The sequence below is a fragment of the Phoenix dactylifera genome, chromosome 5 (assembly GCF_051530095.1).
Source record: "Phoenix dactylifera cultivar Ajwa chromosome 5, Ajwa_hap1_PhDact_Kaust_v1.1, whole genome shotgun sequence".
Taxonomy (NCBI): domain Eukaryota; kingdom Viridiplantae; phylum Streptophyta; class Magnoliopsida; order Arecales; family Arecaceae; genus Phoenix; species Phoenix dactylifera.
In genome coordinates this window covers 20,721,275-20,783,825 of record NC_143194.1, presented here as the reverse complement: position 1 = coordinate 20,783,825, position 62,551 = coordinate 20,721,275, and the positions used below count along the sequence as shown (strand labels likewise).

General features: G+C 42.5%; 1 protein-coding gene, 1 non-coding gene and 1 pseudogene across 3 annotated transcripts; 2 read left to right on the top strand and 1 right to left on the bottom strand.

The window, feature by feature from the left end:
* Nucleotides 1-2,040: 2,040 nt before the first annotated feature.
* LOC103713313 (Chaperone DnaJ-domain superfamily protein) lies at nt 2,041-18,847 on the top strand. Of its 2 annotated transcripts, none has more exons than XM_008800191.5 (5): nt 2,041-2,458; nt 2,634-2,708; nt 4,549-4,688; nt 5,521-5,658; nt 7,197-7,614. In XM_008800191.5, the coding sequence occupies exons 1-5, from the start codon at nt 2,200-2,202 to the stop codon at nt 7,404-7,406; spliced, it is 822 nt and encodes a 273-aa protein (XP_008798413.4). In that variant the 5' UTR covers nt 2,041-2,199; the 3' UTR covers nt 7,407-7,614. The 2 variants fall into 2 exon arrangements, with proteins under 2 accessions (XP_008798413.4, XP_038984794.3); XM_039128866.3 differs by lacking the exon at nt 7,197-7,614 and adding an exon at nt 18,758-18,847 and having other exon boundaries at nt 2,066-2,458.
* A 4,449-nt stretch (nt 18,848-23,296) lies between these two features.
* TRNAW-CCA (transfer RNA tryptophan (anticodon CCA)) lies at nt 23,297-23,368 on the bottom strand. Its single transcript has one exon. It is a non-coding gene; the product is annotated as a tRNA-Trp (tRNA).
* A 13,100-nt stretch (nt 23,369-36,468) lies between these two features.
* Nucleotides 36,469-37,185, top strand: LOC148703453 (secreted RxLR effector protein 161 pseudogene; annotated as a pseudogene).
* The last annotated feature ends 25,366 nt before the right edge of the window (nt 37,186-62,551 follow it).

The window sequence follows — 62,551 nt, the reverse complement described above, 5'->3', positions numbered from 1 at the left end:
CCTCTTTGGTGAAGCACATTGGTGGTTTTATTCTGAAGACATTTCCATGTAAGCCCTCTTTACCAACTAGCACTCCCAGATATACAGATAAGAAAAGCAACTATTATTTATAAAGTTGAGGGGAAAAAAGACTTGCATGAAAGAATAAGAAAAAGAAAAGAAAGCTACAACCTACCCTTGAGCTTCTCAAATAGCATTGTTGTTTCTACCTTGGCAGGTGTTTTCTCTTTCCTATCAGTTACAAATTCTACTCCCAACATTAATCCCCTGCCTCTGACATCTCCTACGACTGAAAGGAGGGCAGCAATAATCAATGAGAACATAAGCAAACATATGTATTAAGTGCACTAATTACCAAAGAATCCCTGCTCTCTTCTGAAGATATTTTTTACAAATATTCACCAAATGCAATAAATATAATATAATAAACAACCACTCTTGTATCTGCAAGTTCAGCTCAAGATGACATGACAAAAAATTTTCAGTTGCTTATAGATATGACTAGTGCAAGTTAATGATCATGACTGCAGTATCAAGTGATCTTAAGGTGCCCAATATTTAGCAATACAGACCATAATGACAATACAATGGCTCTTTGAGATACAATTGCTCAATGAGAAGAGTTGTGTGGAGATGGTATCCAGCAATGGAATATAAAATGCTCGATTGATGCACTATTTGGCTGTTAGCATATATCAGCATATATCCATTATGAAGTTGGTTTCATATCAGTCCAATTCCTAGCAGACATCATATCGTCCAACAATGCTAGCCTTTTTTGTATCAACAATTGCATAGGGTTCTTTGTTCTTCCTACTCTCCACAAATTCTTTGTGGCAATTCAGAAGCTGAGGGAGTTGGTTTAGTCCTCTGCCGGTTATTCGCCGAGGAAATCTTGGATACTTATATAGGACTAAGGAACCTCAAAAAAATCCTTCTAGCTAGTCTTTTTGGATGAGGTCCTGAGTCGTGACAGTAACAATCAACCATAATTTTGATCTACTCCTAGCAACTCAGATCTGAAAAGTCTCTGCAATGAAACCTGCAACTTTTCCAAGGGTGCCATAGTGAATGTGATCTTGAACTTCTTTGGCATGAGATACAGCATCAGAGCCAAATGCCCCACGATAAGGATTAGGGTTCATGACATGATGAATCTCACCCTACAGAAGTTTAGGACAGAAAAACACAAGAAAAAAAATTGACGGCAAACTACAACTGTTCGTTTCATAGCATATTCATGAAGCAGCCACCTTTTGCAAAGCAAATACCCAAAATATATTAGGGAAAACAGAGATTTGGTGTTGAAAATTTGTGAATAGAATAACAAGCAACTTAATGTCATTGAATCTGATAATAAAGATATCCCTTTTCCAGTTAGTTGTTTAAAAATAATCAGATAATCCAAAGGAAAAAGGAGGACTTTTGCAGTATTTACATCTGTGCAAGGAACAAAAAATACACCGGAAGAACTCAAAGAGAAGAAAAAAAAAGAAACCTAGTTTAATGGCATTTCCCATACCATGCAGTTATAATTAACTATAATCATGACCCTTCATCACTCATTCTACAACTCCATCTTGTATCACTGCATATTCCTTCTTGCAATATCTATATCTGGGCAAAGAACTAAAAGTATACTGGAAAAACTCAAAGAACACAAAAGTATCCTCGGTTTGATGGCTTTTGCCATACAATGCAGGGGAGTGGAGTATCGATAATAACGTTTATTTTAAATTTTAATTTTATTTTTAATTAATATAAATATAATTTTTTTAATATTGTTAGAATAATTATTATATTAGGGGTATTTGCATAATAACATAGTTTGACAAGGGTGTACATGCAAAATATCAACTTTAGATAAATATTCTAATATTAGAAAAACTTCCGTGCAAACAAATTCTATAAAATAATATAAATAATTTGTTTCTGAAAAAGAAAAGCAGTTTTAACTGTTTATTGACATCGTGCTAGCCACAGCGTACAGCCTTTCAGCAAAGTAAAGGACTGCCACGTACACATGGCCCTAAGTGATGGCCTCCTCTCGTTCCCCTGGGTTGGGGACTCTCTGTCACGGAATCTCCCGACCAGGAAGACCACCCTTCTTCTTCCTATCCTTCACAATCCCTCGAAACCCTAAACCTAACCCTAATTCTCCCTCCTCCTCACCTCCCTTACCTTCTCCCTTCTCTCAGGATGAGCAATCTGAGAGTAATTTGCCGCCCCCACCCGGCCATCTCCTCCTTTATCTACTGCTATAGAGGCCACGCCCGCCTTGGGTTCACCTCCTCCTCCCGAAAGTCCAGTTTCCGGATCCCTTCCCCCTCGGCCGCCTCCTCTCCTTTCGTCCTCGATGACTTCCCGAGGATGGCGCCGGCGTCCCGCGCCAATCCCAGGAGGACTCTCACCAGGGTTTCCAATTGGAATTCCGAGAAATCCCCCTACGAGACCCTCGGTAATTTCTCCCAAAGAACGGATTTTTCTCAGCTTCCTTTTTTGGGCAATAAGGGAGAATTTTCGTCAAATTTTGATTTTTTTGATGTTTTGATTTGAATTTGATCATTTGACAAAGTTTGCTGCTGCAACGTGTTAATCGTTACGATTTCATTAATTTTTGAAATGATTTGCAGAGCTGGAAAGAGATGCTGATGAGGAAAAGATAAAGGTTGCTTACAGGAGATTGGCCAAATTTTATCACCCAGATGGTTTGCCTCTTCATCTTGACTCGTAGTTTTTGATAGATTTTTTGCGCTTAATTGTTCAGTCCAGTTCATTGCCTTTTGTCTGCTTTCATCTGGGGTGAACATCTTTTGACCGTGAAGGCGCCTGCTATCTTTGAATTGGATGTTCTTATGTCAAGATCTCCATTCTGAAATTGTTGAATGATCATGCTGATAGAATATTTAAAAACTAAAAGTTTTCCACCACTTTTCATTTTGCCTCTGATTTAGAAAACGCTCTTTTTCCTGATCATTAATTTCTTGGAACAGACTCTGCCAATTGAGCATTTGCCAATCTTCTTCATAGTATTTTTTGATGTGCAGATCATTTTTACTTGAATATGCCAAACAAAGATTTGAACTGAAACACTAAATAAGAATTCATGTAGAAATGAGCTACTTGGTTTATTCATGAGTTTACTGACTTTTCTCCTCATTTTCTTCGAAGCTCGTTTGCCTTTTTAAAAAAATCTATTATGTATTTATGTAAGACAACTATCAATGTGCAAAGTATAGAGGAACTCATGAACTTATTCTTCTTCTTTTTTCTGTAGCTAGAATCAAGGATTAGGGAGCACAAATCCTAGTAGCTGTTAGGTGTTTTCAGTGTAAGAATAAGTACCTATGAATGTCCAAAACACTTGACATTATTCTATTATAAACTACTGAGAACTATTCATGTTACATCTAAAATTCCAGAACATCCCTCTCTTATGCTTTCCAGGGTAGGTATCGAGAAGTCCTCACATGAATAAATTTTTGTTTGATAGTTAAAAATACAAGGGAAACCATTGAAAGCATTACCCCATCAATTTCAGCTGCCATTATAGATCTGTCTGTCACAATAGTTCATATACAAGAATATGTGTTTTAGCAAGTATAGAATTTTCAATCAATTCATAGCACCTTCATCAATGCCTTCTTTCAATATCTCTTTTTCCTTCCTTGGCCCTTCAACATGAATCTAGGATCCCTACCTTATCCCAGATGTTCTTGTTTTCCTACACACTTCCAAAACAATCTTAAACAGTTGTCCTGAGTATATCCTTTGGAGATGCTGCATATAACCTTCTTCCATTGTTTTAGATCTAGCTCTACTCTTTCTACGACTAACATTCAACTTAGCGCCCTTATTTTTGGCTTCTCTTATTTCATTCTCTTACTTCTTTTCTTCATTCTTTACACTGCCCATGACAACAGTAGCTGGTGCTTGATTAGTTAGTTGCATTACAATTTAAAAACACATTCTCCACTTAATTTAATTTGCTGTAGTCTTATTCAAGATTCCTCATTAAACTCCCTGTCCATCTGTCTAACAGCATCATCTTAATAAAAATGATGCTCCGTAGAATCTTCTACCTTCAATTTTAATTGCTCTCTTCAGCAATAGTCTTGATGCGTCATACTTAATCAACTATGTTTGGACCAAATAAACTTTAAAGTTTTTTAATTCTAAATCTTATTATAAACAAGTATGTTCTTAACAAAGCCATCCATTGTTATCTTTTTTTGGTGGAAACATCCATTGATATCTTAATGGTTCATTTTTCTTCTTCAACAGAAGACCTTTTTTTCGTAATTTATGTCCTATTGATTCTCCTTTAGTTTATTTTGAACTTACCATTTCCTTATTCTCATCTGACATGCCCACAATGTATTTTTAATCAATAGATTTCCTAATAATAGCCTTCTGTTCCTTCTGGTACTGCAGTGTAATTTTATTGAGCATTTTAAGTAGACAAAGACCCACACATACACATCATCTCAACATGCTTATCTGTTTGTTGGTTCTTGGGTGTTTTGGCTCATTGTCTTCTTGCTACAGTGTATGATGGTAGAGGGACTCTTGAGGAAGGAGAAACAGCTGAATCTCGATTTATTAAAATTCAAGCTGCCTATGAACTGCTAATAGATGAGGAGAAGCGGCGGCAATATGATAGAGATCACTATGTCAATCCAATGAAGGTACGTAATAAGATTCTTGCATGGTTGTGGATGTTTTATACTTTCTTGCAGTGGCAACACAAGTATTGTCTACAGAAAAATTAAAGTTTTAATTTTATACATATATGTCACTTCTATGAGATGTTTTACATGAATAATCTCTACAATTTATGGAGCAACTTTCTACTTTAGTTTTACATGAAGCAGATCAGATAAAATCATACAAGCTATTGTAACTTTAATTTATTACCTCATGTCAAAGCAGATACGAGTAACATGGATTCTTTTTTGTCATTGAGAACAATAATTTTGCTTTATACTCTATCCTATTACTTGGTTGTAGTTCTTGGTTTATTGTTCTTGATGTTTGTGTTATTGTTTGCTCTTTTCCTGCATTAGGCTAGAATAAGTAGATTTTGTTAGTTTGTTTTTAATTTTCAAGGTGTGGTCCTAAATAGTTTTTACTGTATGGTGGTAGCTTCATCTGACCAATTCAATCTTGTTCTTTTATGTGTTTTATCGATTTGAATTGTTACAAAAATATGAGCATATGTTATTGATTTACACCCAGTATCTATATATATCTGAATTTTCTTGATGCTTAAGCTTGATTATTTTTTTCTAGACTTTTTTAGTTGTTCTCTGAGAAAAGTGCACAGAACCACTTATGAACGTTTATTCTGGAACTTCTAACCCTTGATTATAATTGATACTTTGAGAATATTGACACGTCATCCTAATAGTATGCGAGTTTTGGGACATGGCTGTATGATGCAACATATTTTGCTACCTATCTGTATCTGTAAGCATTTTTTTCTTTGATCCTGACATCCTTTTGTTGCAATTCTCTCAGGCTTCTCAGGCATGGATGGAATGGTTGATGAAAAAGCGGAAAGCTTTTGATCAGAGGGGTGATATGGCTGTTGCAGCTTGGGCTGAGCAACAACAACGTGAGCTGAATATTCGTGTTCGCCGTCTCTCTCGGTCAAAGGTTTAGAACTACACTATTTGCATGATGCTTCTCTTTCATCATATCTTTGTTTGAGAACTAATGATTATTAAATTCTGATTATGGAAGAAAGACTAGTCCTCTGAATGTTAGGTGGGTCAAAAGACCTGCAATAACTTATCCATAAATATGAACAAATCTTAGTCTCCCATCTATCTACGGTTTTTCCTCTGCATCTTGGTATGCCACTTTCATATCAGGATCATGTTTATTTACCTAAACCTTAATCTTCTGCTGCTATTACTCGCAGTTTTTAGGGCATTTGGTATCTGGAATTTTGTTATCTTAACATGCATGGGAGTTGGGTGAGCAGAGAAAGCAAAGGAAGACAGAAGTAGGATCTGGGGAGGTCATCAATCCTGCAATTCTGATATATTTGAGGCACCGAATTCAACTGGCTAGATGAATTACACTATCCTGGAAATCTTTGATTTTGGGGACAATGGTCTCCTATGATTGCTCCCACCTCTCTCTTCATTTGCCTTCTCTACTGATCCAAGTCTCCATCTTGTTGGAGGTTTCCACTGGGCAGGGTGGCTGGACATCCAAAATTTGGTCATTGTTTTGGCCTTTATCCCCTATTGATGAAACTTTGAAGCTTATGCCTGATGTCATGTTTATTGCTCTCATCATACATTTCAGCACTTTCATTTCGTATATGCATAGCCATATAATGGTCGCAGGTACTCTTTATTAACCAACTTGTTAATCCAAAGCATAATAGCTAAATTCTGGCTTTTTTCCCTCCTTTCGAAAAGGGGAATTCCTCATTTGCATGCCCCAGTCACACATTGCAGTTTAAGCATTCTAAAGGAAACATTTTATGTTGGTCATGTTCCCCATAGATATACGGTGAGGTTCCGATGTGTGTTTCTTCTAAATTGTCATCTTGGATACTCTGACATGTTCTCATTTCCTTATATTAGCAATCACTCCCTTAATGATTTTAAGTGCTTTGGTTTACTATGAATTATCACCTGCAAACAACGTCCATCATCTTTCTCGTGGACACAGAGTGAAGTTTCATCTGTATATGTGTTTCTTCTAAATTGTTGTTCGCTTTGGTTTAATCTACTACGAATTATCACCTGCAAACAACATGCATCATTTCTGTCCCTCCACAGACACCCACACACAAAAAAAAAAAATAATGGGGCAAAAATGGAAAAGATAACTGCAGGTATTGTTGCTTCTAAACATCTAATCGTGAGACAAGATGCAAGGTGATGGTGCTTCAGAAGCCTTTTGCTTGGTGAAGAGTTTATTACAAACAGCATTTGGAATTTTTCCTTAACCTAAGTTGCTCATATTCCAATAGGTTTTTGCTTCATTCCAGTGCTTTTTATTCAGTAAAGTAGAACACATCATCAAAGTCCAGACTTGTGGATTAGCTGTCTAGATCGATGTAGGGACTAGGAACTCTCATTTTGGACCAGCTGTAGTTGTGAACACATCATTTTTGCTGCTTAGCAGTTGAATGAATTGTTTTAATGTGATACATAACGGTGCTCATAATTCAGATTGATCCTGATGAAGAGAGGAGGATACTGGCGAAGGAGAAGAAAGCATCGATGGAATACTTCACCAATACATTGAAGAGACATACGCTTGTCCTAAGGAAGAGGGATTTGATGCGGAAAAAGGCGGAAGAAGAAAAGAAAAAGGTCATAGGTCAGCTTCTAGCTGCCGAAGGCCTCGAGCTTGACACAGATGATGATGAGGCTATCTGAAAATGTTCATAAAGATCCTGTTCATCACTTGGCAATTGGAAACAGCTGCTTGAAGGATCCAGCCGATACTCTTCTACGATCATGCAATACAATATGTGCAAGTGTTGTATATTCAATTAACAGGAAAGGAAAAGAAAGGTAGGAAGATCATTTCAATGATTCTTATTTATTTGGTTGGAAATTGATGGAAATCAGTTTGTGGCTTCCACTTTTATAAGCACAATTATAGATTTTTTGTTGGGGTTCCAGTAGTGGGGAGAAGTGTAGGAAACGATTAGAGGAAGGAAAAGAGAATAAAGGAGACTTGACTCGCGTGATTCTTCGGGGCAATCCACTGTCTCATAAAGCAATTCCAGTACTCTATATTTCCTGCGAACGTTATGAATTGCCGGGGCGCTGTTTTTTAGGTTTTTTTTTATGCTTTTGCATGGACTGCCCCTTGTTTTCGACAACCTTGCAAACGAGAATGCATTTCCCAACTACTATACATCAAACAAATTAAGGAGCTAAACTTGTTCTTTTTTTAGACTGTAAATACTTGCATGATGTGTGCTCGATGGTTGTTTTGCGTGGCGAGGGAAAGAGAGAGATTGAAGAGTGTCGATCTTCTGGTCTTTTGAAATCTTTATCTATTTAAGCCTGCAAACTCGGCAAATTCGGTATGATCATCACAAAAGCAGTTCAAAGTACAACTATTACAAGATCACAATCTCTCGTTCTCTCTCTGTCTCGCGTGCCGTGAGGTGAGGAAGATCATAGTCTTTTGCATTCATACTGAGAGAGGGCTGCGTCCACGTCCGTTGCTAGGGTCTACCGTAGGGTGGTAATGGAATGCATCGATGTGGAATAGCTTCCATGGACGCGTGTGAGCTTTAACGTACCGGGATGGAATGTGTCCCCCGAATGAACGCGGGTCATGCTTAGACGTAGGAATTCGTCCCCGGTACGGATCAGAACAATGCCAACCTCTGCCATTAGCGCTCCGCCTACAGGCTTTATAGGTCGTAGGCCCGATAGCGGGGACTGGCTGGAAAATTAGAAGCCAGAGAACAGAGAGTTCCAGGATTACACGGACGAAGGGATTCTGATGAAAAGCCATGCTCTTGAACAAGAAACGTGCGAAGAAGGGGCAGGGGATGAGAGGAGAGAGAGGGAGTGACTTGGGATGTGCGCCTAGGTGCGCCAACCTTCGTGCGGCAGGTGGGGACTTCTCCCAAACGCCTGGTGTGAATGAGGGGGGGGGGGGGGGGGGGGGGGGGGGTCCACGTCGTGTGGGCAGCTGCATCAGTATTCGTGCTACCAGTGGAGCATTTCATCGAACAATTGGTCGCAGTGGAGGATGGCTATGCAGGGTACACCTGAACCAGAGAAGATGGAGGCGCGCTTGGGCGATAAGGGGGTGCGGTCTCAGCTGAAGGCAGCCGAGAAGGGCCGGACGTGGGCGGTTGTGGCAAAGGGCCCTTCGAGGCTGCTGATCTGGACCAATCATTAGATCTCGTCAGCGGAGTTGAAAGCCCTGAAACAGCGGTTTACGGAGGTGGTGGAGATCTCGCCGGAGAAGATGGAGATGGCCAGGGCGGCGTGGCGAGACACCGCAGTGATCATGCGCAGCTTAGGTCGTCGAGTTCGGGTGGAATGGATCAACCGGGAGCTGCGGGTGGCCGGAAAACTCGACTACAATGTCGAGGAGTTCATGATGGCGGATGTGACGTTTGCCTTTCGATTTCGGAGTGAGAGGGATCAAGAGCTGCTATGGACGCTGGATCCTGGCTGGTGGCAGGTCAGCTCATGGTTATGGAGCGCTGGCGGCCAAACTTTGTTCCGGGGACCAATCGGCAGTGTCGGACTGTCGTTTGGCTTAGGCTGCCAAGTCTGCCGATGGAGTACTAAACGAAGGAGTTGATTTGGGATATAGCGGCGAAGGCAGGCCGTCCCTTGGCGCTGGATAAAGTCACCGACCAAAAGCAAAAATTGGGATTTACCCGTGTCAAGGTTGAGTTGGATGCGTGCGAGCCGATCCGGCCTGGGACCTTCATCTAGGTTGGTTCTGACCTACATTGGCAGGCGTTCTGCTACGAAAACTTGCTTGGCTTCTGCTATAAGTGCGCCCGGCTGGGGCACGGAGAGAGGGCTTGCCCATTTCCTCCCACGACTCCGGTGATGTCCGGAGAACCGGAAGATCTTCGCACCCAGCAGACTGGGACGGAGTTGAAGGAGGGGGACGGTTTGGGGAGCCGACTTCCCTTCGGTCCGTGGCTGACAACTACCAAGCTACAGCAGCGAAGGTGAACAAGCCGGGGAAGCAGGCTATCGCGTCGAAGGTCGACCATATGCCGGTGCAGGAGCCCTCTGGGTTGGGGCCGAGGCCCCCTAAAGCCGTGCCGAGCCTTTCCGAGTCACCCACGGACATGAGGAGGTCGCAGGAGAAGGAAGTGACGAGTGAAGTGGTGATGGACACCAAGATGACCCAACTCGAAGCGGGGTTCGGGTCGAACTTGGAGTCCACCGGAAGGATGGGCCAGCTGGGCCGAGCCGAACTTGGGCAGGCCGAGTCGATCGGGTCGAATCCGGGCCCATGTTCGAGCCTACTACTCCATGACGGATCGGGCCAGGTGGGAATAGGCCAGGCTGCTGATACCGGGCTATCCCGTGGACAGGGCCCAAGCCCGATGAAGTGGGCTAGGACCCCGGCCAAGGCGACCAAGGACTCGGGGGTGGGACGGACTGAGCCGACTCAACTCCCTTGTTCAGTGTTATCGTCCTCCTTCGACGATTCGTGCCTACACCGAAGGGAGGAAGGAAGGAGGCACTTCCGGAGTGCCTCCCTACCGCCGGCGAGGGCCCCCAGCCGACCGGTGACCGACGGTGCCCCAAATGTTGACGGAGCCACTGGGACCTCGCGAGTGGAGGGCGGAACACCTGCGTCGAGCGGATCGGCGGTGGCAAGCGTGGCCCCATAGTACGGGTAGTCATGGCGGGAGGTGGCGGGAAGTCTCCGGCTAAGGGGAAGAATCCGAAAGATACGCCGATGGACCCGCACCAATGGAAGGAGGTGACCTCGGCAAAGGCAGTGCAGAGAGGGGTGGCTTCCTCATTATGTCTATGAAGGGTGGGGAGGCTTGAGACGGGGGACATGGAGGATGCTCCCAGCTCACTGGCAGCACCGGCAAAGCACTCCCCTGGCGCATCAGCGATGGTGGTGATGAGAGATATTCCGGGGGGTTCGGGATAGGGATCTAATTCACCTATTCAGGACCATGGGAAGGTGGTTGATCTGTTGCGAGCTGCGATTCAGGAAGGTGTGGTGGAGTCAGGGGAAGACGAAAGGCCTAATACACAGGGAGTGATCAGCCCACAGAGTCAGGGGCAAGCTTCATCCCACAGTGTTAAACGAAGATTCTAGCATGAAATTGTAGGGGGTGGCCAAGCCTTCATTCTTGTCGTCGTTCAAGAGATTACTTCAGCTTCATTGCCCCGAGGTTTATTTTCTTTGTGAAACACGGGTGTCCGAAGAAGGGTTGCGTCGGGGGCAGCGACGTTTGGCAGTTAATTGGGAATCTTTTGTACTAGAGTCTCAGGGCCTATCTGGAGGTATTTTGATGTTGTGGAAGTGAGGAGTGGCCTCTATAGATGTTTTTTGCAACTGTTCTCAGCAGGTTGTGATGGTCATCTCGGAACCAAATGAACCTTCGTGGGTCCTGTGTAGGGTTTATGCTCGCACTGATTACCAGACAAGGAGAGTCCTTTGGGGTGAGCTGACATGTCTATTGACTCAAGGAGTGCCGACTATGGTGGTGGGAGACTTTGCCCCGATGAGAAGCAAGGTGGTAGGGCCTATTCTGATTTAGTGGACAGGAGGAAGTTTTGGAAGTTTTTGGATGCGATCGGTTTAGTGGACCTTGGCTTCTCCGGACCGTGATTTACTTGGTGAAACAATTAGTCTGGACGAGCAAGAGTGTGGGAGCGGCTTGACAGGGTCATTGCCTCTCCAGATTGGATTCAGCAATTCTCCTCCTACTAGGTTAGTCATCTTGCTCGGATTGCCTTAGATCACTGTCCTCTTTTGGTTTCTACAGCTTCAAGCTCCAGCCATTTTAGCCTATTCTGATTTGAGAAGCTGTGGTTGTTATACCCCTAATCTTGGAAAGTAGTAAGAGAGGCTTGGGGAATGCCAGTGCAAGGAGATGCCATGCAGAGAGTGTGGTGCAGATTGGAGCTTACTAAGCGCCGCCTTCGCAGATGGAATCGGAAGGCTGTGGGCAACATCTTTCGGAGACTAGAGGAGGTGGAGGTTTTGATTGCGGATCTGCAGGGGAGGGAGGACCGAGAGGGGGAGCTGGAGGGGGATGTGATGGCAGACTTGCGACGTTACTTGACCTCTCATGCTGCATCAACAGGAGACTTTTTGGAGGCAGAAGTTGAGGGCACTGTGGGTCAAGGAGGGGGACCAGAACACTAGCTTCTTCCATCGACCTATGGTCATCAGGAGGCAAAGAAATATGATACGATCACTGAGAGTTGGGGCGAGCCAGCAGGTGGAGGAGGTTTCTGCGGTGAGACAGGTATTGTTTGACTTTTTTTGATCCAGATAGATGGAGGTAGGGGGGCCTTATGTGCTTGGTCACCTCCCCAGGCCGGCAGTCAGAATTGAGGAGGCAGACAATGCAGCATTGATCCAGCTAGTGTCAAATAAAGAAGTGTAGGAGGCGGTATGGGCTCAAGCAAAGGACAAGGCACCAGGACCGAACGGATTTTCGCCTTTCTTCTTTCAGAGGTATTGGAGTATTATTCGGAGGTCAGTGGTGGAGGTAGTCCAGCTATATTTCAGTCGGGCGGTGATGACAGATGACTGGTAAGTTATTTATATCACTTTAATCGTGAAGCATCAGAATGCGTTGAAGCTGGGCCACTAAAGGCCCATTAGTTTGTGCACCACTTTGTATAAGGTAGTGGCGAGCCTCATGGTTGGGAGAATGAAGGCTTTGCTGCCTAGCATGATTAGTCAGGAGCAGAGGGCGTTTGTAGGAGGAAGGAGTATATTAGACAATATTTTGCTAGCTCAGGAGATGATAGGAGACTTACAGTGAACCCCGAGGAGGTGATGTTTGATGGCAGTGAAACTGGACATGGAGCGTGCTTACGATCGGATCCGTTGGGACTTTCTTAGACGGGCATTGGAGAGTTTCGGATTCCATCAGATCTAGATTGACAGGGTTCTTAGCTGTGTCCAGGGGCATAGCTTCTCCATATTGGTCAATGGTATGCCCTCCCTCTTTTTTTGAGCTACTATAGGGCTTCACCAGGGATATCCTTTATCTTTATACTTGTTCATTATTTGTTCTGATGTACTCTTTCGTGCTCTATATATAGCTTGCGAGAATTAGGGGTTGGCTGCCTATAGTCCAGCCCTTGGCGCTCGCCCCATTTCTCACTTGTTGTTTGTAGATGATTGGCTGCTGCTTGCCAAGGCGAGGGTGAGGGATGCACGAGCCTTCCAGAGAGTGTTGACTGAGTATTGTGCAGCATCCGGACAGAGAATTAATCTCTAGAAGTCATCTATACATTTCAGTCCAAGCACGGAGCAGAGGATTCGACAGGAGATTAGGGCGATACTAGGGATGCAGGAGCAGAAGAGAGCATTGGACTACCTTAGAGTCCCCATCATAGGGAGGAGGTTGCGGGTGGTGGAGTGTTCCACTTTGGTGCAGAGGGTGCAGAGTAGGCTTGAGGGTTGGAGGGCCTCATCACTCTCTATGATGGACAGGTTGACGCTGGTTAGGTTAGTTCTTTGTTTCATGCCTATTTACCTTATGGCCCAAACTGTTGTGCCGAAGACGGTGCTAGTGGGGATAGAGTAGCTTATGCGTAGCTTCCTATGGGGCTCCTTGGGGCGGGGCCACGGGTGTATCTGGTGGCCTGGGAGAGAGTGTGCATGCCATTGAGTAAGAGTGGTTTGGGGGTGCAGTCACTTCTGGCGAGGCGAGAGGCACTCCTGGCGAGGCGGATAGTGCAGATTATTCTAAAGCCACATGGACTCTGGAGTCAGGTCATGATAGCGAGATATGATTGGGCCGACTTAGCCGACCAGGTGGTGGGTAGCCGGAGGAGCTCCTTCATGTGGCGGGAGGTTGGGAGGTATCTTCTTATGGCCCGGGCACATTCTAGGTGGTTGATTGGTGACGGTCGGAGCATTGACGTGATGGAGGATCCATGGGTGGATGCACTTTCGTAGAGTTTGTGGCCGATGATGATTAGTGATGAGGGGGTTGCGGGGCTCCGGGTATGTGATCTCCTCGTGCCAGGGGAGATAGAGTGGGACGACGACAAACTGGGCCAGTTATTCGGGGAGCACTTAGTGGAGCGGGTACGGGCTCTCTCCATTCCGAGATCAGCAGGTCCAGATGTCAGGGTATGAAGCACCACCTATAGGGCCAGAGTCAGAGTTGGTGATGTTTCTCAGGTTCTCCAGTAGAAGTTAGAGCTGGGTAGGGACTATGGCTGGGTATGGAGGTTTGAGCTACACCAGAGGATTGCAATATTTCTCTGAAAGGTGGCCTGGGACCGTCGACCGACGAGCTCGGTGCTGAGTCGACGGGAAGTTAGCATTCCTCCCTTGTGCCTGTACTGTGAGGTGGACGAGTAAGTGGATCATGTACTATTCTTGTGTGTTTGGGCGAGGAGGACTTGGAGGCTCTCTGGGATCCCAGAGGGTGCTTGGAGCCGGGGGGATTGCTTCCTAGAGGAGGTTCGGCATTGATCAAGCTCCCCTCAGATGCGCTTTGTGACTATTAGGGTATCCTGCATAGGTTACCAGGTATGGACGGCCAGGAACGCCGAAGTTTTTGGGGAGCTTAGTCTGTCCCCACGGTTTGTGATGGAGTGGGCACAGGCACAGGCAGCAGAGTGCCTTCCTGCAGATTCGGACTATGGACCTTTGACAGCTCGAGACACTTGGGGGCCCTATCCTGCTTTAGTAGCTTCTCATACGGTGTTTTTCACCTGGGAGCCCCCACCCCCGAGTTTTCTTAAGGTTAATTTTGATGGCTCAGTTCAGGATGGAGGCAGGAGGGGAGAGGCCGGGTTTGTCACCAGGGGTCTGAACTCCAGCACGGTGGAAGCAGAGGGTTGTCAGATCTTCGACATCTCGGTCCTAGGGGCAGAGCTACGAGCAGTTTGAATGGGATTGTGGTATGCGCGACGTGTACTTCGGACGAGTTCCATCCTCTTGGAGGGCGACTCGGCCACGGCGATCAGCTGGGTCCGGAAGGGCCCTCACAGCGATGGAAGAGTTCATCCTTTGCTCCGTGATATTTTGTTGATGGTGAAGGAAGGGGTTACTGTTCGAGCTATGCATGTATATCGTGAGGCTAACGGGGCAGCGGACTGGGTGGCGGCGTATGTTGCGAGCCACTCAGGAGGCACCCTATAGGTTGGTGAGGATGATTTGTCCGGTGTATTCCGAAACCTTTTGTTTGTAGACTCTGCTGAGTGTATTCATACCTGTATAGTATGAAACATCTGTTTTAGCAAAAAAAAAGAAAAAAGCCATGCTCTTGCGAAGAGCCGAACTTGCTCTCCTTTTTCACCCACCCTCACCTCCTTTCTTTCTTAATGGTGTTTGCCAAGTGCGAGCGAGCATGCGCATATATACTTGAGAGAGGAGGCAGGCAACGAAGAATGGAAGATGTTTATAGGAAAATGCTTGCAGAGTTGGCTGGAAGGTACGTGTGATTGAAAGTTCAGAGTCTTCGACAATTGGGAGGAGGCAAGACTTGGAAGACTGCCAACCTTAACCCGTACCGGAGGCGGGAGGACTTCCAGCCCAACGAGCAAGCTGCGCATCGCAACCACCAGTTATTTGCCTCGTTTGACGGGAGGGCATTGATGTAGTACCTAATGGTCCATGCGTTCCTCTGGCCCATATTGTTTTATAAGATTGCGCTCGGCCGTAGCAGAATATCCTCCAGTGTGATCTTCTATAGCACCGCAAAGTGCCATGCAGTATTTGATGGCCATGATTGAGATGGATGGCTGTCAAACATGACACACATTCTATAACACTTAATGTTATTTTGTTTGATTGCCATTCATCTTTGGATGACGGCTATCAAATACTATATAGCACTAAGCATCAACTCTTCGCATTCGTGTGTTGTTTGCACTGCCAAATACTGTACAGCAATCGGTGGACGCTATCAAACATGACACACCATCTATAATACATAAGGCTGCTCTTCGGGTGGAAGCCATCAAATGCTACACTTGAGTCCCCTCATGAAGCATGTAATTCAGTTCCAGGCACCGAGCACCCAACTCTTCACATTCCGCACGAACGACTATCGGTGTAAGAATAAATTTGGCTTCAGAGGAATTTTGTCATGCCCCCGACTTGAGATCGCGAGCCGAGGATCCCATCAACCGCCGCATACTCATAGAGAGCTCTTATTGCAAGCATACAAGGTGTTTCCATATGATATCATAAATATGCAGATTTAGAATGTCTCATAATTCTAACATTAGTTTAAGATAAAACATCAATTTAAATAAATTCTAATCTAAGATAACTTGTGCCATAACTCTTCTAGTCGCTCTCTCACATTGAAAATCTCGGTAGGCTAGTTCTTTGAATATATAAAAAAAGTAAGAAATTATATAATGAGCTAAACAAACCAGTAAGCAATGAACACTTTAGCTAAATAAATCAGACTATAATATGAAGAAAATAAGCATATATGCAATACTATTATGCGAATCAATTTTTTCTTAAAATATTAGATCCTGTTTGTGGATTCAAATTCTTTTAAATATTTATTTCATCTTATCGATCCCAAGCTATAACCACATGTTCTCTGTGACAGGGTCATAACACCGTCTAATCTTCTTGTAGTGAGCTGCGCATCATTTTACAGCAAAGTTCTTCAGGACCGCTGGTCTACTGGCGGTATGTCATTAATCATCTTGGATATGACTTTTAAGACAAATCATGTACCAACGTATTAGCTCCATTGGCAGGATCCTCAATATAGCCTGGTCGAAATTTATAAGTTTTAGATTTTATATTTCAATTCTAAAATTATTCAGTGTCAAAACCAATCAATTATATCCACAGTAAGATTATATATCACCATGATATCCCAAGATAACATTTTTCGTAATAATATACTATCCAACAAATTTATGCATCATGAATAATACCACTCAAAAGTTATAAATATAATAATTTAATGATGGCTGATAAATTTAGAAAAAGTAAAATTGCTTACACTAAATTCAATTTTTTTCAAAATTTAAATATTTTTCATAAATTAATTTCTTTCAAATCATCAAATTCAACTCAACGGCCAAAAACTATGGCCACATCTTTTCTATGGCAGGGTCATAACATCGACTAATTTTCTTGCGGTGAGCTGCACATCAACGTGCAGCTAGGTCCTTCAGGACCGCAGTCTGCTGGCGGTATGTCACTAATTATCTTCGATATAACCTTCAGGACAAATCATGTGCTAATGTATAATTATGTTAGCCCCCATTGGCGGGGTCCTCAACATAGTCCGGCTAGTCGGCTACGAGTTTAGATTTATTTCAATTCAAATTTTTTTTTTCTTAAAATATGTTCAGCATTCCAAATCAAAAGATGCGATATCAAAATCAATCAAACATAATCCATATCAAAACTAATACATTTAATCAAGCATCATGCAATATTCTAGGAAAAGGCATATAACACCATGCATCAAATTCATAAATCAAAAATATTTCGACTCAAAAAATATTTATAATTTGCCGATAAATCTAAAAAAATGTTATATTCTTACAAATATAATCTAACTAATAGATCAATTAATTTCAAAAAAAAAAATTCCGAGCCTAATATTCCAAAATTATACTTATCATAAGAATTTTCTCATAATATTATAAAAAATAAAATCTTAATTTCTAACACCTTCACAAGGCTAACTAAGCAGGAGTGCCCGACACCCCGGTCAGTCTGATCAAAGTGAAATTCATCGAATTATGCTCGGATTAGGGCATAGATGGTTCAACAAAGATTAGGACGATCAAATCTAACAGTGTTTGCAATTGGCAGGGGCTAGGGTGACGCTGGCACGCCGCCGCCGATCCTACATCGAGACCTTTCATCAGGGTCAATTCAAAATCACCGTGGAGAGTCCCTAATGGATCCAACTATCCTAGAAAGAGTAGAGAGAGAAAGTCCAGCAAGAAAGAGAAAATCCGATAGAGAGAGAAAGTTTAGAAGAGAGAGAAAATTCAGCAAGAGAGAATCTCAGTTCGAGTTCAATCAGAGATCTGGGCTTGGTTGTCTATGGCACGGTCAACTTAGATCAATTAACATGTTTGGCCATGAATCAAGAGAGAGAAACTTTGCAGAGAGAGAAACAAAAGAGAATAAGAGAGAGAAAGTATGGGAAAGAGAGAGAAAAGAGATAAAAATGAAGCTTCTCCCTCTAACCAAGGAAGAGGAAGAAAGAAGGTAGCTACAAGTGTTGCCCGGGGTCAGAGACCCATGGCCGGTCAACTGGCAGCTGGCGTTGACCGGCAGCCAACAGTGCCAAAACCAACAAAATAGGAGACTGTCATTTTTTTTTTTGGCCGTTGGCCGCTTATAGGCGGCCATTTCTATGCCAAGAAGGGTGGGTGGGAGACATACGGTGAAGTTCCTGTGGGTGTTTCTTCTAAATTGTCATCTTGGATTCCCGGACACGTTCTCATTTCCTTAAATTAGCAATTCAGTCTCTTAATGATTTTATGCGCTTTGGTTTACTATGAATTATCACCTGCAAACAACGTCCATCATCTTTCTTGCAGACATAGAGTGAAGTTTCATCGTTATATGTGTTTCTTCTAAATTGTTGTTTGCTTTGGTTTAATCTACAACGAATTATCACCTGCAAACAACATGCATAATTTCTATCCCTCCTCCAACACCACAAACACACACACACACACCCCAAAAAAAAAAAAAAATGTGGCAAAATTGAAAAAGACAACAGCAGGTATTGTTGCTTCTAAACATCTAATCGTGACGCAAGATGCAAGGTGATAGTGCTTCAGAAGCCTTTTGCTTTGTGAAGAGTTTATTACAAACAGCATTTGAAATTTTTCCTCAACCTAAATTGCTCATATTCTAAAAGCCTTTTTGCCTTCATTCGCATGCTTTTCATTCAGTAAAGTAGAACACATCATCAAAATTCCAGACTTATGGATGAGCTTTCTAGATCAATGTAGGAACTAGGAACTCTCATTTTGGACCAGCTGTAGTTGAGAACACATCATTTTTGCTGCCTAGCAGTTGAATGAATTGTTTTACATAAACTGTGCTCATAATTCAGATTGATCCTGATGAAGAGAGGAGGATACTGGCAAAGGAGAAGAAAGCATCGATGGAATACCTCACCAATACATAGAAGAGACATACGCTTGTCCTAAAGAAGAGGGATTTGATGCGGAAAAAGGCGGAGGAAGAAAATAAAAAGGTCGTAGGTCAGTTTCTAGCTGCCGAGGGCCTGGAGCTTGACACAGATGATGTTGAGGCTATCTGAAAATGTTCATAGAGATCCTGTTCATCACTCGGCAATTGGAAACAGCTACTTGAAGGATCCAGCCGATACTCTTCTACGATCATGCAATACAATATGTGCAAGTGTTGTATATTCAATTAACAGGAAAGGAAAAGAAAGGTAGGAAGATCATTTCAATGATTCTTATTTATTTGGTTGGAAATTGATGGAAATCAGTTTGTGGCTTCCACTTTTATAAGCACAATTATAGATTTTTTGTTGGGGTTCCAGTACTGGGGAGAAGTGTAGGAAGCGATAAGAGGAAGGAAAAGAGAATAAAGGAGACTTGACTTGCGTGATTCTTCTGGGCAATCCACTGTCTTATAAAGCAATTCCAGTACTCTATATTTCCTGCGAACGTTATGAATTGCGGGGGCGCTGTTTTTTTGGGTTTTTTTTTTTGCTTTTCCATGGACTGCCCCTTGTTTTCGACAACCTTGCAAACGAGAATGCATTTCCCAACTACCATACATCAAACAAATTAAGGAGTTAAACTTGTTCTTTTTTTGGACTGTAAATACTTGCATGATGTGTGTTCGATGGTTGTTTTGTGCGGCGAGGGGAAGAGAGAAATTGAAGACTGTCGATCTTCTGGTCTTTTGAAATCTTTATCTATTTAAGCCTGCAAACTCGGCAAATTCGGTATGATTATCACAAAAGCAGTTCAAAGTACAACTATTACAAGATCACAATCTCTCGTTCTCTCTCTGTCTCGCGTGCCGTAAGGTGAGGAAGATCATAATCTTTTGCATACTGAGAGAACGCTGCGTCCACGTCCGTTCCTAGGGTCTACCGTACGGTGGTGATGGAATGTATCGATGCGGAGTAGGTCGTCTCGATGGACGCGGGTGAGCTTTAAAATACCGGGCTGGAATGTGTCGCCTGTATGAACGCGGGCCAGGCCTGGGCGCAGGAATTCGTCCCCGGTGCGGATCAGAACAATGCCAACCTCTAGAGCTCCGGATACAGGCTTGACGATCACTGAGGCGGGGTAGGGTAGCGGAGACTGGTTGGAAAATTAGAAGCCGGAGAACAGAGAGTACCAGGATTACACGGACGAAGGGATTCTGATGAAAAGCCATGCTCTTGCGAAGAGCCGAACTTGCTCTCCTTTTTCACCCACCCTTACCTCCTTTCTTTCTTAATGGTGTTTGCCAAGTGCAAGCGAGAGAGCATGCGCATATATACTTGAGAGCGGAGGCAGGCAAGGAAGAACGGAAGATGTTTCTAGGAAGGTACGTGTGATTGAAAGTTCAGAGTCTTGGACAATTGGGAGGAGGCAAGACTTGGAAGTCTCCCAACCTTAACCCGTAGCGGAAAACTTCCAGCCCAACGAGCAAGCTGTGCATCGCAGCCACTAGTCATTACGTTGGAATGCCGGGCACGACAAGCTATGTGCCCCGTTATGAGGGTAGGACATTGATAAGCTCACCAAGTCCACCAGGCCACAACGGGTCGGCCAAACCCCCGCTACTTGGTTGCTATCGACCGTGTCTTCGACGCGGGAACTCAGTGACAGAGTCGCTGTAGAAAATGGAGTCTGTTGCAGTGGCGCCGGGAGCGGGAGGAAGACGGGACTCCGTTGAAGGATACGTTGTGATCGAATGCAAGAGGGAAGCAGAAGGCAGTTCGGAGTTGGGAGAGGAAGAGAATTCTACGATAGGTGGCCCATGCAGGTGGCTTCGACGTGGGGACGTGATACTAGTCATCATTGATCGGCTAACGAAATACGCCCATTTTTTGTCCCTCTCTTATCTGTATACTGCTAAGGGAGTAGCCGAGCTTTTTGTAAATCATGTGGCCCGCTTACATAGGATGCCGAGGTCGATTGTTAGTGACTGGGAACCTGTGTTTGTAAGCACATTTTGGCTGAGAGTTCTTCAAACTCTAGAAAATTTCTCTTAACATGAGTTCAGCTTATCATCCGCAATCTGATGGCCAGGCTGAAGTGGTTAATGGATGCGTGGAACAGTACCTTCGATATCTGTGCAGTCAATTCCCAAAGACATGGGAACACAATTTGGCTTGGGTGGAATATTGGTACAATATACTTTCCATTCTACTACTGAATGACACTGTTTCAAGCCTTATATGGAAGAGCCCCACCTTCGATTATATGGTATATGGAAGGAGTTTTGGCTGTTGATGAGGTCAACAAAAACATGGTCGACCGCGACCAGTTGATGAAGGAGCTGAAGTGCAACTTGGAGAAGGCGCAGAACCGCATGAAATAGCAGATGGATAGAAAACGGAGGGAAGTTACTTTCGAAGAAAGAGACTGGGTGTTCCTAAAACTTCCTTCTTACCGGCAATAGACTGTCTTCCGACAAGCTCACCAAAAGCTCGTCCGAAGTATTTCGGACCTTACTGTATCACTAAGTGTGTAGAGCCAATAGTGTATTGGTTGGCGCTACCAGAGATTGCTAAGGTCGATCCAGTGTCCTATGTCTCGCTTCTCAAAAGGAAGCTGAGAGAAGGACAAGCTTCCTATATTGACCCACCACCAATATGTGAGGATGGGAACTTGATGCTGGAGTCGAGACTTGTTAAGGATTACCGATGGGTCAACAAAGGAAAAAGAGAGAAGGAAGCAGAACATAAGAGAGAAGGAAATGATATTTATTAGCTCTACTTCAGGTAAGAGCAACCCATGCAAAACACCCCCGCCACCCCCCCCCCCCCCCCCCCCCCCCCCCCCGCGCTTCTCACGTCCCCATGTTGAAGCTACCTGCATGGGCCACCCATCGTAGAATTCTCTTCCTCTCCCAGCTCCGAACTGCCTTTCTCTTCCCTCGCATTCGCAACGTATCCTTCAACGGAGTCCCATCTTCCTCCCGCTCCCAAGCAACATATCCTTTAACGGCCGCTCTCAGCTCCACCACAGCAAACTCCATTTTCTTCGGTGACTCCGTCACTGAGTTCCTGCATCGAAGATACGGTCGATGGCGACCATGTAGCGGGGGTTTGGCCTCCGAACCCGCTGTGGCCTAGTGGACTTGGTGAGCTTATCAGACATTGATATAGTATCTAATGGTCGATGCTTTCCCACTGTAGACTTGGTGAGATTCTTTTTTGAGATTGTGCTCGGCCATAACAATTCAAATATGCTCCTATGTGATCCTCTACACTGTAGAGGTATGCACCGCAAAGCCGGTCGATGGATGCTATCAAACAAGATGCACCATCTATAACACATAAGGCTATTTTATTTGATGGTCATCCATTTTTTGATGGTGGCTATCGAATACTACACAGCACCAAGCATCAACTCTTTACATCTCGTGCATGGTTTGCACCACGGAATGTTGTACTGCAATCGATAAATGCACCTTCTATGATGCATAAGGCTGCTCTTTAAGTGGCGGCCATCAAATACTACACTTGAGTTAGTATGTCATTCAGTTCGAGGCACCGGGCACCCAACTCTTAACATCCCGCGCGAACGACTACCTGCGCAAGAATAAATCCGGCTCTAGAGGAATTCCCCCAAAACTGATTATATATCAAGGAGAAGGTTCCACATCAACGGGACATCGATGATGGTTCCGCTGAACGTTCTACCCAATTAATTATTGGGTACATCCATCCACTAGTGATTTAATAATTCTGATTTGAATTATAACTAATTTGAGGTCCATTAAGCACGACAAAACCTGATTCTCAACATGTATGATGAGGATGATGCAGAGGTCCATTAATTTTGTGCGGAAACTAACATTTGATGGGCTTGGTGATGCATTTTTGTTTTTCACAAAATAATTTTTATAGATTTGTGGAAATGAATTTTTAAAATTGGCTTGTTTGAGATTATATGGTTGATTTTTATAGTGTAACAGTCTTCATATTTCTCCTAATTTAAGGAGCAACAAGAGTGCCTGATAGTTAACTTGGTGAGACCATTTAAAATTTGGAAAGAAGTGAGCATGCCATGAGCCTTCAAGTTTCTTCCAAAACAAAATAGGAAGAAAATAATTTTTTCTGGATTGTTTTAGATTATGCAGCTGAATTTTATAGAATCACAATTTCATGTTCCTCTAAATTTAAGAAACCACTCCCATGGTGGCTGATTTTTATAGATTTACAATCTTCATTGAATTGACTCTAATGCTCATGCCAGGAGCCAGTTCACGAAGGAAAAGAAAACAAATATTTGGAATTAGATTGTTTCGGATAATGTTGCTGATTGTTTTCGTTTTTCGAGAAGCAATGAGTATTTTGTGGGATTTTATAAAGAAAAATGATTTTTTATAATAGATTTGGATGAGAAAATTTTTTTCTTGAAAAAATGTAATCAACCATAGGTTGGAATTTTGAACCCGACGTGAATCGAACACGCAACCTTCTGATCTGGAGTCAGACGCGCTACCATTGCGCCACGGATCCGCTGTAAGTTTTGTGGAAAGCAATATTTATAAAGGAACATTTGATTCGGCCTAGCAAACCTACTCACGGGGGGCGGGGGGGCGGGGGGGGTGGGAATTGGTTTTCACTTTAAATCAAATATTCATATACTAATCATATATTTATTTTAAAACAAATAAATATAAAAGGTAGATTTATTTTTATTAAATTACATTAGCCTAATTTGTAGCGAAGTCAATGACCTAATATACCTCTAACAAACAACATCAATTAATATATAGGTTGACCCTATAGTTACTATAAACAAACCATGATAGAAATTCGTCTTTTAAAGGACTACTTGTATGATGTATATTTAGAACTTGCATCCCTTAGGGGATAGTGATTTTTTGAAATAGATTCAATATTTACTTGCTCAGTATGGGCTACAATAATGTGCTCAAGTAAAGTCATAGCTTTGATTATGAGGAATATTACTCTACCTCATTATTTTAGTTTTATTGTTTTGTGTGGACAAGATATTCTAAGAATAAGTGAGACTGTCCACTTGGAAATTATACATAGAACACTTATATTAATGTGTCATCCATACCTAATGCCCTATACAGGCATGCATGTGTAGAAATTTCTATGAGTAACTAAAATTGGATGTTCAAAAATATCAAATGGCTTTTAGAGCTTACCCGTAATCCAACATGTTCATGTTAGATGTAGATATGAATCATTAGCTATTTTTGTGAGCGTTAATGCATTTTATGCCATCTATATTGGTGTCAAATTGTTTTGATTTCGATTTGAACTACTGATGCTAAATCAACTTATATAAGATAAGCTAGCATTTATGTCACTTTATGGTTTGATGCCATATGGTTAGTGTTTTCAAATATCTCGCATGATCTTGTTTTTTGTATTGGATAGATTTTAACGCTAGATCTCCATTGATTTTGACTCTGCAACTTTAACATGTAGGTTATAGTTTAACTTATTAGCTAGCTACTTTGTATTGTAAGTTTTATTTCAAATTCATGAAGTACCAAAAAAACCTAAGTTTAACTTATGATTTTCAATCCCCCCCCCTCCAAAAAAACACACACACACACATCACCTTTTTAGCTTTAAAGAGAACTATTGTTTTATACACTTCATACTAAACCAAGAATATACTGAGTAAACCACATCCAAATTAGGATCTAGTAAGTTGATTTAGTGTTAACTTTGACCATTTCATTAATACTATTCTAGTATTTTTTAAGTACTATAGCTCAACAACATATTTTCTAGTTGCATCTTAACATTTTGAAAACACCTTTTGTAGAAGACCTTAAATGAATCCTCAAAATATTTACTTGACATTAATTAAATGAAAACAAAGGAATAGCATTTCTAAATATGTAATGATTCATTTCAATCAAATGACTTAGAGAATTGATAAGCTGTAACAATATATTGTTAGCATTTTTATGGTGGTGATGTAGTAAAAATTAATTTATTCACAATATTATGGTCATGACATGATAAGTCAATGGGTCTATCGATGATTAGAGGTAGTGAGATCGATAGGGGAAGCAAGGGGGAGGTAATGAGAGCATCTCTATGCATTACTAGAGCAAAGAGCATAGGAACGGGCGAGAACAAAGTAAATGGAGGTCAATAACATATTTTTCATTTTTCAATATAAAATTGAAAAGATCATTGGTTGACAATTGGTTTTCGATTGATTTATCTTTACATCCTTAGGAAAGGTATGGTTGAGTTTCTTTACATCCTTAGAAAAGGAATCTTTATCTCCTATTCAAATCAAATGTATTGTAAATATATCATTGCAAAACCCCACATTAATTTTGGTGATATCACTGAAAATATCTCAATATTATCATGATGGTGGCATAGTTCACTGAATCAAGTTAGTCAGTATATACTATTTCATACGTTAGACAATATTTATTATCTATCAACTGTAATTGTATGCACTACAGGAAACTAGGCCTTTCCCGACGCATTTTTGGAGCTTTGCCGACGCTAATTAGCGTCGGCGAAAATTCCCCCGACGCAAAGCCAAGCGTTGGCAAAGCGTCGGATATACCAGAGTGGGAAAAGTTTTTGCCGACGCTTGAGTAAAGCGTCGACAAAAACATGGATTTACCGACGCTTATATAGCGTCGGCAATAAACCGACAGATCGGTTTCCCCGACGCTTTTTTGCGTCGGCAATTCGTCATTTACCGACGCTTGTTAAGCGTCGTCGGGATTAACCTTTCCCCGACGCTTTTAAGCGTCGGAAATTTACCGACGCGTAAAAGCGTCGGCAATTGTCTCCGCTCCTTCGACGCTTTTTTGCGTCGGCAATTTCTGATTTACCGACGCTTTTAAGCGTCGGAAATTGCTCAATGGCCGGTCTTTTTTACCGACGCTTAAAAGCGTCGGGAATTGTCTTTTTTAAAAAAAAATAAAACGATAATCAGTATTATAAAATACAAATTACAAAACATATATTATAACAATATGAACCTGTATTACATTGATACATTGACACAAATACTCAGAGCATTCAAAATATGAATATTGATATATCTGATTAAAACTCCATGTTTTTGACTCATATATCAGAAAAGCTGCCATACAAATTACAATGTACTCTGAAAAAGCAAATTACATTGTACTCTGAAAAAGCAAATTACAATGTACTCTGAAAAAGCAGAAACATATACATATCAAGCTCATAAAAGATAATCTAGAATGCATCAGGGACGGGATTCAGCTCCATCATCATCTCTACTAGCATTTGAAGTATCAGGAATCTACAAAAAAAATAAAAAAAAAACTTTAGAAGTTAAGAATAATGTGATACATTAACTCATATATCATAATTGATAATATGTAAAATATTAAAATATATATAATTATTTACCTGAGAAGGGAGAAACCGTTGTAACATGGAAGAAATATTCGTAAGCTGAGACTGCAAATTTGCTTGGTTTTCCTTCAACTCATCAATAGTTGCTTGAAGCCGACGAACTTCTGCAGTGTTACTAGATTCTCTGGCATTTCTTGTATATGTGCCCACTGAAGACAACTGAGTGGGGGTAACTCCAACGCCGTAACCCCTCACTCGACCATAACGCTCTGGGCCTATCAATTCAGCGAGCACTTCAGCTTCAATATTATGGGTCGCGTCGGATGATGATGACCCCCCGACGCGCTCTAAAATAAGATTTGTTGCCCTATCCTATATCTCTCAAAAAAATTCAAATTAATGTATGCCAATAATAAAACCAAAAAAAATACAGCACAAGCCAAAGATGAATACATACAACTATATCTCTTGACTCCTCCCGGACAAAGCTGCCATCTCGGTGGGTGTGAGTCATCCTATAAAACTCCACCCTACCAGGCTCCCTCCCATTATCATCCATCTACAACAAAAAGTATATTTCAAGAGTATTCATGCTATATGATAGAATAATTTAAAATAAATTTAAATTATTTCAAGAAAGCTTACGAATTCAGCTCTACGCCTCGCATAACTCATGGAGCCTGAAGTGTGAGGAACAGTCTGTGATGCTCGAGCAGCTCTACCAATATTGGAATATGTCTTCCCCGAAAAACAATAAACAATGTAATGCATAAAATGTATAAATTTCTAATCTATAATAATAGTAAATACAATCTAAGGTATTGAAAAAATATACACAACCTGAGCTCTATCGGAAAACCAGTAGTGGACAAGCTCCCTCCACTGATGAGAGATTACATCTGGAGGACAAACACGGGCCACCTCCTCTTCAGTCATGCCCTCGTGCTTCCATGCCAAATGTTCTTCAACAATTTGTGGAGCGATAGCATAACAATTTACACATTTTTGACATGGACAAAAAATATTCCCATTCATTTCAGATTTCTCAGAAGCAAATTTAACGAAATTCTGAACTCCATTCAAATATTCGGCACTGGATCTCGACTTATTTATCCAACTTTTGTCCATTCTATTAAAATACTGATTGAACTGCAAGTAATATAAAAAAATATTAAACGAAATTAGGGTATGAATCACCAATACGAAATCAAAATAAATTAGGGTTGAACTTTTCCCTCATTTCTGGATTTTTTTTTTCTTCTCATATGGCAAACAAGAGTAACTAAGACCAGTTTATTTCACGACCTAGGAATACATCCTGTGAAATGTCATCATAAACACTCACTTATGCATTGAAGCTGCTACTTGAACAGCTATATAACTCTTAACCATTTTAAGGAGTGACTGCTTAAGTAGTTAGTTTTTTTAGTTGTTTAAATAACTGTTTAGATGCTTAAGCGGACATTTTATTAGCTTAACTAACTAAATGATCATCTTGCATTTGCTTTTGAAAAATTTTACATGTGGAATTCTGTAAATGATTTACTCTTACTTTTATAATTAAAATAACATATTATATATAATATCTAACATGATCTAAAGTGTTCAGTGTTCATTTTTGTTTTTTCTTTCAAGACGATATATAATGTTAACAAGGATTGAAATCCTATGAGATGAGACCGTTCTGGTTTTTCTGTGCAATGGGATGCACCAAATCTTGACATTCAGGATGCCCCATCCCTTCCCAGTGCCCATCTTGACACTCTGACAGTGGGATGCCCCGCCATCCCCCCCAGAACTTAAATCCTTGGTGTTGAATATGTTTCATGCAAGTACAATCAACTATGGAAAGATGAGAGAAAAGTGATTTTTTTTTTTTTAATGTATTTGTTTCCAGCATTGTCTATTCTCATGAAAAGAAGTACTGATATTAAACTGTTATAAAGTTTCTTGGTATTTTTTTTGACCTTCTAATAGTTATGTTCTTGGATTTAAACTTATAATTGATGATAAGATTATGTCCATATTGATTAACAAATAAATTTGAAGTAGGTAGCCATTTTGTTTAGTAATTAATTAGCTTTAACTATTATATAAAACAGCTTATTCTTAATATTCTGTAATTTTGACTTTCTAGCTTTTTAGTAGTCCATTTAAATGCACAAACCATCTAAATACCTAATAATTGAAGAGTGTGTAACAATCGCTAAACCGTCTGAGGGTTGGGCCTACCCAATAACTTGTTTAACCTATGGAAAGCATACAATAATAGTTACACGTTCGTTGAAACATTAAATGCTTGCAATAATGCTCTAAAACATATATGAAACGACAACACCATAAACCTCTTTTCAAACATCCAATATAACTCAATTAAACCAACAAATAACCGCATACACATGCATCAAATATCCAACTAATCAAAAAAGATAAATCACAACATACCAACAAGTAAAATATACGAAATCAAAATATAACATCTAAAGCTAATAAGCTTTAGATGTTTATGATGTGGTTCATTTGTTTAACAGTATCTAACATTTAGTTTGAATTTAGATTTTTTTTTTTTGATAAAGAATCTAGAATCTTAATGCTCTGATTTCGATATATAGTCCAGTTAAGTGTCAATATATCTTATTCTGGATATAAAATTTGTACTTAACGAAATAAACTTGTTATCTATTATTCATGAGTTTCGTTATGGATGCCATACATGGAATCATGCTAGCCTGAAGATGTCATTGATTCTGTACAATACTAACATGGATCATGGTTTTCTACAGGGAAACAACTCGCAAATGCCCCAAAGCAGAACAGATGTGCATGCACAATCCTGTGATACCAGATTGTAGTTCCTTAGATCATCTCCAGTCGGCTCTTTGGAGTCAATATTTTCACGGCTAGGTGATTAGCGGGGTGCAAAAAAATCAGTCAAATGGCATTGCCATGGCATCATTATTTGGAAGGAGCTCCTATACGTAATGACAATAGGCTATCTTTCTGTGACACTTGAAGAAATATGCAATAACATGTACAGTTAAATCAGAATAACCAGCAAGCACAACCATAGATAATTCTCATGCCATGGAGTAATCATGTACTTAATACATCTAAAATCGTACATATCAGAATCATAGTTAAGAAAGAAGCAAGCACCTGCAAGGCCTCTTGATAAAACCTTCTTTTTTGAAGCAATATACCTCAGACGACCGCCGAGTAGCTAGGGCTCGGGATGGAGGTTTGATGTCGGCGCGCAGCTAGGGCATCGACCGAGAGAGGATGAGGAGAGGGGGCCGGGCGAGCGTTAAAGACAAGAAGAAAACAAATAGGAGGAGGAGGAGGAGGAGGAAGAGAAGGAGGAGGAGGAGGCTTACCTCAGACGACGGCGAGGTCGACGGCGGCGGAGAAGCGGAATCTTCGATCGCCGATCGAGGCTACGGATGGAGGTGAGATCAGTTTGCAAGCCCTGAAAACAAAGAAGAGGAGGAGGACGAGAAGGAGGAGGAGGAGGAGGAGAAGGAGGAGGCTTACCTCAGAGAAGGAGGAGGAAGACGGCAGCGGGGAAGCCACGGATCGCGATGGAGCTGAGAAGTCGGCGATGGAGCTAGGGCATCGACTGATCGAAAGGGCGTCGACCGATAGAAAATGGAGGAGACGGGCCGGTTGGGGGGTTTAATGTTTCCTAACGACGCTTTTAAGCGTCGTAGATTCTAAATCTTTGACCGACGCCTCAACGCGTCGTCGTTTCTTTGGATTTACCGACGCTTACTAAAAGCGTCGGCAAAGGTTGGGCTGGGCAAACTTTACCGACGCTTACCCTAGCGTCGGGAAAACACAGTCGCCAAAACTCCCATTCGTTGTTGTGTAAGGTTTCTAACGACGCTTATAAGCGTCGTTGTTTCTTAAACTTATAACGACGCTTTATAGCGTCGTTGTTTGTTTCGCTTTTCCAACGCTAACCCAAAGCGTCGGAAAAGGTTTGCTGTGAGCCAACCTTTGCCGACGCTTTCCCCTAGCGTCGGGAAAAGTGCGTCGGCAAAACCAACTTTTGTTGTAGTGATGGAATCTTCTTGGCACTTTATACTATATATCTCAAAATTCAAACCCTAGTCAACTGCATTCATTAGCAAGAAATCTTCTACAATCCAAGTCGTAGGAAATTTCTACAACTTAGGTACCTATCAACTTTTGATAGGTCCACAGGATCCATATTAAAGTTATTTTTCATATAAAATTAACGACTCAGATGTATTGGATGCAAAGTCAAGGTATATAGCTAATTAAAATATGCCGCGTGCCCTAATTGTAAGAATTTCCTATAACTAGGATTATAGAGAAGTTACACTTGCATCCACCTTTGTAATTTTGTCTGAGCCATGCTTATGGCAATTGTAATGGATTCCATTATTTCGTCTAGTTACATATTTAATATATTGGATAACATTTAGTTACATATTTAATATATCAAATTAATATTTAGTAAGTGCAACGGAAAAGGATAGAACCAAACAAAATTAGCCTCACCACATTTATGATCACTTGTGAAGTAGCCTCTTATGCTCTTGTGTGAACAACCAGTGCTAGAAGGGAGAGGGGCAGAGAGAGGGAGGAAATAGAGATAGACGGTGGAAGACTTATAATCATGGTGCACCTATCTATAGATCAATTTTTTGATAAAGCTACATTTCCACAAGTTGCTCGCAAGGTAACTTTTAGTTTGAAAGGTTATTCAAACAATTATTATTATTCAAATTTATATACTTTTCTTTGAATTTGGTATGATAAAAATCTATTTAAATATCTGATATTCTTATATACAGTTACCTCCTATGGAAGAAAGAAATGGGAGATCAACAAAATTCATGACCTATCAAGGCCTATAAATTAATTTGAGAGACATTATACTTCATGAAAACGCATTTTTTGGTATAAAAAAAGTCTCGGGATTGTAGGACCATGGGGTTTTCTCAACCCTCCAATTTCAACACTTTGTTGTCTTCCTTCTTATTCTCTCAAATTTTATCTAGAGATATCATGAAATACTATGCCATGACATCGAAACATGTCCTTAAACGATAGAAACATGTAAAATTTTATTTTATTTTTATAATGATTATGAAATCTTTGATTTTTTTTATTATGATAGGCTAGTTTAATTTTTTTATCTTTCATTTTTTTATTAAATAAAAAATGTATTGTTTATACGATCTATTAGCTAAATTTTTTTTGGGGATGTGTTATCGAAATTAGAGTCATAATCGTAATATCTTATATGAGCTGTTATATCCATATTAAGAAGAATTTGCAGGGACATTCAAATTTGCTACGACTACCTTTACAGCGACATAGTCAAACAGTAGAAGCATGCTTCAAAAATAGATTTTAGTTTTTTTAAATTTTAATTTAATTATCTACAAAAAGTTGCACTTTTCCTCACTATTATTTTTCATATTTATGGATTGGCTATTTTTTTGTTTCTCTATTTTAATGTAGAACTATTGATAGTTATCTTTTATTATTAGTTACCAATCAGTTTTGCATGCACATAATTTCTTTAAATTTCAAAATAGCAGTTTCTAACATGTCGTTTGCCTTCGGAATTCTAAATTTTCCTGCGATGGTTTTAATTTGATGATGTTTTTGGAAAGATTTTATGGTTGATTGAGACAAGTTGCTGTGGAAACCATGTATAACATTTCTTTTATAATAATATCTTTTATTATTTTTGATTTTAATTTCATGTTCAATGTCCTTTGTCTTTGAAGTTCCTTAGAAACTTCCCATAATGCGTGCACTTAGTCCTCTTTTTTTGACATGCAGGGAGATGGCTCCCTTCCCTTCAAGCACCCATATAAGTTACAGGACCTTAAGAACTGGAGATTGGTGGAGGTAGTGGGGTGCTTCGACGCCTATCAAAATGAAGCTGGCGGCGCCTTCATCCTCCGCGACGAGGCTCACACGCCGCTCCTCGCCTGCGCATTTCCGATCGCGACCGGACCCTTCATCTTCACAGAGGCCGTGGCCGTCCGTCGAGCGGTGGAGGCAATGGTGCGGTCGGACGAGCTGAACCTCCTCTTCTGCACCTCATCCCTGGCTCTGCTAAAATGCTTCTACAATGGAGAGACCAGCGGCAGCGCTGCGGTGGACGGTGCTGTCAGAGAGAGTATCAAGTGGTTCCGCCGGGCCCCGGGGTTTCGCCTTGTCCATGTGGATGAGGAGGAGGTGGCGGCCGCAAGGTGGCTGGCCCAGACCGGTGCCCGCAGCCAGCAGCACATTCAGTGGGACAGGCCATTGATGGTGGAGATGCTGGGGGAGCTGGAAGCATGAGTGGCAGCTGCATGCTGTTGTGCCTGGAAGTTGGGTTTTGTTTTCTACTTTAATGGGCACTAATAATTTGGATGGAATGTTTCGGTGAATGAGGATATATGAAGCTGATTCCAACTATGGGGATATGGTTAAGAATATCTATCGTTTTGTGAATGGCTTTGCAATGATTTATAATATGATTGTGTGATTGGAAAATATAGCATGCTTGGGGTTTAAATTGTTAAGAAGTAATTTGTAATTTTCTAGATTGTGCAGAAGATATTTTTGACTGAATGTTCTCTAGCTTGAATGACTCTTTGTATTCCCTAAACTTGGGAACTTGTTGAACCAGCTTAAATGATGTTCCAGTGTCATCTTCTAGAAATATGTCGTTCATTGTAGTCTCAGAAGTACTGAAAAAAAAAAAGCTACAGAACTTTAAAATAGTAGGAGCCCTAATGTATCTGAATTGTTGTAATCAGCCCCCATTTTGAATGAAAAGCAAACATTCTGTAGCAAATCCAATTTTCTAGTCCTTCTCATCCCACTTTGCTTTCGTTGCCTCCAACAAATTTTTGGTATCAGAGCAATATTTCATAATGGCTTCAGCAAATTGCAATACTCTTTTCACATATTCTTCAAGCCAAATTCCTATTTTTGATGGAGAGCATTATGACTATTGGAGCTCTCAAATGGAGATGATTTTCATTTCACAAGATTTGTGGGACTTGGTGGAACAAGGATACGAAGAACTGCCTCAATCAGAAACAACTTCATCTTCTGCAGAAGCAAAAGGAAAAGAATACAAGGAGAATGTGAAGAGAAATGCTACAGCCTTGAGGATAATCCAGCAAGGGGTAAGCAAATCCATTTATCCTCGAATTTTTGGCATTAAGAAGGCCAAAGATGCATAAGAGACCTTGAAAAAGGAGTTTCAAGGCTCGGAGAAAGTAATTTCCATAAAGCTGCAGACTTTATGGAGAGAATTTGATAATTTGTCAATGAAAGATGGTGAAGTTGTTAGAGATTTTTTCTCTAGGGCTGCTGAAATTATTAACCAAATAAAGAGTTGTGGTGATATTATCCCTGAGAAGAAAATTGTTGAAAAAATACTTAGAAGCTTGCCACAGAAATTTGAACATGTAGTTGCAGTGATTGAAGAGACTAAAGATCTCTCCAAACTTACAATGTATGAATTGATGGGTTCTCTTGAGGCACATGAGCAAAGAGTCAGCCGGTATACTAGTCAATCATTGGAGCAAGCTTTTCAAAGCAAGATCAAATTGTCAGATCAGAAGACATCAAGAGCGGAACAAGAACAGAGAGGGGGCTCATTCCAAAGAAAGGGATTTTATAGCAGAGCACGTGGTGGTCTAAATCAAAGCAGAGGAAGAGGAAGAGGAAGAAGAGAATTTCAGCAGCAACAAAGATCTGGTAATCCTGATTCTTATTGCTCTATTTGCAAGAAGTCTGGCCATGATTCTAAAGATTGCCGCTTTAAATGCACTAGATGTAAATATCCTAACCATTCTGAAAGAAATTGCTGGTATAAAGATAAGGGAGAAAGCTCTAGAGATAAAAAAGCAGCCAACTTCTCAAAAGAAAATGATGATCAGTTGTTTTATTCTGGTATGGATGTTGGGCATGGGCAAGAAGACTCGTGGTATCTGGACAGCGGCTGTAGCAACCACATAACAGGAGACAGGCAGGTCTTTGAGGATCTTGATGAAAAATTTATTTCTCAAGTGGAGCTTGGTGACAGTAAGAAGGTGAAAATTGAAGGAAAGGGAGTCATTGCAGTCCAAACCAAAGAAGGTAACAAAAAATATATTCATGATGTCTTTTATTCTCCTAGTATTACTCAAAACCTTCTTAGTATTGGACAAATGATGAGGAAAGGTTATAAACTAATTTTTGATGATGATTGCTGTGAAATCATTGATAAGAAAAACAATCAAAAGATGGCTGTAGTAAAGATGAGCTCGAATAACATTTTTCCTCTCAATATGAAATCAGTTCAGAAAGTTGCTTTAAAAACTGAGAATATTGATGAGTCCTATCTTTGGCATTTGAGATATGGCCATTTGAATCACTCGGGTTTACAACTGTTGAAAGAAAAGAACATGGTGATTGGACTTCCTCTTATTAAAAGGAAATATAGAGTTTGTGAAGGCTGCATATATGGGAAGATGCATAGACTTCCTTTTCCCAAGACAACATGGAGAGCCCGTGCACCTCTTGAACTTGTACATGCTGATATTTGTGGGCCAACTCGAACTCCATCTTTGAGTAATAAACGATATTTCTTACTCTTTGTTGATGATTATACTAGAATGATTTGGATCTATTTCCTTGATCAAAAATCAGATGCTTTCTCTATTTTTTTGAATTTCAAAGCTTTAGCAGAAAGGGAAAGTGGCTATCAAATGAAGGCACTCAGAACTGATCGCGGAGGAGAGTTTATTTACAAGCCCTTTCTTGATTATTGCAAAGAAAAAGGAATTCAAAGGCAGCTCACTATCAAGCATACTCCTCAGCAGAATGGCGTGGCAGAAAGGAAGAATCGAACAATTATGGAGATGGCTCGAAGCATGTTAAAAAGGAAGGGACTTCCCAACAAATTCTGGGCTGAAGCTGTCAATACAGCAACTTATATACTCAATCGGTCTCCAACTAAAGCCGTTCGCAACATGACTCCTTTTGAAGCTTGGCATAACCGTAAGCCAGTAGTGAATCAATTTAAAATCTTTGGCTGCATAGCTTATGCTCTCATTTTCTCTCAAGGTAGGGACAAGTTTGATGAGAAAGGTAGAAAATATATTTTCATTGGCTATAGCAATGAATCTAAAGGCTATCGGCTTTACAATCCAAAGACAAACCAACTTGTGCTATCAAGGGATGTTATATTAGATGAAATGGCAGCATGGCAATGGGAGGATGAAGTCACTCAAGTCCCTGCAACAGTTGAATTTCTTGAGCCAGTTGCAACTCAAGAAGAAGTTCATTCTCAAGCATCTGAACCCTCTCACTATGAAGTTGATACATCTAGAAGCATGCATCAAAGTAATGATTCAGATTCGGAAATTTCTGCAAGAAAGTATCGATCAGTAAGTGATATTTATGAATCATGTAATATGGCTCTTTTTACTTGTGAACCTCAATGTTTTGAAGAAGCTGCAAGAGAGGAAGTCTGGAGAAAAGCCATGAATGAAGAAATGGCAAGCATCGAAAAAATTCATACTTGGGAGCTTGTGGATATTCCAAAAGAAAAAGAGGTGATTGGTTTGAAATGGGTTTACAAAACTAAGTATAATGAAGATGGTAGCATACAAAAGCATAAAGCTCGGCTGGTAGCAAAAGGCTATTCACAACAACCTGGGGTAGACTTCAATGAAACATTTGCTCCAGTGGCACGAATGGAAATGATACGAACTGTTCTTGCTTTGGCGGCCCAGTTGGAATTATAAGTGTTTCAGCTTGATGTTAAATTAGCATTTCTTAATGGTGAACTACAAGAAGAAGTCTATGTTGAGCAACCATAAGGCTATGTGGTGAAAGGAAAAGAAGGAAAAGTATATCGGCTTCGCAAGGCTCTTTACGGGTTAAAACAAGCCCCTAGAGCTTGGAACAGTAAGATTGATTCCTATTTTCATCAAAATGGATTTAAAAAAAGTCAATTTGAGCCATCACTTTATGTGCAGAAGATTGGAGCATCGGATTTTTTGGTTGTCTGTCTCTATGTTGATGATCTAATCTATATTGGTACTGATGCTAAAGTGATAAAAGCATTCAAGGATGCAATGATGAAAGAATATGAGATGACAGACTTGGGGCTGATGAAGTATTTTCTCAGAATTCAAGTAAAACAATCAAAAGGCAATATTTTTATCTCTCAAGAAAAATATGTTGCAGATCTACTCAAACGATTTAATATGATAGGTTGCAAACCAGTGGCAACACCTATGGCTCTCAATGAGAAACTGCAGCAAAATGATGGGACAGAGAAGGCAGATCCAAAAGTTTATCGAAGTCTTATTGGTTCCTTGATGTATCTCACAAACACAAGGCAAGATATTCTACATTCTGTAAGTCTAATATCTAGATTTATGAAACAACCAAGCAAGCTCCATTTTGCAGCAGCAAAGAGAATTTTACGCTATTTACAAGGCACTAAAGAGCTTGGGATCAAGTATGTGAAGGAAGAAGATAGCAATCTAGTTGGTTTTACTGATAGTGATTGGGCAGGAAGTCTTGATGATCGAAAAAGCACATCAGGCTATATTTTTTGCTTGGGATCAAATGTGATCACATGGAGTTCAAGAAAACAAAGTTCTGTTGCATTATCATCAACTGAAGCTGAGTATATAGCAGCAAATGAAGCTGCACGTGAAGCTATTTGGCTAAGGCAAACTCTTTCTGACTTGCTGCAAAAAGTTTCAGAACCAACAGCTATCTTCTGTGACAATATGTCAGCTATTGCAATGACTAAAAATCCAGTTTTTCACGCAAGATCAAAGCATATTGAGCTGCGTCACCATTTCACAAGGGATATGGTAAGGAAGAAGCAGATCTACTTAGAGTTCATCAACACTTATGATCAGCCTGCAGATGTTCTCACCAAAGCTGTATCTTTTGAGAAGTTTGAGCAGTTCAAAAAGTCTTTGAAAATTACAAATTAAGAGGGGGTGTTAAGAAGTAATTTGTAATTTTCTAGATTGTGCAGAAGATATTTTTGATTGAATGTTCTCTAGCTTGAATGACTCTTTGTATTCTCTAGACTTTGGAACTTGTTGAACCAGCTTAAATGATGTTCCAGAGTCATCTTCTAGAAATATGTCGTTCATTGTAGTCTCAGAAGTAGTGAAAAAAAAAAAGCTACAGAACTTTAAAATAGTAGGAGCCCTGATGTATCTGAATTGTTGTAATCAGCCCCCATTTTGAATGAAAAGCAAACATTCTGTAGCAAATCCAATTTTCTAGTCCTTCTCATCCCACTTTGCTTTCGTTGCCTCCAACATAAATATGGCTGATGCATATATATGTTTGAATATACTTCGGATGCTTGGTGTATGTTGCTTTCTTCGGGTGCTCGTGGACTTGTTACTTTGTTCTGAAAAGACCAGTGCTTGTGACACCAAGAATCCCTCACACGGACACCCCACTTCCATTTCAGGATGTACATTTAACAAGAAACTTGAGATGTCATGACTCCTCTTTGCATTCAATGCCTAGGCATGCATATGCTCTCGGAATTTCCACACGCACACACAGATGCTCTAGGAATTTCCCCAGAGAGAGAGAGAGAGATGAAGGTCAATGTCCATGTTTGTGATATAAAACTGATGTTTGATGAGTTGGTCCCTCTGTGATAGCTATTTACACCATGGCATTAATGGTTCATTTAAATTTTATTGTTGGATGATAGAAACATTTAGGACTCATTCATTTCGGGGAAAAAAATAAACAACAAAGAAACACTTCTTATTTGGTTAAAGCTTTTAAATGGGAGTGATGAAAAAAAAGTATTTTTTCTGAAAATAAATTTTTATTTTTCATAAGAAAGAAAAAATAATAAATAATATAGAAAAGCTACTTCTTCACTAGTTAAGAATTCGCGTCTTTTTTTTCAAAGATACTCTTAAGCCATCAAAATCTATGAGTAAGGTATTTATCTTTATTAAGAGTACAATAGGTATTTTATATAATTTTTCTAGAAAAATAGATGTTCAACTAAATATAAGCCATTGTAAAATATGTCACTTTTTAATGATCAATCAAACATACCAAAACTATTTTTTAAAATATTATATTTTTAAAAATTATTTTTTCAAAAAGAATATTTTAATGAGAATTTTTTTTTTACGAACCAAATAAATTTTTAACTTATTTTTGCTTACAATAATAAAGGAGCAGCAGAGAAGTGGAGGATGAATTGGTCTCTTTGCTGCGTCCATTTCTCACTATAGCGTTGTAATTGGTTTCTTTGCCTCGTGGGGCTTCTGTCTGGAGAATGGAAACAAAAAAGAACAAGGAAAAGGTGTTAGAATCTTCGGTTGAAGATTATAATTGATCGAGGATTGATTAGAGATCTCCATATCTTACATAATTTGATGTCATATTAGACATGATTTGATGCCACCTGACAAACTTAGTAGGTGCCAAAGTCCTTGCAAATACGGCAAGTTAATTTGATTGCCTATCATATGAATATGATTGATTGATTGACTTTCTACCATATATTCACCTTTAATGATTATAAATAAGAAAAGAATGCAGCTTTAAGAAATAGATATGAATTTCTTTATATTTTTCCTCGGATTAATCTCTAATATTCTCTTTCTCTTCCGCTTCTCATATCTTATCAAAAGGAAATGTTAGTTTCTGGTTGAGATATAGATAACAATCCATTCGTGATCCATTCGTGCAAATTAAGGATTACATATAGGCAGTATCTCTAAATTAAGGAATAAGAATGACTTAACTAGCTTTGATCCAATTCTACTATTCTATCTAACATTAACCATAGTGATCCTCGGCAACCAAGATTTTTTTTTTTTTTTTTTTTTTTTTTTTTTGTGCTAGAGCGGGTGGATTCAAGTATGAATGCATCCAATAAAGTCGGAAAACAAAATGCCCCGAAGTGCTCGGGGTACTTCACTATCTCCAGCCCACAGGGTACCTCCGGAGTGACTGGTTACGTAAGTAGTCACCCAATCCACAGTCCCATTGGCTTCTTAGAAGACATGCTTGGCCTAGAAGGCCCCTTCTCCCTCGCCATAGCCCAGATGTCACGAAGCAGTAGGTGGTCACTGCCGTCACCCCTTAGGACCCCCTGAATCCAACTGATAACCGTGGCCGAGTCTGCCTCCAGAATGATAGAACTGGCTCGTAAGCCGCGTCGGGCATGATGAAGGCCCGCCCATATAGCTCTCAGCTTTGCACCGAAAATCGAGGTGTCAAATAACTGACAGCCTTCAGCGGCCATAACCCGGGTGTCCGGGTCCCGAATAAGGGAATAACAAAACCCGCACCACCCCTCATGCCTTCATCCAATACAGACCCATCGAAATTGATCTTGAGAAAACTCGAGAGTGGGGGCTTCCAGGTGAAAAATACCGTATGGAGAGCTGCCGAAGCAAAATGGAAACCCCAGATGTTCCGAGCTGTCAAGGTTCCTTCATCGAGTATGATGTGATTGAGCTCCTCTGCTAGCGATCAGGGGCTCTCCACGATGAACCTCGGCGACATCTCACGCTCGCCAAAAGTTCGGGCATTTCTCGCCAATACTAAATTTCAAAGGAAGTAAAACTCTAAGGGAACTAAAATTTGAGAGCAACTCACTATAGATTGGGCTAGATAGATTAGATACAAGAGCAACATATAGCCAACCTATTATCTTAACCACATTAGTGGCATGCAAACTTAAAATTTAAACTATGTCACGGGAACTTTGAAAATTCATAGCATTATTAGACCAAGGCTTTAACATAAAGCTTGCATAAAGTTATGTGATTGCCAGGACCATATTTGGTAGTTTATATAGGCCATGTGTGGAATGTGATGAATGTCTAGTTTACCTAGGCAGATTAAATTCAGCCATCTATGTGTTGCAAAGAATTTGTTAATCACGTTGTACATTTTACAAAGAAGCTTTGCTTTGGTAAGAAGATAGGGGTCCAAGAGATTGATCCGACCAACGATCTAGGCCATTGATCCAACCTGTTTTGTATTAGAATATACTAATAAAATAAATAAATTATGTTGTGCAAGAAGTTTTGAAAATTTTATACCTTAAATAGCACTGATAATCTTTAATTGCAACATAAATAAAAAGGCTTATGGATTTTCTATTTCTAAAATATCTCATAAGATAATATTATATATAAATATAGGAATATGTCAAAGTTAATGATATTTTTAAATATTTTAAATTAAAAAATAAAAGTACAATAAAGAATAAAATGAAGACATTCATTTTTATTTTTTACCAAAGAAAAAGGATTGAATGTTTATTAAATGAATAAATTATTAAAATATAAAATATCACAATATATTTCAAATGATTATATGTTACAACATGAATAAGTTTTGAGTAAGTACAATAGGCCATGATGGTGTAACAAAACAAAAATATTGTGATGGTAGCTGAGTAATTGTTAATCAATTGAAAGGTTACTTATGGCATCTCCTATACTTGACGAACACTAGGTGTGGACCGAATCATCCTCGAGGGCGACTCGGCCACAGTGATTGATTGGATCAGTGGTGGGGGTGTGCAGGTGATGGCAGGCCGCTACTACTTGATATTTGCGGACTACCGTAGGAGTGTGGTGCCCATCAGGTCACATACGTCTACAGAAAAGCAAATTGTGCAGCTGACTGGGTTGCTTCTTATGCGGCTCACCATTTTGAAAATTTTGTTTGGAGGAAACGTGACATAATGCCGGATTCTTTATCTGCTTTGTTGTTTTCGGATTTTGTTGGCCGCATCTACACCGGTAGGGTGTGAGCCGCCGTTGTATCAAAAACAAAAAACAAAAAAGATTTTTTGATTGGATCTGGACCTGCAAAAAGAGATTCAGATCCATCCAAATCCAATATTCCATACTATTCATAAGTATGTATCCGGTTCTAATTGGTTATAAGGATTTTTATCCAAATTTGATCCAATTCAAAATAGATACGGTTAGATAATAGATAACCCATTTTCAGTATAAATGATAAGCCAGCACACCATCATTTATCGTATGGATGTAATCATTAAGTAATCATAAATTCGATGTGGGTTCATGGTTTTGCCTAGAACCTCAAACCCAATGCCAGACCTGGCAAAACTAAACGACCCTTAAATTAAGTTTCTCCATATAGGTTTACGAAGAGTCAAAGCATCATATATGCGATATTCGAATCTTTTGGGGGTTTGCGTTCCATCTTGTGTATATGATGTAGAAAGCACCATATAAGTCTCAATGTTGCGGATAAGTCTCTTGAATATAAAATTTAATATTTTGGTGATCTATTGAATTGTAGGTATATATTTATCTAAATGAGAACTTAAATTTTGAGCTCGAACCAAACTTTTAAGCAAGCTTGATCTTGGTTCCGACATGATTTAAGGGCATCAAGCCATTTGAAACAAGCTTGTGTTTGCTTTAGCTGAATTATTGATCTTAAACATCAATCTTAAAACTAATTTTAAGCGAAAATTTATCATTTCTGAGAAAACTAAGCCGAAACCTATGAAATATGGGATCAATCAAAGCTCAAACACATTTTTTACAACCCGTATCCACCCGTACTTCACCCCACTTTCCTGCCCAGAAAACGGAGGCCGCAGTGTTCTCATATAGTCGGAATGAAGGTGGAGGCAAAAAAAAAAAAAAAAAAAAAAAGAGAGAGAGAGAGAAAGAAAGAAAAAAGAAAAGGTTACCAGCCTTATTGCCAGGCAAAACCAGCTGTCCGCCCAGACGACAGTTGCCCGAGTACTCTGCACTTCGCCCGCTAGTGACTTTGAGACATGCTATGATGTTTGGCAGCAAACAGCCATCACAGTAGCAAACAGCCACATAATATGTCCAAAGAGCTTTTTTCGAGTGTTGAACAGCAAAAAAAGTGATTCAGTCTGTAGTTTTGTTTGTCTTCTGCTATATATAAATAATCTGAGAGAAACCATAATCTTTCGCCAGTATATAAATATCACCAAGCAGCAGATGTTCATCTCCCATATCCACACCTCGTCCTATAAGTGGACCATTCTTTGCGCATGAGAATCTTTAGGCACAGCCACTAGAAAACCTTTACCATCACCATCCATTCATCTAAAAAATTATATCATACATTATGCACACCACATCAGTGGTGCACTATATAAACAAATCGAGATAAAATGCACAGAATGGCAAACCAAAATAAATGCGAGATATATGATTGATACAGCGCACTACAGTATGGTGGCTATAGTGTAAAGTATAATTTTTATTGGGGTCGCAATAGATGCAGGTATGGAGGTTTCAAGCTATGTTACAAGGATCGAATCTTGTACATCACAATCCCTGTAGGCGAAAACTGTCTCAAGATGGCCCACCTCACACAAGTGACAGCCTCGACTGACTGTCTCGTGATGCACGGGGTCTGAGACCTTCCAAACCCCAGTTGTATTAATAAAAAATAAAAATCCTGCAACCGAATAAGCGGATGGACGTTCATATTGGATTGGGGATGATTGCGACTCCTAATAATTTGAGCACGGGTCTTATGCGGTACAGAGCTGCACCGCACATTGCCCTTTTTTTTGTTTTTCTTGCTCAACCCGATATATCACACAATACCGATATAAATACAACTAACAAAGTCGAAAAAGAATAGCTCCCAAAGTGCATTGGGCAACTCACTCTCCTCCACTCACAAAGTATTTTCGGAGCAGTTGGTCAGATATGATGCTACCCAATCCGCAGCTCTATTAGTCTCTTTGTATACATGCTTCGTCTGAAAGGCCATTCCATCACAAATCATGATCCGAATGTCTCTAAGCAGCATATGGTAGTCCCCCACAATGCCACTTTCGCTAGCTGCTGTATGACAATAAACAATCATCAAATAAGATGATCTACAAACTTATACTATACCGTATATAGCATATGTTATTTTATGACCGTTCATCTTGATGCACAGCACTCAAAAAATCTTGATGGTAAACCTATCATATAATCATAACATGCACTTCAAGTACTTTTGAGAATGTCCCCAGTGCGGGGTTGCATTTGTGTGTGGCCCACCTATCACTGTTGGCCTTGGTGGCTTGGATGTATCTAGGCCATTCTCAACCTAATCTGAAAATAATTTTCTTACTTATCTTTGAATTTATTTTTAGTTAATCGAACAAAATATTTCCTTCCATCTAACTAAAAAAAAATCTCTAATATTTTTGTTGGGGGGCGGATGAGGGACCCAGAAATTTAGTCCCACATTGGAAGAATAGCGGAAAGGATTGTGCCTTATAAGGAGGGGCCACCCTTTTCCTTCCAGAGGGCCCTTTTAAGAAGGACAAAGCTGTAAGGAGAATATTACTCATTAAGAATTGCACATGACATGCATCGCGCGATATGTACGCACTTCTCCAAAGCGAACAATACTTCTGGTCGGAATGCAAGTCACTTTCCTACTAATGCACCGGATCCCATCAGAACTTCGCAATTAAGCGTGCTTGGGTGAGAGTAGTACTAGGATGGGGGATCCGAAAATTTAGTCCCACATTGGAAGAGTAGCAAAAAGGATTGTGCCTTATAAGGAGGGGCCACCCTTTTTCTTCCAGAGGGCTCTTTTAAGAAGGATAAAGCTGTGAGGGGAATATTGCCAGTTAAGAGCTGCACACTAGATGCGTCGCGCGATACGTACGCACTTCTCCAAAGCGGACAATATTTCTAGTCGGGACGCAAGTCACTATTCTGCTCTAACAATTTTGTTAAATGATTATTATGATATTAACTAATTTTAACCTCGGCAAACATTAATTTTCTTTAATTCCTTCTGAAGTTCCCCCACTTCTGATACCAGCAGCATCCTTTCTATCCAATAAATTTAGTTTGCAAGTTTCTATGAACTTGTAATCATCTAATGCATGCTTTGGGGGCTTTTTATTGGATCACAGTACCATGAAAAAAATTGAGGTAAAGTGAATGATGGATGAACAGCCTTGCATTATTTATGTGTGCATATCCACTGATTAGACATAAATATGCATAGTCCTCTCTCTCTCTCTCTCACGCACGCACACATTATTAGTTCACTAAAGTATTGTAGTCCAAAAATTTCAGGTAGTCTTTCTCCTGATAGGTATAGACAAAGTAATGACATTGGGTTATGTTGGGGAGAAAACGGATTGCCCTGAAACACATGGACGCATCGCCGGCACGTGATGACAGGCGCCCCGGCAACAACCTTTGGATGCGTCCAACCTTCAGGCGTCCGACCCCGAGGCGCCCGACCTCCAGGCGCCCGACCCCGAAGCACCCGACCTCGGCATCCCCGACCTGAACTCCGAAGAAAGCCCAGTCAAAGAATGAAGCAGGGTTCTCCACTCCACCGAAAGTCAAGCCTCTCTCCTCATCCGGAATCCAATCCCGCAATCTCCGCCTGAACGATTGTCAACAATTAATGCGCATGGCCTCCACGGATCTCCGGCTTACTCAACAATTAATGCACATGGCCTCCACGGATCTCCGGCTTACTCAAAATCCCAAGCCATCCACGGCAACCAGTTGACTCACTCAACTCCGTTCAGTCACCCACGGCAATTCATTAATTCACACGATCACGCCCAATCATAACGGTAACTCATTTGATTTGCCTAGTCACATCACAGGTAACCTTGTATCCCTCCTATAAAAGGGGAACTTCCTCTCCTTCAAAAAAAGGTCTGATTTTTAGACTCCTGCGTACAGTCCACCTCCTTCTCCAAATTAAGCCCCCTTTGACTTAAGCATCGGAGGGCCGGCACCGGAAGCCCCGGCTACCGGCTTTTTGCAGGTCCCCCGGAGGACGCATCCCGCCGACGTACCATTCGCACCGAAGTTCCTCCTTCTCAGCCAAGTGGTCACCCCCGGGTCTAATTTCCAGCAACAGTTGACGCTAAAGGAAGGGCCCGAGTCGTGATCATGAAGCTAAGAAACAAAAGAGCCTCCAATGCCTCCCGCCACCATGCACCAAGTCCCGGACACTCAGTCCAGAACTCACCACCGAGGCCTCCGGCGGATCCAATTCCTCAAGTCCAACCGCAGCAGTTCAATGTCCTGGTGCAGCAAGTGCAAGCCTTGGCCGCCACTGTCCAAGGCCTGCAATGCGTGGAAGCCCCTCCTATGCTGCCTCCACAAATTTAGGTCCAACCAGCCCCCCTTGGAGGAACTGGCTCTCCAGGGGCAAAATCCCCATGACTCCTCGAGGGTTAACAACGGGGAACGACATGGCTATCAGGATTCAACCCGGGTGTCTCCTCGAAAAGAACCACTAGGAAGGCACCCGGACAAACAGCCACAACCCTCAGAGGCAGAGTCGGCTCCAGGCGAACCAGCACCGGAGCAGACCACCATGGCAGTTCCACAGGGTGGGGAACTCGACAGGAAGGTTGAGAGGCTCGAGCGGCAGATCGAGGCACTCCACAGCCAGAAGGCAAGGCGCGAGGGTGACTTTGAGTTTTCCACCAAGTCACCTGTCTCCCGCCAGATTGAGGAGGAATCGGTCCCATCACAGTTCAAAATTCCCCAGGTAGAGCCCAACAATGGGACTACCGAACATCTCGACCACTTGGAGAGCTATCAGACTTCCTCCTCGACATCAAGCAGAGGGAGGGAGAGTCCCTTAAAAACTACCTCGATCGTTTCACCGCTGGAACCTGGGAGGTCCACGAGCTCGATCAGTTGATAGCCATGTCAGCGTTGAAGATAGGAGCTCGGTCCTACAGGTTCCTCTTCTCCATTGAGAAGAATTTTCCTGCCGACTTCACCGAGATGCTGGCCCGAGCTCAGAAGTATGCGAAGGCTGAGGAGGCTATTGCCTTCAGGCGAGGCGCGACCGAGCAGGCCTCAAAAAAGCAGAAAAGATGTCGCGAGGAGCGCGATCACCCGAGAAGTCGGTCTCTCCGTCCGAAAAAGAACCTAACTCGGTTGAGGAGTCCGCCTCGGCAGCGGGCGCAGCCCCGACCGAGATCCCCACCTCAGCCAAGATCTCCGCCTCGGCCACGAGTGCCCCAAGGAAAGTACGGGAACTACACCCCTCTTAATGCACCTCGGGCAGAGATCCTTATGGAGATAGAAGGTCGAGCCTATCTCCGCCCTCCACCCCCGATGCGGGAGCCAGAAGCCCGGCACCACTCCGAAAAGTATTGCCGCTTCCATCGAGGCTACGGCCACGATACAGAGGAGTGCTTCCAACTCCGAGATGAGATTGAAGCCCTCATTCGCCGAGGAGTGCTCCACCGGTTCTGCAGAACCGACATGATGAGAGAAGGCCGGTGGAGAATGCAGCACCACCCGATGGTCCAAATGACAACAGGCCCATCGCCGGCACCATCAACACTATAGAAAGAGGCCCGGCCGAAGGGAGCTCGGCTGGACAATCGACCGGAAGAAGTTCCCCTCTGAAGCGTCAACGCATTTCTGAAGCCATCTCGTTCTCGGACGAGAACTTGAAAGGAGTTGAGACTCCTCATGATGACGCTGTGGTCGTCTCCATGGTCATAAATAAGTTTGATGTAAAGCGTGTTTTGGTTGATAATGGAAGCTCAGCAAACATTCTGTATTATGATGCCTTTCAAAAAATGGGAATGACAGAAAGCCAGCTCCGAAGAATGAATACTTCACTGGTCGGATTCACCAGAGATTCAGTCCCGGTTGAAGTTGAGATCAGCCTACTTGTTACGATCGGGCTCGCCCCTCCAAAGAGCACCATGAGGATGGACTTCCTAGTCGTCCGCCTGCCCTCGGTCTACAACACCATCCTTGGACGGCCAGGGCTCAACACTCTCCGAGCCGTAGTCTCGACATATCACCTACTCGTACAGTTCCCTACCGAGCAAGGAGTAGGCGAGGTTCGTGGGGACCAAATGACAGCCAAACGATGCTACATGGTGACCCACAAAGCAAAGCAACCGGCCAAAGCATCGAGCCGAGCAGAGCAATCAGTTGAGGTGCCAGCTCAAGCGTCGAACCAGGTACTGCCCATCGAAACCCCGGAAGTGTGGGACGAGCCCCTGAAAGAGTGGGTAAAGCCTGGTGAGCTCCTCATCCAAATCTTCTTAAGAAGAGACTGTCCAGAGCTAACCGTACGGATTGGCTCCGGTCTGAGCTCGCGCGAGCAAGATCACTTGATCGAGTTCCTTCGGTCTAATATGGATGTCTTCGCCTGGTCACCCTCGGATATGCCGGAAATAGATTCCGAGGTTATGGTTCACCGACTCCAGGTGAAACTAACCTGCAAGCCTGTGAGACAGAAGAAACGGAGCTCTGCACCAGAGCGACAACGAGCAGCGGTCGAGGAGGTGGACAAACTTCTTAAGGCCGGCTTCATCCGAGAAGTCTCCTACCTTGACTGGCTCGCCAATGTAGTTCTCGTGAAGAAAGCGAATGGAAAATGGCACATGTGCGTGGACTACACCGACCTGGACAGAGCTTGCCCAAAGGACAGTTTTCCTCTCCCTAATATCGACCAGCTCGTCGACTCCACTTCGGGACACCAGCTGCTGACCTTCATGGATGCCTTCTCGGGGTACAATCAGATCAGAATAGCGCCCGAGGACGAGGAGAAGACGGCCTTCATTACAAACAAGGGCCTTTACTGCTACAAAGTAATGCCGTTCGGGTTGAAGAATGCCAGAGCGACATATCAAAGGCTGGTCAGCCAGGTCTTCAAAAATCAAATAGGCCGAAACATGGAGGTCTATGTAGATGATATGCTGGTGAAGAGCTAGACGGCCGAGCATCACATAGCTGATCTCAACGAAGCATTCTTCACCCCAGGAAGTACCAAATGAAGCTCAACCCTACCAAGTGCGCCTTCGGAATTACCTCGGGCAAGTTTCTCGGTTTCGTGGTAACCCAGTGATGAGAGCACAAAAGTGCAATCGTCATACCATTTTAATTAGTATTATAGTTAATTTTTAATAATAAAATTTACTAATTAACGTTGTATTTGTGTTTGAGTGCAAGTAATCCAAGAGACCCAATAACATTGGGGTTGAGCCCAAGGCCCGGCAGCCCAAGCTCTAGTCAAGCCAGCGTGCCAGCAACGCCCGCGTCCCAGACTTCCTCCCTTGATTGTGCCAGCCGCATGCCAGCTTCCGTGCCAGGCTGTCCGCATCTTCAGCGCGTCCCCACCATGCCTTACAGCCATCCAGCATCAGTTGATTCAGCCGCTTCCGTCCGTGACGCACCAGAATCCCAAACCCCCCAGGAACCACATTTCCAGCCTCCCAATGCGTTCATCCTCCCCGTTTTCTCATCTTCCCGTCTCATCTTGCGTCCGCGACCCAATCCCAGCCGTGAGCCCATTCGGAAAATCCAGCATCAAGCCGCCCGCATACGCACCGTGATCTTCAGCCCCTCTCCCGTGATCCCGCCTCACAGATCGCCCCCAAGTAGGGCTGTCAACGAGCCGAGCCGAGCCCGAGCCTGGGAGAGCTCGGCTCGGCTCGTTTCACAGAAGCTCAGGCTCGGGCTCGGGCTCGGACTTGGTAATGAGCTCTATTTTGGGCTCGAGCTCGGGCTTGCTTGGCAAAGCAAAGGCTCGGGCTTGAGCTCGTAAAGCTCGTTTCAATTACGAGCTCTAGAACGAGCCCGAGCTCGGGCTCGTAATCGGGCTCGAGCTCAGGCTCGGGCTCGGGCTCGAGCTCGGGCTCGGGCTCAGGCTCGGGCTCGAGCTTAGGCTCGGGCTCGATAACGAGCCCAATATGAGGCTCGGGCTCGGGCTCGAGTATAAACGAGCCTCATATTGGGCTCGGGCTCAGGCTCATTTGACTATCGAGCTGAGCCCGAGCCGAGCTTTTACTGAGCCGAGCTCGAGCCGAGCCCGAGCAGCTCGGCTCATTAACAGCCCTACCCCCAAGCAAGCGTCCGTGAATAGCGTCTTCCCACCGCGTCTCCTCCATTCTAGCCGTCGGCATTCAACGCCCACGGCCCAGACTCTACCGTGATCCAAGCTCCTCCGGAACCCCAGCGGCCATCATCCCGAATCCACGCTCCCAGCTCATCCCGTGATCAAGATCCAGCGCCTCAGCCCCTCTCCCATGGATCCGCTCCTCCAGTCATCGCGCCCAGCCGCTTGCTTGCATCCATCTCCTCTAGCGATCCTGCGTGCATCAGCTCCCGGAATCCAAGCCTCCCGTGATGCTAGCAGTGGTCCCAGCAAAGATCCCACAGCGCCCTTTCATCCAAATCCCATCCCCCGCGTCCGAGCTCCATGGATCGTGCCGCAGTCAAGCCTCCGTGTCCGCCCCTTTCGGAATCCAAGCATCCTCACTCGACCTATAAAGAGGGTGGCCATCGGAAGAAGAAAGGGGGGGGAGCTCTCGGTGCGGGCTGGGTGTTGAGCCAAAGAACAGGGGAGGCCCTGTTTTTCGAGAAGAAGGAAGAAAAAAAATGTTATTGTAATTTTTCTTTTGTTTAGGTGTTCAATCGAGTTACTTGTTCCTTATTTTTTTTATATTTTTTTCTTTCTTACTCTTGTAAGCACTTGTCCTTTTATGCAATCCATAAATTTATTTTATGCAATCTATATTCCAGTCTGCAATTTTCCTAGCACTGTTTTCATCCAATTTATGCTAAAGCTTTAATTTCTATTGTTTTTAATTTCTGTATTTTTAAGTTTCGTTCTTCAACTTTTGTAATTTTTCTTTCTATGCAATACAATTAAATCTTCCTTCATGCAATTTGTGTTCGCTTCAATCTTCTTGTTTTCATCCATTTTAATTTATGCCAAAACTCTTCTTTGATTAATTAAATAAATGCTTTTCGAATCTGAGTACCTTTCTTTTAGTTAGTTCCAATTAGAAAATCATATCAACATCCCCGACATAATGTTTTTCTTTTGTTATTCAAAAATCGCTTTTGAATCTGAGTGAATGTTTTTATTTTTAAGCAACTCCAATCGCCTCCCTGTGGATCGACCTCTTACAACCACTATTCTTCGAGTAGAACACGTAAGAGTAAAATTAATTTAAACTTTGTTTGTCGGTTCTAACAATGATCTGTTTAGCATATTTTTAGGTAAATAGGAATCGGACAATAGAATTTTGGTGCCGTTGCCGGGGAGGCAAATCGAGAAGCAAGAACGATCACGAAGATCAAATCGAATTTTGGATGCCCGGAGTGAACGCACTCCGGTAGTAAGTTTTTATTTTTATTTTTATTATTTTTTCTTATTTTGATAATTTTTAGTTAATAATTTCGTAGTTATTAAATTCTGAAATTTGAAATTCGAAATTTAAAATTCAAAAAAAAAATTTGAAAAAGAAAAAATTCCAAAATTCTAAAATTCAAAAAAAATTTAAATTGAAAATATGAATTCTGAATTTTGAAATTCGAAATTTAAAATTTTGAAAAAAAATTAATTAAATTAAAAAATAAAAAAATATTATTTTTGTTAGTAATTGATAAGGTGCAATCCCCCAAGGTTATCATACCTCTATTGGGGCTCCTCACGGAGTAATCTCCAGAGCTTATTCAACGGACATTCGGAGATTGACTGATGCATAAGGATTGTGTTTAGTTTACATTCAAGTTATTGCTATATAAAATTTTTTTAAAAAAATTAATAAAAAAGTAGTAAATATATATAAAAAAATTTTTTTTGCTTGCTCATTTAATCTGTACAACCTAATGACATTGCATAAACTTAAAAAAATTATTGATTATTTGCTGCATTGAGTGTTAAGCATTTGCATAAAATAATTTAAGGGCAAAACCCATTAAAAAGATAAGGTCGGGAAGTCATTACCTGTCCTTAGCCCAAAAATCACCATCTTGCATATATATCCTAAGTCAAATTAAATTAAAATCAATTAGATGTTGGCCTTAGAGTTTTCGAGCTCAATTAGGCTTTTGGAAAGAAGCGGCTGAAAGCCACTCCAGTGAGGATTTAGTAATTGGTGATGTCTAGGAAAGTTTTACAACAGCGAGAGCTGTTACGGGTATTGTGGTATCGGTGTATCCCTTCTGGCACCACTACACACCCCAGAACTTTTCTGATCACTGGTTACTGGATTGCTTAACTGGTAAGCTCAAGCTTAATCTGAAAGGAAGATTAGGAGCTGTCTAATCTAGATAGAATTTCAGAAACTTTTTAACCTGATAAATCTCTGTGCAACTAGATTTAAGAAGCTACTAAACCTCACTTAATTCTAAGACTAATAGGGTCAAATTGTTGTGTGGTGTTGGTTGTGGTCATCTGTGTCTAGCCCTTCTCTTCTCTTAGGATTTCATTCATTTTAGGAGTCAAACCTAATGAATTGTTGATAATGTATGCATGGTAGAAGGTCATTAAGGGATAAGTTAACCCCATTTGATCCTGAGATTAACATAACTTTTCATCACAACTTGCGAACTGTAAGCCAACCGTCAATCTCTACAATGGGTGAACATATTAGAACTTTGAATGAGTTGTTTGCACCCGCATCCGCTAGTCCCCCTACTTGCATAGTATTACCAATTAATAATGCAGCCCAATTCGAGATTCGGGCTGCAACAATAAACATGTTACCCAAGTTTCATGGGTTCGAGAGTGAAGAACCCTACATTCATCAAAACAAATTTTTGACAATTTGTTAAACGTTTAGAAATCAAAACTTAGATGAAGAGGGTATTAAATTAAGGTTGTTTCTCATGACTTTAGAGGATCGTGCCGCTGCATGGCTGTATTCTCTTGCTTCTAATTCCATCACATCATGGGAACAACTATCTAGGAAGTTCATGGCTAAGTTCTATCCCATGGTAAAAACTGAAAAAATTAAGGATGCCATCAGAACTTTTAGAGAAAAATATGAGGAGGAATTTTTCCAACTTTGGAAAAGATTCCATGATCTTTTGGTCAAGTGCCCGCACCATGGGCTTGATAAGGCTGATCTGGTCCACTTCTTTTATAAAGGACTAACTCCGGCACATAGAAACATGATTGAGTTCATGCACAAGGTAGGTTCATGAACCAAACCCCAGATCAAGCCTATGAATTTCTTGTTGACTTAGCTGAAAATGCCCAAAATTGGAGTAGCTATGGTGAGGAAGTAATAGATATGAGTTCGGATCTAGAAAATCAGGTAATTATGAAATGAAACAGATCCAGAACTCAAAAATATCATGTCCAATCTGGTGACTGGAATGAACAACTTAAGTAAAAAGTTTGATGCTTTCACTGTTTCCACTAGTTCGAGTTCATACAAAGAGTCAAATTCCGTCATGAAAGTGGATCACGAGTCATATAGTTTGTGTGTCTTGTGTAACAGTCCGGAGCATCTAGTGGAGTGCTGCCCTAATCTGCCCACCATAAAGGCCGAGCAAGCAAATGCTCTAAATTCATATAGTGCCTTTAAGAAGCCCACTCCCAACTTGTTCAGCCCAGTTTACCACCCTGATAATAGGTTCCACCCAAATTTCTCATACAAGCAGAATGAACCTATTCAGCATCAAGGTGGTCCATCAGATTTTCAGAACAACTTTTCCAGGATAGGTCCATCACAAATGAACCAACTATTGGTTCCATCTGTACCTCCTTATAATGCCCCTATCCCACAGCAACCTTCACAATTAGAAACCATGATGGTTAATATGATGAAACAACAACAAGATTTTATCAAGCAACAACAGCAGACCTATACAGCCCAAGCCCAGACTAACCAATTCCATGCGCAAGCGATTGCAAAACTTGAGGTTAGTCTAAGCCAAATAGCAAACTCTTTAGGGGATAGAAAGAAAGGTGAACTACCTAGTCAACCTGTGCCTAACCCTAGTAGACAACAAAATCAAGGTCAGAGAGGTCAGTATCAAATCGATTCTAATGGAAATCTGATCTATGAAGTCCAGACAATTACCACTTTAAGGTCTGGCAAACAAGTGGACAATAAAGTCCAACTTTCTGAACATAAAAAAGAAAATAAAAATAAATCCGATAAGAACCCTATTCAGAAGAGGGGTCAAGAACAGGATAAATCAGACAAAAAGGAAGAACCCATAGAAACATACAAACCTAAGGTTTTCTTTCCCAGTAGACTTCAGGACTCCAAGAAACAATCTAACTTTGATGAAATAATGGAAGTCTTTAAAACTGTTCAAATAAATATACCTTTTCTCGATGCCATAAGACAAATTTCCTCCTATACAAAATTCTTGAAAGACCTCACCATGGTCAAAAGAAAAATCAGTATTCCTAGGCAAGCTGTTATGGCTGCACAAGCCTCATCTCTCATTCAACAGCAGATTGTCCCGAAATTCAAAGACCCTGGTTGCCCCACCATTGAAATAAAAATAGGAGAGACGATCATCCAGAGAGCCCTATTAGATTTAGGAGCCAGTGTGAACCTACTTCCCTACTATGTATACCAAAAGTTAGGTTTGGAAGAATTAAAGCCCACAAATATTACCCTTTCCTTAGCAGATAGGACGGTGAAGTACCCCTAGGGGATTGTAGAGGATGTAATAGTGAAGGTAAATGAGTTTTACTATCCTGTGGACTTCGTTATCCTTGAGACCGAATCTGTAATACATCCAGATATTCACACACCTATAATTTTAGGGAGACCTTTCTTAGCCACAGCAAATGCTGTGATCAATTGTCGAAATGGCATGCTGAAGTTATCTTTTGGCAACATGAAAGTCGAGCTTAATGTCTTCAACATAAGTAAACAACCACCAGGCGATGAAGAAATCAATGAAGTTGACATGATTGAAAGTCTGATTCAGGAGACTTTCTTACAAACTTATAGTAAGGACCCTTTAAAGGCTTACCTTGCCCATTTCGATGAAGGGGTCGAGCATGCGCTCCCTAATTCTGTTCTCCTAATGAGCATAGATTGTCATCAGCCGACTGTTCTTCCTCGGTCTCTTCCAAAACCATTCTTAGATAATGGTTGAAAAAAAATGAACCTATATTTTGTCTGGCTGAAGACATTAAACTTAGCGCTCTTGGGAGGCAACCCAACATGTAAATATTATTAAATAATAATAATAATAATTAAATTAAAAAAAATTCAATAAATTACTAACATGCAGGTTTGGGGGTTTTTGCCCCAATTATCAACTTACCTACCCATATCAGGTAACTTCTCCTCTGTCCTATTACTGCATTAAATTTTCTTTAACATTGAGGACAATGTTAGATTTAGGTATGAGAATATTTTTGATTTTTCTGCCTAAAAAGATTTGAAAAAAAAAGAGAGAAGGGATTTCAAATTTTTAACTCAAGTTCTAATCTTTTTGACTGTATAAACTAGGAATTGCTTTGACAATAGCTTTGAGTTGAGGAATATGATAGCAGTTCTAGCTTGAGTTTTCATCCCACCTATCTTCTGCTAATATGATAGAAGATGATTTAGCACCTACAGTTAAGCACATGAATAGTGGGGTATGTAAACTTACAACCAATATGAATACTTTAATCTTCTAGATAATTTAAAGTTATATGTGTGATGAACACCCTATTATTATTAAAAAAAAAAGAAGAGAAGAAAATAAAACGAGTTTATTTTAAGTCTTCTCACTGAGTAGCCGGGCCTCTTGCCTGGCAAGCAGCGAGTGTTCGCGTAAAAAGGTAAGGATGGCTGAGATTAAACTCTGAGTGACTAATTTGGCCTTGGAGCCTAGTTGACTTGAGTTATTAAGCCTGTTTGGGTGTCTTTACACCTAGTGCCCTGAGCCATCTGGATCGGAAGTCATTGGCCTAACACTCGCTACATGGGTTAGCTAGAAAGCTTAATAAGGCTAGATATTGCACAAGTCATTCTTCTTAGCATTCAGTCTGAAAAAAAATAATAAACTAAATAAATAAATAAATAAATCTGGGGTGTTCATTACCATTTAACTCTAGAAAGTCTTGAAAATTGGAGTGATCATATTGGAAGTAAGTGAAAGCCACTCATTTATATGATACTATCTTGCACCTCACTACATTCTTGACTTGTTAGCAGATAGATGGGGTGTAATAAAACTTGAGTTAGAGTCTACTTAAATATGATAGCAACAAGTCTCTATTGTCCTTGCAATTCTAGTTTCATACTGTAATACTTGTTCAAATTTCAAGTTAAAAATTGGAAATCCCTGACTCATGAAGTTTGTAGGTAACTTCACTGTAAACCCTCACGAGACAACACTCATCCACTAGGATAACCTAGGGGTTTAAAAGCTTGCTGCACGTGCTAAGTGCAATCGTGATGCTCTACGAAAGTGGGTACGTATCTCAGTTTTTATGTACTTAGCTTCAATAAAAAGTCATGGGTTAGACTACATCTTTTGTGCCCTCATTTTATCGTTTGCTCATTAATTGCTAGAGACTAGCAATAAGCTGGTTGGGGGGTGTGATGAGAGCACAAAAGTGCAATCGTCATACCATCTTAATTAGTATTATAGTTAATCTTTAATAATAAAATTAACTAATTAACGTTGTATTTGTGTTTGAGTGCAAGTAATCCAAGAGACCCAATAACATTGGGTTTGATCCCAAGGCCCGGCAACCCAAGCTCTAGTCAAGCCAGCGTGCTAGCAACGCCCGCGTCCCAGACTTCCTCCCTTGATCGTGCCAGCCGCATGCCAGCTTCCGTGCTAGGCCGTCCGCGTCTCCAGCGCATCCCCACCATGCCTTACAGCCATCTAGCATCAGTTGATTTAGCCGCTTCCGTCCGTGACGCACCGGAATCCCAAACCCCCCAGGAACCACATTTCCAGCCTCCCAACGCGTTCATCCTCCCCTGTTTTCTCATCTTCCCATCTCATCCCGCGTCCGAGACCCAATCCCAGCCGTGCGCCCATTCTGAAAATCCAGCATCAAGCCGCCCGCATCCGCACCATGATCTTCAGCCCCTCTCCCGTGATCCCACCTCATAGATCGCCCCCAAGCAAGCGTCCGTGAATGGCGTCTTCCCACCGCGTCTCCTCCATTCCAGCCGTCGGCATTCAACACCCACGTCCCAGACTCTACCGTGATCCAAGCTCCTCCAGAACCCCAGCGGCCATCGTCCCGAATCCATGCTCCCAGCTCATCCCGTGATCAAGATCCAGCGTCTCAGCCCCTCTCCCATGGATCCGCTCCTCCCATCATCGCGCCCAGCCGCTCGCTTGCATCCATCTCCTCCAGCGATCCCGCGTGCATTAGCTCCCGGAATCCAAGCCTCTCGTGATGCTAGCAGTGGTCCCAGCAAAGATCCCGCAACGCCCTTTCATCCAAATCCCATCCCCCGCGTCCGAGCTCCATGGATCGTGCCGCAGTCAAGCCTCCGAGTCCGCCCCTTCCGGAATCCAAGCATCCTCACTCGACCTATAAAGAGGGTGGCCATCGGAAGAAGAAAGGGGGGGAGCTCTCGGTGCGGGCTGGGTGTTGAGCCAAAGAACAGGGGAGGCCCTGTTTTCCGAGAAGAAGGAAGAAAAAAAATGCTATTTTAATTTTTCTTTTGTTTAGGTGTTCAACCGAGTTACTTGTTACTTATTATTTTTTTTTCTTTCTTACTCTTGTAAGCACTTGTCCTTTTATGCAATCCATAAATTTATTTTATGCAATCTATATTCCAGTCTGCAATTTTCCTAGCACTGTTTTCATCCAATTTATGCTAAAGCTTTAATTTCTATTGTTTTTAATTTCTGTATTTTTAGGTTCCGTTCTTCAACTTCTGTAATTTTTCTTTTTATGCAATACAATTAAATCTTCCTTCATGCAGTTTGTGTTCGCTTCAATCTTCTTGTTTTCATCCATTTTAATTTATGCCAAAACTCTTATTTGATTAATTAAATAAATGCTTTTCGAATCTGAGTATCTTTCTTTTAGTTAGTTTCAATTAGAAAATCATATCAACATCCCCGACATAATGTTTTTCTTTTGTTATTCAAAAATCGCTTTTGAATCTGAGTGAACGTTTTTATTTTTAAGCAACTCCAATCGCCTTCCTGTGGATCGACCTCTTACAACCACTATTCTTCGAGTAGAACAGGTAAGAGTAAAATTAATTTAAACTTTGTTTGTCGGTTCTAACAACGATCTGTTTAGCATATTTTTAGGTAAACAGGAATCGGACACCCAGCGCGGAATCGAAGCGAACCCTGAGAAAATCCGAGCACTGCAAGAAATGGTGCTGCCAAAAATAGTCAAGGAGGTACAACGGCTCACGGGATGAGTCGCGACCCTGGAAAGATATGTCTCCAAGTCAGCCGAGCGTTGCCTTCCGTTCTTCAAGATCCTTAAGCGGCCAAAGAATTTCCTATAGTCAGAGGAGTGTCAACAAGCCTTTGAAGAGCTTAGGTGCTATTTTGCCTCCCCTCCGTTGCTCACGAAGCCTCAGCAAGGTGAGCTCCTCTATCTATACTTGGCCATCTCCCCGGTGGCGAAGAACTCGCTCCTGGTCCGGAAAGAGAACAAGTCTCAAAAATTAGTGTATTACACCAGCCGGGTCTTGAGGGATGCCGAAACTCGATACTCCAAGCTGGAGAAGACGACCTATGCCCTGGTCATCTCGGCCGAAGGCTCCGACCATATTTTTAGGCTCACACCGTGGCCATACTGACCGACCAGCCTATAAAGCAAGTTCTGCAGCGGTCGGATCGCGCGGGAAAGATTGCAAAGTAGGCGGTCGAGCTTGGGGAATTCGACCTTGAATATCGTCCGAGACCGGCAATTAAAGTCCAAGTGCTCGCTGATTTCATTGTTGAATGTACTCTGCCCGATGATCCCGGGCCCGAGCTCATACCTACAGAAGAAACCCCGGGGCAGCCATGGGTTCTACATGTAGACGGCTCCTCGACCTCGGGGGGTAGCGGAGCGGGCCTCATCCTCCCCAGTCTGGATGTGGTAGTCACAGAGTAGGCCCTACGCTTCGAATTTCCTGCCTCGAACAATGAGGTGGAGTATGAAGAGCTTATTGCCGGGCTAGAGCTGGCGAAAGAACTGAGTGCCAGGAATTTGAAGGTCTTCATCGACTCCCAACTGGTCGTGAGCCAGATCTTGGGAAACTTCGAAGCAAGAGAGCCATCAATGCAAAAGTATCTCCAAAAGGTTCGAGACCTCACCTCCACATTGGGCTCCTTCGACATCCAGCACATTCCCAGAGTGGAGAATACAAGAGCAGACCAACTGTCAAAACTGGCGACTTCTCGCATGAGTGAGCTCCCAAGACCACAGTGCTCGAGTACCTCCAAGCACCTAGCACCGAGGAGCCTGAACCAGCTCTCTGCATCGAGACCGAGCCGAGCTGGATAGACGCATTCGTCGCCTACCTGCAGAGCGAAGTCCTCTCTAGCAACGAACTCGAAGCCCGTCTGATTAAGCGTCAGGCTTCTTGATACCTCCTATAAGAAGGCAAGCTTTACCGTATGTCATTCACCTCTCCCCTTCTTAGATGTCTCCGCCCTCAGAGGTGGATTTTGCTATGCGAAAGCTTCACGAAGGAATCTATGGGAACCACCTAGGAGGTCGGGCATTGGCCCACAAAATTTTGCGCCAAGGATATTTTTGGCCTACACTCCAAAAAGATGCATTGAATTTTGTCCAAAAGTGCGATCGGTGTCAGTGAAATGCCAATATGCAACGCCGATCCTCGGTTTCATTGACCATGATCAGCGCCCCCTGGCCATTTGCCCAATGGGGGATTGACATCTTGGGACCATTCCCCCTAGCCACCGGACAAAGGAAGTTCCTCATTGTCTCCATCGACTACTTCACCAAGTGGGTTGAAGCCGAGCCGGTAGCCCGAATCTCCGAGCCAAAGATGCAGGACTTCGTCTGCAAGTCAATAATCTGCAGGTTTTGACTTCCCCGCATCCTCATATCCGACAACGGTCGCCAGTTCGACAACACCCACTTTAGAAAATTCTGCTCCGAGCTCGGTATCGACCACCGCTTCACCTCGGTCGCTCATCCACAGACGAATGGAAAAACCGAGGTGGCAAATCGCACCATCCTCCAAGGACTTAAAGCCAGACTCGACTGAGCCAAAGCGCAATCGGTCGAAGATCTCTACAATATTTTCTGGGCCTACAGGACCACATTCCGACTCCCCACCGACGAGACCCCCTTTAATCTGGCCTATGGGATAGAAGCTGTCATCCCCTTGGAGATCGGGCTTCCATCGCTAAGAGTGGAGAATTATGATGAAGCCTCCAACTCATTCCGACTCAGAAGCAATCTGGATCTTATCGAAGAGACAAGGGAGGCTGCCCGAGTCCACATGATAAGATACCAATGAAAAGCGGCACAGTACAACTCCAGGGTGAAAGTCAAGCTCTTCAAGATGGGGGATCTCGTCCTGAGGAAAGCTGAAGCTTCGCAACCTACTGAACAAGAGAAGCTTGCCCCAAATTGAAAAGGGTCATACCGAATCGCTTGAGTCCAACGGTCTGGAGCTTACAAATTGGAGTCTCTTGAAGGGACCCCCATTCTCCGAAGCTAGAACTCTGAAAATCTCCGAATGTATTACCAGTAGAGCCCCCAGGGGCCTCCGATATTTGAGAGCATAATTAACACTTCTCCTTATGTTATTCTACTTACGGCTCTCCTTCAATTACTTGACACTTTTTCTGATGTTAATCTACTTGTGAACTTCAGGATGCCCGGCCAAGTTCGGATACCCGACCAAGTCCGGATACCCGACCAAGTCCGGATACCCGGCCTAGTTCGAATGCCCCAGCCAAGCTCGGCATACTCCACCGTGATAACTCCAAGATTCGGTCTCCATCTCCATCAAAGATCTCAACTAAGGTTGGGATGCCCCGCTGAGTCGACAGCGAGCCCCCGGCTCCCTCGGCCTCGGAAAGCATCGCAGAGTCGACAGCGAGCCCCTGGCTCCCTCGACCTCACGCATGATCCCTCAACTAAGGTTGGGATGCCCCACTGAGTCGAAAGCGAGTCTCTGGCTCCCTCGACCTCGGAAAGCATCGCAGAGTCGACAGCGAGCCCCCGACTCCCTCGACCTTGCACATGATTCCTCAACTAAGGTTGGGATGCCCCGCTGAGTCGACAACGAGCCCCCCGGCTCCCTCAGCCTCGAAAAGCATCGTAGAGTCGACAGCGAGCTTCCGGCTCCCTCGACCTCGCCCATGATCCCTCAACTAAGGTTGGGATGCCCCGCAGAGTCGACAGCGAGCTCCCGGCTCCCTCGACCTTGCGCATGATCCCTCAACTAAGGTTGGGATGCCCCGCTGAGTCGACAGCGAGCCTCCGGCTCCTTTGGCCTCGGGAAACATCACATAGTCGACAGCGAGCTCCTGACTCCCTTAACCTCGCGCATGATCCCTCGACTAAGATCAGGATGCCCCGCTGCGTCGACCGCGGGCCCAAGCCCCCTCGACCTCGGGAAGCACTGCTGGGCGCTGCTGAGTCGACCGCGAACCAAGTCTTCCTTGATCTTATGGTGACATCTCTACGACTTTTCGGCAACATTCCGCGCCCCCCAACAACGCTCCTCGAGCTAAGTGGAGGCACCTTGCTGAGTCGACCATAGGTTACTGAAGTCGACCTCGGAGCAGAGTCGCTGAGCTCGGCTCGGGCAACTTAACCCGAGACACCTGGCTCCAACTGCACGAGAGGTACACCCTATTTGGCACGAATGTCTCTCTATATTTACTTGGTTATATTACAGAACGATCAGCGGACGAAGCTCCCCTCCTACATATATCTCCGATAAAGCCCTGATCAGGCTCGGAACCCCCCGACTAAGGTCGGGTTGCTTTGCTGAATCGACCGCGAGCCGAGTCTCTGCCGACCTTGGGAGGCATCACAGAGTCGACCCCGAGCCCAGGCCCCCTCGACCTCGTGCGCGATAGCCCGACCAAGTTCGAGATGCCTCAACTAAGCTCGAAATGCCCTGCAACGCCAATCTTCAGCTTGATCTCCACTCACTCCAAACTTCTCCAAACGAAGGTCCGGCCAAGTCCGAACGCCGACCTAGGTTGAGATGGCCTGCAATGACGACCTCGAGCTCTGCCCGATGATGTCCCGGCCGAGCTCGGGGATGCCAAGTCATTGGCCACAAACTCAAGTTCCACCTGATGGCGCCTCGACCGAGTTTGGGATCAAAGAGCATGAAAGCTCCGACGGCAGCTCAGCCTCGGCCTATGCTGCCATTAGGCCCGAGCTCAAAGTTTTAGCAAGACTCTCCCAGATGCCGAGCCCAAGGACTTGGCAAAATTCTCTCAGGAGCTGAGCCTAAAGACTTAGCGAATTCTACCGAAATCTAGGTCTAAAGACTCAGCCGAGCTCGAAGACTTGGTGAAATTCGCCCAACAGGAGTTCAACTTAAGCAGTTGAGATAAAAGTTCACCAATTATGCAAATAGAAACAAGCACAAACGCATAGCAGAATTTGAAAAAAAGATATTTCATTAATAAAAGCCCGAGGATTGAGTACAAAATTTGACATCGAGGCCGACTCATCTGGCCGAACAATGGTTGTAGAGTCCGACCTCATTTACAAAAGAAAAAAGAAAGGAAAAAAGAAGGCTAAGTCCTAAGGGGCAACAGCCGCTTCGGCATCGACCTCAGGGTCATCCACAATGATCACGTGGGGGTCCTCGGTGGAAACTGCCTCATGACCATCCGCAGTGGCCTCGGATGGGGCTTCACCAATAGCCTCGGGAGCGCCCCCAGCGGCTTCCCCAGAGAGAGCCTCCCACGCCGTCTGCTTGGTCGCATCAGTCTCGGCCTCAACAGTCTCCGGCCCGGCCTCGAGACTTGCGGGAGCATTGTCGGTCCCATCGTCAGAGCTTCCGTGCTCATTCTCGTCTTCGCCGATCCCCATCCTTGGCCGAATGCCCTTGAGGTCGAGCTGGGGGCAAAACCGCTGCATTTGCCTCCGAAAGTTCTCGAAGCCGCAGATGAATCCGTCCACAACCTCCTCCTCCATTAAATCATGGAACTCTTCCGACTCTTGGAAGAGTTGCACCGCGTCTCGGACCTGCTCCAGTGCCCTTTTTTTTCGAGCCTCGAGCTGCTCGATCTTCAGGCGAAGGATCCCCTCCTCGTACGTATGGCCGGCAATCTCAGAGCGGGCCTCGGTTAGACGCGCCTCGGAGGCACGCAGCTCCGACCTCACCAAAGTGTGCGAGGCCTTCTCCTCTTCGAGCTGGTCGATCGCCGATCGCCGCTCGACTTCGGTAGCCTCTATCTTCGCGACGGCCTCCCTTCCCGTGGCCTCGGATTCGGCGAGCCTCTTCTCGGCCCCCTCCTGCTTCCATTGGTTCCTTCGAGCCTTATTCTGGCACTCCGACGCTATGAGCACTAGTATGTCGATCTCATGAAGATGATGTAGAAAAAAGTTGATGATGAGTAAAGGTCAAGGAGATGCAAAAATTGAAGCAAAGAAATAAAAACGAAAAAT

Excerpts from the sequence above, each read along its gene's own strand:
- LOC103713313 (XM_008800191.5), top strand. The coding sequence starts at position 2,200 with ATGAGCAATCTGAGAGTAATTTGCCGCCCCCACCCGGCCATCTCCTCC. Across the intron at positions 2,709-4,548 it reads CAAATTTTATCACCCAGATG|TGTATGATGGTAGAGGGACT; the intron begins GTTTGCCTCTTC and ends TTCTTGCTACAG. Across the intron at positions 5,659-7,196 it reads GCCGTCTCTCTCGGTCAAAG|ATTGATCCTGATGAAGAGAG; the intron begins GTTTAGAACTAC and ends CTCATAATTCAG.